Genomic DNA, 58,901 nt, shown 5'->3' with positions numbered 1-58,901 from the left:
CTAGCGGAGGCTTTTGTTTTGTAATTTTCCTTCCTCCTTTCCCCTCCTCTTGTGTGTCTCTTTCTCTGGGGATGTTAGTGACAAAGATTGTCAGGGGGTGGATGTGAACTGTCGGTGTTCCTGCTCAAAAGAGCAGCGATGACAGGGCAAGTGAAGGGAACCTATGCAAACCAGAGGAAATTAATATGGGGAAATCAAAAATGAAAAGGTCGCCAGCTGATGAGCTTTTTGGTTATTACCCCAGCAAGAACTGGATGCAACGGAGCACAAAACAAACATGAATGAGGCCAGCACCAGGAGCCACATGGGGCCCTGTTTTCTCTAGAAGCATGTGGACAGAGGAAAGCATAGAAGCAGAGCTTGCATTTGGTATGTGAAAAGGATACTGTGCCACTAACATCTGGACAGTCCTGAGAGTGATAGCATGTGATGGGTGGACACCAGCATCTCCAGATGTGGTGGATGTGCCATCACTTAAGTTATTTAGAAGCAGAGCAATCAAAGAGTTCTTCTTTTCTTTCTGTGAATATAATTGACATTGGTAATGCCTGCAGGCTATTTACCATGGTAGAAGTGCGTATAGAAGAGGGATTTGAAGGAGGACAAGGTGCTGGCTTTATGGTCTAATTTTGAGGGAGAGGGTTCCATGCATGAGACATATGGAAAAAAGCACAGACACCGGGGGGAGATGGGATGGCATCACTGGCAGAGCAGGGGATATCGGCAGAGTGACAGCCTATCTCCACTTACCTACTATCCTAAGTTGTGAAGGGTGTCAGAGAGTGCAACAAAGCTGGATTTTGGTGCAGTGGAAACAGGATAATGAGAGCTGAGCTGTGTGTACAGCGTTGTTATGGGGATGCACATTCTGGTTTGGTATCGCAGGTTGACCTGTGCACACTGATTTATTCTTGTAGGGTTGCCCTGCACATGCTGGCCAGTTATCTTCAAAGGGTTGGTCCTGTGTGCTGGTCTGGTGGCATGATTCATTTGGGCAACCTCCTCCTATTGCCTCTACCCAGAGGAAAATAATGTAAAAACAATATGAACATTGCAAACACAAGACCTTTTTGACCAGGGAAGCTAGGCAAATGTTAGTTTCACCCTGACCATGACCCTTTTACAGAAGCATTTTCTAACTCTTCTCTGGAAACTATTCCTGCGGCAATCTGCTGCTCATTCTCTCTCATTATTCTGATTCCTCCCCCTACCCCGACTCCTTCTCTGCTAAATGCTCCCAAAACAACTTAGGGAGTAATTGATGGAAGAAGAAATATTAGTTTTGTTTCACTCAAGAGGCTTTGACTCAAGTGGGCAGTCGCCCATGAAGGAACCCGCTGAGCGGGGGCCATATTCATTTAGCTTTCACAAAGAGCAACCTTGAGTGAAACGCCACTTCGTGTGCATTGAATGCAGTGGCTGGGGCTGGGAGCATGGTTTTTCCATGTAGCACTCGCTCCCATTCATGCAGGGCACACTAATGATAGCGGCGAGCTTTCGGGAGCATAATGGGGAGAGAAATGAAAGAAAAAGGAGTAGGAGGGAGGAGAGGCCAAATCCATTTAGGAGCCGATCTATAAATATATTGGCAGAATGTCTCCTAAATGGTTTCATGAAGACTTTGCTGCATAGGACCACAATGCCCTGAAAAGGTGAACTCAGCGTCTAGGGTTTGAGTGAAAGGTGATGAGAATGGATTTCATTAGAGCAAACAGATGTATCCAGTCATACACCATATAGGGGCTGGTCTTCAACCATGCCAGAGGAATTGGGCAGCTATTAGCATCACTTAACCAGGAGTTGGTGGAAAGATGAGCTGTGTTCCAATGAAAGCCCCGTAACTTCAGGTCCCAAGGAGATGGGGAAAATGAGTCCCCCCTCTATTAATCTAGCCCGTTCTCTTGAGTGTTCTGCTACCACTGTTGTAACCCACCGATTTATGGGTTTGCTGCTGGGTTTGGGCTTACGGAGCTGGATCTGTTAGCTTGGGTAATAGAGTGCAAGCTCTTAGAACCAGTGACCAAGGGTCCGATCCCTGCAGATAATGACTTACCCAGGGACATGGTGTTATACCATGACATGGGAGGTACTGTCACACGAAGCCCCTGATCGTGTTTCACAAAGTGTGCCCATTGGATTGAAGTTTCTTGTGCTGCTCCTCAGATTTGAGGTCTAAATTTCTTTGGGGGGAAAGTCTGGTCAATCCCATTTGATCATTTCTGAGCACTCTGGCCATGGGGCAAGAAACTGTGAAGGCAGATTTTCAGCTTAGTCTATTTTTTGCTCTCAGGTGACTGAGAATTGGCTCTATCCACTAATGCGGAGTCTAGCAGTGAGACAAATTCATAGATTCTAAGGCCAGAAGGGACCATTGTGATCATCTAGTCTGACTTCCAGTACGACACAGGCCACAGGACTTTCCTGACTTAATTCTGGTTAAAATAGAACAGAACTTTTAGGAAAAACATCCAGTCTTGATTTAGAAATTCACTTTGGTGAAGAATCCACAACAACCCATGGTCAGTGGCTCCAATGGTTGATTACCATTGTTAAAAATATGCCATGTATTTCCAGTCTCAGTTGGCCTGGCTTCAACTTCCTGCCATTGGATCATGTTCTACATTTCTCTGCTAGACTGGTGGGGTCCATTATCTGGAGATTTTAGGAGACTTGCTGTTAATCCTCCCAGCTCTGCTGTCAGTTTGGCCTAAGGGAATTGCCCATAGTCACACAGCAAAGGTTTCAGACATGGATGCCTAAAGTTGGGCACCTAGTGAAAAGTAGCCTTATTTTCAGAGGTGCTGAGCCCCCATGTCACCCAGTGAGCTGTCATTCAGGTCCTTGGATGAAAGGCACTGTGTAGACACACACTGTATCATTATTGAAGCAAGCCATGGGCTCGGTCCTCAGCTGTGATGAATCAATCCTGAAGCACTTGCATGAAAGGAAAGTGATCAGGAACAGCCAGCATGGATTCACCAAGGGAAGGTCATGCCTGACTAATCTAATCGCCTTTTATGATGAGATTACTGGTTCTGTGGATGAAGGGAAAGCAGTGGATGTATTGTTTCTTGACTTTAGCAAAGCTTTTGACACTGTCTCCCACAGTATTCTTGTCAGCAAGTTAAGGAAGTATGGGCTGGATGAATGCACTACAAGGTGGGTAGAAAGCTGGCTAGATTGTTGGGCTCAACGGGTAGTGATCAATGGCTCCATGTCTAGTTGGCAGCCGGTATCAAGTGGAGTGCCCCAAGGGTCGGTCCTGGGGCCGGTTTTGTTCAATATCTTCATAAATGATCTGGAGGATGGTGTGGATTGCACTCTCAGCAAATTTGCAGATGATACTAAACTGGGAGGAGTGGTAGATACGCTGGAGGGGAGGGATAGGATACAGAAGGACCTAGACAAATTGGAGGATTGGGCCAAAAGAAATCTGATGAGGTTCAATAAGGATAAGTGCAGGGTCCTGCACTTAGGACGGAAGAACCCAATGCACAGCTACAGACTAGGGACCGAATGGCTAGGCAGCAGTTCTGCGGAAAAGGACCTAGGGGTGACAGTGGACAAGAAGCTGGATATGAGTCAGCAGTGTGCCCTTGTTGCCAAGAAGGCCAATGGCATTTTGGGATGTATACGTAGGGGCATAGCGAGCAGATCGAGGGACGTGATCGTTCCCCTCTATTTGACATTGGTGAGGCCTCATCTGGAGTACTGTGTCCAGTTTTGGGCCCCACACTACAAGAAGGATGTGGATAAATTGGAGAGAGTCCAGCGAAGGGCAACAAAAATGATTAGGGGTCTGGAACACATGACTTATGAGGAGAGGCTGAGGGAGCTGGGATTGTTTAGCCTGCAGAAGAGAAGAATGAGGGGGGATTTGATAGCTGCTTTCAACTACCTGAAAGGGGGTTCCAAAGAGGATGGCTCTAGACTGTTCTCAATGGTAGCAGATGACAGAACGAGGAGTAATGGTCTCAAGTTGCAGTGGGGGAGGCTTAGATTGGATATTAGGAAAAACTTTTTCACTAAGAGGGTGGTGAAACACTGGAATGCGTTACCTAGGGAGGTGGTAGAATCTCCTTCCTTAGAGGTTTTTAAGGTCAGGCTTGACAAAGCCCTGGCTGGGATGATTTAACTGGGAATTGGTCCTGCTTCGAGCAGGGGGTTGGACTAGATGACCTTCTGTGGTCCCTTCCAACCCTGATATTCTATGATTCTATGAGCGTGCTGGACTTGGAAATCCATTCTGCATTGCCGCATACCTGCTTGCTGTTGCAAACCGTGCTCTAGCTGTCCGGCACAACTGGGATGTCTTGCGTGATACCACAAGATCATTAATGAGCTGTGCTGGATTTATTTGCAGCCGGATTCTGCCACCCTTACTCCACTTTAGTATCTTACTCCACACTAGAGCAGGCTGAAAATTTTCCAACGGAACTTCTTTGCCGTTGGAAAATGCAGATTCTACAAAATTGAAGAACATGAAGTGATAAAGTCAAGGTGAAGGCTTTTCACTTTATAGAAATGATGCACTTCAACCATCTGATGAAGTGAGCTGTAGCTCACGAAAGCTCATGCTCAAATAAATTGGTTAGTCTCTAAGGTGCCACAAGTCCTCCTTTTCTTTTTGCGAATACAGACTAACACGGCTGTTCCTCTGAAAAGTGCTTTAAGGTCATTTGAACATGAGCTCCCAGGGTGACACTGTGGCCAAAAGAGCTAATGTGATTCTGGGCTTGTAAACAGGGGAATATTGGATATTAGGAAAAACTTTTTCACTAGGAGGGTGGTGAAGCACTGGAATGGGTTACCTAGGGAGGTGGTGGAATCTCCTTCCTTAGAGGTTGTTTAGCCCGGCTTGACAAAGCCCTGGCTGGGATGATTTAGTTGGGGTTGGACTAAACGACCTCCTGAGGTCCCTTCCACGCCTGATATTCTGTGAATCTCAAATAGGAGGAGAGAGGTCATATTATCTCTGTAGGAATACTGTGTCCAGTTCTGATGCCCACAGATCAGGAAGGATGTTGATAAATTGTAGAGCATTCAGAGAAGAGCCATGAGAATGATTAAAGGATTAGAGAAAATGCCTTAAAGAGGTAGACTCAAAGAGCTTAATCTACGGAGCTTGATAAAGGGAAGATTAAAGGGGTGACTTGATCCCAGTCTATAAGTACCTAAATGGGGAACAAATATTTAATAATGGGCTCATCAATCTAGCAGAGACAAGTATGTTTCAATGGTTGGAAGTTGAAACCAGATTAGAAATAAGGCACAAAGCAGCGAGAGTAATTACCCATTGAAACAATTTACCAAGGGTTTTGGTGGATTCTCCACTTCTAATTTTTAAATCAAGATTAGATGGTTTTCTAAAATCTGCTCTAGGAATTATTGTGGGGAAGTTCTCTGCCCTGTGTTAAACAGGAGGTCAGACCAGATGATCACAAATGTACCTTCTGGCCTTGGAAGCTGAGATTTCTAAAACAGATCTCTTGGGAAATTTCATTTTGTGGGAAATGTCAAAAATCTGACTTTCCATCCTGATTCAGGACAGAAGATCAGTTTGAAATGCTGGAATTTCCCACAGAATGGAAATTCTGAGTTTCAACCCACAGCTCTGGTGAGATGAGTCATGGAGTACAGTTCTTCTCCATAGGAGTAAGGGTGGTGCAATATTGGGGGAGGCTATTTGGTGTTTGATCAAACTGCAAAAAAGAATTGGGCTAGATTGTGCCTTGCACTATGCCCTTGAGCAAGGGAGTCAGAGGGGAGATGAACCCACTCTTATCCCCCTATGCTAGATGCCTGGGCCTGGGCAGGCAGGTTTAAGCAGCTGTGATGTACCTGATTCCTCCCTCCCTGGACAGGTGGGCAAGGAGAGGAGTAGTCAGAGGCTTTGGATTTACACAAGCTGCTCACTGGGTGGTGCAATTTACACACCTCCCTTGGCTCAGGGCTGGCTCTAAAGGCCATGTCGCTCATTTCTAACCCATCACAGGAAGTGGTAGAGGATTGGGGTTTCCAATCGGAGAAGCTGCCAGGCTGGCCAATCTCACATTGATGGAAATAGCAGGGTAAGGAAACTCTTACCTCTGTTTCTATAGCACACATCGGCATAATATCCCTAGCACACTTCGGCATAATATCCCAGGTCCATTTCCACAGGGTTTTCCTTTCGCTTTTCTCTAGACACACAATCTGTTCTTCATCTTTCCTTCAGTGCACACTCCGTTCAGTGAGGGAATTCCATCCTGCTGGCAGGAATGGGAGCCAAGAGGACCCATAGGCTGATGAGAGAGAAGACCTGTCAGGCCAGGATATGCCAAAAGCTCTGGAGGATTCTCTCAATGGAAGCGGTGGAAGTCCCCCTTGCTTGGAATGTGTAAATCCAGGCTGGATAAAACTCCGGTCACTGGAGGGAAAGGAGTCAGAACAGTAACTGGGTGTGTCTACATTGCGATCAGAGGTGTGACTGGAGCCAGGGGTAGGCATACCTGTGCTAGAATGGCTAAAACAGCTGTATGGAAATGGTGACACAGGCTAGCAATGGGAGTATGTAACCAGGGACCCCAGCCTGCTTGTACAGCCTGTGCTGAAACCCATGCCGCCCCATCTACCCTGCTATTTTTAGCCATGCTAGCAGGGGTATATCTGCCCATGCTGCAATGCTAATTTGGATTGCAGTGTAGACATACCCATTGCTACATGCCCTGCTTTGGATAAGCTGGACATATCACTGGTGGTCTTCGAACGCTTGCATATGTCCTTCATATTGTAGGATGCATGCAAGTCCCATGCACCAATGCCAGAGCATTTTTCCTAGCAGTACCCATAGCAGGGACCCCACACCAGGTCCCTGTGCTCCAATGGGAGTGTACAAAGGATGGAGCTGCACCACCCCTCCTTTGGTCCTTCTTGCCATCAGTGGTCAGAGCATTCTGTGTTTCCCGTGAACAAACTTCTTGTTGCTTGTTTTCTTACCCAGTGATATATTCTTTCTTCATTGGATTTTTTTTCTTTTCTAATTTTAATTCAAAATGTCTAATTTTAGTTAAAATTTTTTTAGTCGGATGCATTTCTGGACCTTGCCCGATACCAGGGGAACCTCTGCCAAGGACCCCAGCCTTGCTCAAGTTGTCAAAAGCCCATGCCTGTCAGTGACCCCCATATTCACACTGCCTCAGCTGCTTGGGTGAAGGCCATGTAAGAGACGGGTGCTCTGTTTGCCACAATTTCAAGACCAAGTCAAAAGCTGACCACCTTTATATTCTTGTGGAGGCTGCCCCGGGGCCCTGGAACAATGTGTAGAGTGGGGGGTCTGAGAGCCACTGAATCAAACTGTAAACCCTGGATATGATGGAAACCACTTCAAGCCAGGGAGTGTGGCAGCATCCTCAGCACCCCTAGTTCCAGCACCTCAGGGCTGCCCTTCTGCCAGCATCTGAACCCCCTCAGTCATCCAAGGAAGGTGTTTGACATGGAAGCCAGTTGTCAACTAATAGTGGGTGCTTAGCACCCACCAGCCAATCATCTGTTCGGTGGCAGGCGAGAGGTGCTCGGAGGACGGGGTGGAGCAGGGGGCAGGAAGAGGAGGAGCAGGGTGGGGTCTCGGGGGAAGGGATATGGGGGTGGAGCACCTACCTGCGAAAATGAAAGTCAGCACGTGTGTTTCAGCCTCATTTGTTTCAATACCGGCTCCATCCAAGGCTTGATACCAGCCGCTAGGAAGCTCTCTGCGTCCTCTGGTGCCACATTCCTAGTGTAGATCCAGTCCCTGTCACCAAGGCCCCCTGGCGTGGCACCACCTCGGCTCTCAGAATATTCTGATTCTTCACTGTACCCTGAGGAGGGCTCTTGAGTCCGACACTCCCGAGAGGCCAGAGCTTCCAGCAGGTCCTGTTCTCGTACTCAACAAGGCAGATTTCAGAAGAGTAGAGCCAGGGATTGGGACAAGGCACCTCTGGGGTCTGATACTGGCCATGTTGGATCCCCCTCAGCATCCAGATCAACATCACCACTATCTTGCAGGAGCAGATCCCCTGAAAGAGCTGTCTCCCGCCAGTACTGAGAGGCCTGTGATGGTTGGTACTGATTTACCTATGGACTCACAATTACAGGACTTACTTCAACCTGCTCGGGAGCTGCAGCCTCCCCTGATACCACAGGACGAACCTTGAGAGCTTTCTCCCTTGCCTCCCCCTCATGCATTTTCCTCCTCACCCGATGAGGCCCTGGTGCTGGAGGTGTCCTACCCAGAGCCAGATGACTGAAGTGTACCAAGAGCTCCTGAGGAGAATAGCAGCTTCTCCTGGTATGCAGCTGGAGCTAGAGGATGAGAAGACCTGCAAAGTGATTGACATTTTGCATCCGGCTATGGCAGGAAAGGTAGCCCTGCCTATAAGTCATGCCATTATATACTGTGTTAGGATACAGATATTCAGGCCTGTCTGTAAAGGCCTAGACTCTAAGAATTTAGGTGTATTCTTATCACTTGGCGAGTGATAGAGGTATAAAAGAATCAAAATCACTGTCTGCCGGTGTAAGGGCCTTCTCTTACTGTGACAGTCTGAGGCCCTGTTCTTAGGCTCAGGCCTTTGGCTAAGCAGCAGAGGCAGCCATAAGCTGGGAAGCGAACGGTCACATCCTCCCATTCCAAACTAGTCACACTGAAAGAAGGTGCTATTCGGATGTTAGGATACAATCCTGTCCTGATAGTTCCTATCACCTCCAGAGAAAGAGAAGTGCCTAGAAAATGTAAAAGGAAACTTAGTTTGATAGCATCCTGTCTGGCAAGAACTCACTTATCAATAGCTGGGATGTGAAATCCTCACTTCTGCATTGTTTTGTCATTATAGTTCCCACTTTGCTGTTGTTTGTCTGTATAATCTCTGTCTGGTTCTGTGATTGTTCCTGTCTGCTGTATAATTAATTTTGCTGGGTGTAAACTAATTGAGGTGGTGGGATATAATTGGTTACATAATCATGTTACAATATGTTAGGATTGGTTAGTTAAATTTCAGGAAAATGATTGGTTAAGGTATAGCTAAGCAGAACTCAAGTTTTACTATATAATCTGTAGTCAATGAGGAAGTGGGTGGGGGTGGGCATGTGGGTGTGTGAGATGGGAACAGGGAATGGGTGTAAGAAAATTGGAATCATGTTTTGCTAAAGGGGGAAATGGGAATGGGAGTAAGGAAGTTGGAATCATGTTTTGCTAAAGGGGGAGATGGGAACAGGGAATGGGGGTAAGGAAGTTGGAATCATGTTTGGCTAAGGGCAGGAATGGGAACAGGGACACAGGTGTAAGGCTCTGTGGTGTCAGAGCTGGGAAGGAGGATACTAAGGAAGGAAACTGGAATCATGCTTGCTGGAAGTTCACCCCAATAAACATCGAATTGTTTGCACCTTTGGACTTCGGGTATTGTTGCTCTCTGGTCATGTGAGAAGGACCAGGGAAGTAAGTGGGTGAAGGAATAAGCCCTCTAACACACTGTATTACGATACTGTGGCAAAACCCTTCCTCCAAGCCACCTGCTGTCATCCAGGGAATAGCTGAGAAAGAGAACTTAGTTTTTGCATTTGGGTGGGAGCAGCTTTTACCAAGCCAAAGTTAGAAGCTGTAACCTTGGGGGTCTAATACAAGCCTGGAGTGGCAAGTATTAATTTCTAAAATCCTTGTTGACCCCTACCTTCAGCACTCGAAGTGCCAGAGTGGGGAATCAGCCTTGACACCCCCAAAACCTGGTCCTATGTCACCCTGAGATATCCGGGACTATGGTTCTCAAAGCCTGGTCCACAGGGCTCTTAGGCACTAAGTCCTGATGTGCCAATAGTTGCCAGGACTAGGAGCTAAACTCCGACAGAGAACTCCAGTCCTGGGATCTGATTGGCAGAACTCTGGGGGTCCCAACTGGTTCCCGGCTTGTATTTCAACCCACCACAGGAACAGGGTTTCTCCTGCTTGGGACTGCTTCCCTTGTGATACCTGCTTCTACTGCCTGACTCTAATCTCCTGGTAACCTGCCCCTCTCTGCCTCCTGAGCCTGGCTTGCCCTCCGGCTTGTCTCACACTCTGATCTCCTGGCATCTGACCCAGCCTAGCACTCTGCGCCTGCTCCAACCACTAGGCAAGACTGCCCATTGCCCAGATATGACACCTTCTCTCCCTTTTGTGACTCTGGTAACGGGCACTTCAGCCGGGGGGTGGGGAGCACATCTGGGCAATTGTCAGGCTCAGGTTTGTGAACAGCTCCTGAGGCCAGGTTACACACAAACTCTTGATTTGCTCTCAATATTCTGTGCATATTAGAAGTTCCTCCCTCATATTCAGTGCAACGGGGTCCAGGTGCTCACCAACAACACCATGGTAGTTTTTTATGTGGAGAAGCAAGGGGACACCAGGTCAGACAGCCTCTGCCAGGAGACAGTCAAGCTGCAGAATTTATACATATGGATCTCGGTCACTCTCAGGGCATCTCACTTGCTGTGTGCTCATACTGGCCTGGTGGACCACCTGAGCAGATTCGTTAACTTAGACCATGAATGGTCTCTCGACACAGCCATTTTAGTCGCAGTGTTTTGCACAGGGGGCTTTCCAAGGGTGGACCCGTTTGCAACTCAGTAAAATGGGAAGTGTCCACAGTCCTGTTCCAGGTTGGTTCATACTGTGGGCCAGCCTCAGATGCTTTCCTGCTTCCATGGGACAAGGACCTATTGTATGCATGCCCACCAGTCCCTCTGACTCCCTGCGTCATTCTCAAGCTGCAGCAAGACTGAGGCAGAATGCTCCTTATGCCCTCAGCCTGGCTGAGGGAGCTGTGGAATTCCAACCTCTGCAAGCTGTCTACTCGAGAGCCCTTGCTGCTGCCCTTAACCAGAGACCTCATCCCTCAGACCCAGGGGTGGGTGTTGCCCCTGAATCCTTGTGTGCTTTAGAGTAGAGGAGGCTCATTATTCCACAGCAGTGCAGAATATCCTCCTTAATAGCAGAAAATTCTCCCAAGAGCTCCTTACCTGAGTTGATGGAAGACCTTCTCCATCTCGGCAGCCTCCCGTACTCAGTGTCCCCCACTCAGACAGTGTCCCCCGCTCAGGCCAAAATTCACACAATTCTGGGCTACCTCTCGCATCTTCAGGAGTCAGGCTTAGCCCTCAGTTGCTTTTGGGTGCATCTCATGGCTATCTCAGCGGTTCACCTTGGAACTGATGGTAGGACTGTTTTCACTAACCCAGTCATGACCATGTTCTGGAAAGGTCTAGCCTGGTTGTTCCCACCTGTCTGGGATCCGGCACCTGTTCCTATGGGCCCTCCTTCCAAACTTTTAGCTTCCTGCTTGCTTCTACACCTCTCGGTGAAGGTCGCCTTCTTAGTGGCCATCATCTTGGCTAGGAGAATGGGAGAGCTAAATGCACTTGTCACTGGTCTGTCTTACTCCACACCCTAAACTTCTCTCAGAGATAGTATAGGATTTCCACCGAAACCAGTCCATATATGTCCCAGTGTTCTTTCCAAAGCCGCATGCTTCCAATGGTGAACAAAGACTGTGCACTCTGGACGTGTATTGTGCTTTGGCTTTTTGCCTGGAAAGGACAAAGCCCATTTGGGTTTCTTGCCAGCTGTTTGTTTCATACGCGCCGGACATGCAAGGTCAGCAGCAGCTCGCCAAGTGGAGCACCCGCTGCATTGCTAGGTGTGAAAGGGATAGTGCCCTCGGGAAGCAGACCGTACACTCCACCTCTCCAGTGTTCGCAGCACAGGTCCCAGTTGTGGACATCTGCAGGGCAGAGACATGGTCTTCCGTACATGCATTCACCAGACCTCCTTCACTGGCTGCTGTATCGAGGGACAAGGCAAATGTAGGAAAAGTGGTCCTCTTCCAATGAGACGCTGAGCCCCACCGCCTTGGATAGCAGCTTGGGAGTCACCAACAGTATAATGGACCTATGTAAGCAGTCGAAGAGGGAACAAAGAGTTACTCACCTTCTTGCAACTGTAGTTCTCCAAGAGGAGTTGCATATGTCCATTACACAACCCACCTTCCTTCCTCAGTGCTTTGTAACCTACCCTCTGGCTTTATACCCTGTGCTCAGAGCACGAGGAGCTGGATTGTGGGCAAGGGTGCCCCTATAGGTACTGCTAAGGAAAACTCTGCAGTCCAGGTGCGTGGGATATGCACACTCCTTACGGTGTAATGGACATATGCAACACCTCTTGATGCTTGCCACCTTTCACTTCTGCTCCAGCCACATCTTGGCAGCCTAGAGGAGCAAAACAATGGAGAAAAAATCCAGGTAACTTCACTTTTTTTTTTTTTCAAACCACCACCCCCAAAAAGAAAATTCAATCTGAGTTTGGATTCAGGGTCCAGGCTGGTTTTTACTTGATTTGGATCCTCTGTAATCAAAACCCTTAATTCAGCTTTCGTACGTCCCCATGGGGGAAAAAACCCACTACTGTTCTACAGTTCAGTGGTGCACAGATGCTTACCAGAAAGGACTGGGTGTTTCTCAGATTGGGGGTAAGGTTTTACATTTTCATGTGACGGTGTGGAATGCTGCGTGTGTATTGTTACTGGGCAGGACTTAGAGGAGTGGAGTCTGGCTGTGCAAGTGTGAGGTGTGGGAGATAAGGTGTGTTAGTGGAGGAATCCTTGACTGGGTCTTTTCCTTGCTTTTTAGTGTTTGTGTGGGTTGGTCTTTAACAAAGTGTTTTCTTTTTGAATTATTCCATAGGGAACATTTGAAGTCAAGAAACCTGTTTCCAATAACTACAAAACCCATTTTTTTTTGTCCAGCACAAACCCAAGGTTCCGGATCAGGTTCCTACTTTTAAATGATTAGCATATTTAATTGAGCAAATCTGTTGGCATTTACAGTCAGACAGATCATTACGATTGTATTCTCCCAAGAAACTGACGGTGTGAGGCGGAAAAAGGTCAGATCTGTCAATAACCATGCCAGAGAAATAAAACCCATTTGCATGGACAGACAGACCCTCTCGGCTTCAGAAATGTGATAGTGGACAGAGCAAGGGATTAGTGCATGTACGTCATGAGGGCAGAGAAGGATGAAACGTGCCCTGTCCATCAAACTGTCCCTATTGGTACAGAAGACACGGCACCGGTCTGTAATGACTATAAAGGGGATGCTTTATTGAGGCTGCTGGACACACAGCAACTCCGTGGTTCTCTAGATCCTGGACAGAGCCGCATGGCCTGTGTTTGCCAGCATCCTCATTCAGGGCCTCTCAGAGTCCTGGTTTGTGATGTGTAGTGACGGAAGGAGCTGCTATGTGACACCCATCAAATTCTCCACTTGGCTTTTGGCTTCATAACCTGGGGAAATGAAAGTTGCCCTCGCTTGTCAGAATCTCCTAGGGAGAGTGGGCACTGGTACCTCTGACCCCTAGGGGTGCCTCCAAAGCATAGTCCAGAGACACTGTAACTTCAGGGCTCCTCCCGGAAGAGGAAGAATAACTCATCTCTGCCAAGACTCCGGTTTAATCCCCCTTACATTGGTCACCTCCTGAAGGTCACCCTGGGTCTTGGACTCCTCCCTCTCATGAACTGTCTAAGACTGCAGGGTTTTTTTATATTCCTATTTATAGTGCAATGATAGGATCAAGGGGAATAAGCAATTAGCGTCCCCTGAAACGCACCCTGCTTCCCTTGTCCCATGCATGTTTACCTCTCTCCAGCAAAGCGAGAGCAGCTGTGACGTGTATGGGGCTCCAGGCAGCCTGGGGGGCTGAATCTGGCCTTTTGGAGGTAAGTCTCGGTCTCTTCTTCTTATCACTGGGCGGGGGGAGGGGTGGGTCGCTCTGATGTAAAATGAACTATTCCCTTTTCACCCCCTATCTCTGCCTCAACATTTCCTAGAGGGAAGTTCTGGGTGGGGTAGTCAGCACTGGGTAGAATCAGAGTTCATTTCTGACTTCCCAGCCATGGTGGTGGCATAGTTTTCACTGCAAGCTGACCCTGCTTGCCCGCCACATGCCTCGTACGTTGGCTGGTCAAAAACCCACATGGGCACGAGGTGCGGTTTTTAGGACCATGCCAGAAAAGATGAGCCTTTTAGCAAGGCACTGAGCCATGAGAGGGGGATTCTTGGTGCTGGCAGCTGCAAGGTTTGGCTCTCCTGTGGTAATGTTTGGGGGTGAGGCTCTGGGGTGGTTCTGCTGGATTTCCAGTTCTGGCTCATTTATTCAGTCATGCTGCTGCAGCTGCTGTTCCCCAACTAAAACATGGCTCAAAGGCGGATCTTCATTCTGTCCCGTTGGAAGATCACCCCCACAAAGGTTAAAGATTTCAGCTGTGATGAAGTGGAAAATGCTCCCCTCCTGACGTGACTGTATTTTACACCCACTCTGCACAGCTAGTGCAAGGCCCTGGAGACTCGTGGCCCCGTCCCTCTGGGTCTGTCTTTCTCCCTGAACCCTTTGTATAGCGAAGCAGTTTTGCAAACCAGCCAAGCTACGCCCCAGGCAGAGTCCCACACAGGGCTCAGCTTGTGCTGGGCCATAGCTTTAGTTCTAATTCACTGGCCCTGGAATTTCTCTGGCTCCAAGTTAAGGGGATTAAACATCATCCTTCCCTGCTGTTGTGTAAAGGGAGCGTGGCCGAGGGGTAGAAGCATGACTAGGTGGCAGGAGAACTGGCTTCTCTCCCTTGTTCTGCCACAGATTTGTTGGGTGACCTTGGGCATGTCGCCTCTCGGGGCTTCAGTTCAGGAGTGTTGGGAGCCTGATAAATTAGCCAAGTCCCCTGAGCATCATGGCTGGAAGATCCTATGGAAGGGAAAAGGACTGACCCCATATACAGGGGTCTGATTGGGAGCCCCCTGCTCCCATGCTGGGACACCTAGTGTGAGTAACTGCTGCCTAATGGAAGTTGGGGGGGCCCAACCTGTCTCCTAGTGAGTGAGGTTAAAATGGGAGTCCATCAAAGTGTCCCTATTGGTACAGAAGACAGGGCACCAGGCTGTAATGAATATAAAGGGGATGCTTTATTGAGGCTGCTGGACACACAGCAACCTGGTGGGGGTCTCTGGTTCCCAGACACAGCCCTATGGGACTGCTTGGTTTGGGATTCCATTTAGACAGGAAGCTCTGCAAGACTGATATTTTGGCAAGGGAATAAATGTCTCTGTGTAGCTATAGCTCCAAATCCGGACGCCTCCTTGATTTATATTCAGCCCTTACTAACGCAGGGCTCCCATGCACATCAAATGGAGTTCTGCCTGAGCAAGAACTATGCTACATCTAAGTGAGTGCTTCCTACTTGGGCTCCTAGCCGATATAAATGGTTGCTCTTTATGGCCTTCATCTTCGCTCAGACCGAGCTGGGATAGCTTTTTTTCCACGTCTCACGCCACTTGAGAATCCCTCTTCTTCACCTCGCGTCACTTGTGGTCCTTGGGGGAGGCGGGGTCCGAGGGATCAGCCGTGGAGTTCAGAAGACATTTAAATTTCCCTTTTGGAGAAGGACGGAGCCAAGGGGAGGACACTGACAAAAGCGAGAAGGTGGGAGGTTAAAATGGAGCTGAGATGGGCAAACGGATGGGACCAGATTGGCCTAATGTTTTCTGCTCTGACTGCCCCGTCTTCAGCTGCCCCCATGGTCGTTACACCACTTGCAGGTTTCTGTGAGTGACTAACTGAGCAAGGTAGGTTAAGATTTCAGCTTTCTCAGGCACGGATTGAGCCTAGGCATGAAGCACGTTTTCCTTTGTTCTTTGTTTTTCAGGTTAAATAGTTACACAGGGAACTATTGAGGAGGATTGACCCTGGATTAATGAAGGAGCTCAGCTGCTGATGGCAAAAGCCTGCTGATGGGTGTCTTCCCCTACCTGTTTCTAGGGAAGCCCGCTGTCTCCTGGAAGCGGCTTGTGACTGGCAGATGGGAAGAGCTGTCCGGGGTCCTGTAAACTGAGACAGGTCTTCACAGCTCGGACAGCACATTTTTAAGGCGACTCAGCTGCCAGCAGATCCACGCAGAGGAACCATCTTAGTGCGGAGAGCTGGTAGGAGCCTGTGGGGGTTGTCGCTTGGAGGTAGGCCTCTCCTGTTGGTAGCTGGTGTAATGAGGAGCAGTAAAGGTCTATGGGGTCAGGCCAGCGCCTTCTCCTCAATGACCCACTTCACTCTCACACACTGCGTTCCCCATTTGTGTGTGGCTGCTACCCAGTTATCCCCGCTGTGAGCTACATGCCAGCAGGACCCTTCCTCTTTGGCCTCTTGGCACAGTAGCCATTGGCTCTCTTGGCGGTAGCCAGTGCTATGCATGTGGGTTTCCCCAAGTGGCCATCTCGATCCTGGGCACTGAATGAATGACAGTGTGTTACCCAGGTGGCTCCTTGTTTGCACCCTTCACCTTCCTCATGAAGTTCGCCCTCCCCCTCGGCTCCACCAGGATGGCCCTGTGGTCTCTCATCTTCATGGCCGTCCTGAGTGGCCCCTCGCTGCAGAAGCCCCTGGCTGCTGAAGATGACAGCAGGGGGCACCACGGGAACACAGGCCTGATCCAGTGCGGGGAGTACAGCAACCAGATCCTGCCCAACGGCCGGTGTAAGATTGTTGCCACCTTGCCACAGATGGACGAGCAGCGGTGCCCAGATATGTTCCGCTGCACGGACGAGGTCTCCTACTGGCTCCACGAGAACGAGGAGCGCAAGCAGCAGATCCTGGAGCTGCGGGAGCTGATCTCTGAGCTGCAGGAGGAGCTGAGGAACCACCGGCATCGCATCAAAGTCCTTGAGCTGCAGGTAAAATCCAGGAGCATTTCCCTGGCCTCCCAACTGCCTTTCGTAGGCCTCCGGTCTTTGCCAGGGGTGGGCGTGTGGGTGGGCACAGTAGGATACACATAGGTTAATTGTGACCCTTCCTTCCTCTTCTGAGGTCACTTCTCATCTGACCCCACCAACACAAGGAATCTCCAGCCTTATTATTCCATCCAACTCCCTTTCTCAGTTGTCAAGTTTTTGGATCATTAGGGTCACCCTCTGCTATAATTTCTGCATCACCTCCCTGCTCATTGAAAGACAGATGGAAGTACAGAGCTGGGTATTTGGCACCTGCGTTTTCCCACTTCTTTGCCCCCTGCTTGGTCATCTGCACCTGGTCAAAGTGGGTCCGAATCACTATTATGAGAGAATCCTGATCTGCTAGTATTTGACATCCACATAGCATTCTCCTCATTCAAACACTTATGCAAGGTGCGGGGAGAAGCCAGGCCCAGGTGTGAAATTTGATGCACTCTCTGGAACCTCAGCTGTCATGTCTCCTGCTGCTTACAAGCAATGCACCATCCCTGGCACTGTAATAAGGTGACCTGAGTGCAGCTCATGCCAAATGTAGCTTCAACCAGGGCTAGATTAATTTCCCGCACATGGTTTAATTGCTCCTGGCTTTAGGCAGCCTGGATCTGGATTCGGCATGCTGGTCCATTGGGGAGGAACTAGGAGGAATGGGGGGAAAACTGAGCAACTTTCAGCTATTGGGGCGGGGGAGAACCTTTCCAGGCAGTGAGATCTTATTAGGCTCTCAGAGGAAGTGATGGAAGCTGTTTGCTTGAGTCATTACAACCAGATTGGACAAAACCCTAGAGAATAGACTATGGGTCAAAATCTTGCACTAGCCTCCCCAGGCTGGACGAGATGAGTCCGGCATGTCAAAGTGCTGTGAGTCATTTGCTGTTTGGCTTTGTTTCATTCTCATTTGCCTTCTCCGGCTCCTTCTGCTGATCCCCATTTTGCAATGTATCGCCTTCCCGGCAGATTTCCAGGTCATTGTTGTTTTGTCCCTGGGCCTGAGTCACAGAGACCTTTCCATCTGCCCCGTGCTCGTGTCCTGATTCAGCCATGCTCAGTCCAACAGTCCGCCTTGTTCAGACTGACCCTCTCTTGCCTGTCTGAGCTCAGTCCAAGCGGGACCCTTTCTGAGCCCTGAACTTCACCTCTCTCATCACATATACAGTGATTGCATTGGCACCGATACCTGCCCTTTTCTATAGGCTTCAGCACAAAGTGTGTGGATCTTCAGGGTGTTTAGGTATTGGTCCCCAGCTCGTTGTCTGCAGTAATCCATGAGTACCTTGAAGAGACTGGAGTTGGTCCCTATCAGCACAGACACATCAGAGGTTCCTTTAGGGTCGGGGCATATTAAGGCAGCTGTGTCCACCTCTTCTTACCCCAGCCACTTCCTCTGGGAATTCCAGGTGCACTGTGACATACCCTTGGTAGAGGTATTCATTCACGCTGAGGCCACGCAGGCCAAGGCCAGTCAGGGGCTGTATAGATAGGTGCCTAAGCATCCATTGGTAGAAGGACTGAAGTATAATCGTCACTTGAGATCCAGTGCCAAGCACTGCTTCACGTTCTGTCCCTTTGATCCTCACCGCGACCTCTGCTCAAGGCCCTTTCAGTCCTGAGGGCATCCCATTTGGACAGTCTTTTCCAGGAGAGCCTTCAAGTCCTGTGGGTCTGGGTGGCCCCCAGATCCTTCAGCAGTTCCTCAACCCCCTTCCCAACTGGTCCTCAGCTTTCCATACACTAAGGAGGGATTTTCTTCACGGCGCTTGGCTGCACTGTGCCCATCCTGACCACACCAGGAGCAGAAGAATTGTCCTTTCCCCTGTCACCCACGTGGGCTGGGGGCTCTAAATGCTGACTTTTCCATCGCCACAGGCAGAGGCTCCTTACTCCTGGAAGTCTTAGCTTGGTCAATGGTGCTTTGCAGCTCAGCTATGTGTGTTGGGCAAGTTCCTCTCCGGCGCTCGCCATCAGCACATTGGTTGTCTGCAACGGTGCTGTGCTGGCTGGCTCAGATGTCTGGGCTTCCCAAAACTCACTGGCAGCCTGCCTTTCTTCCTCCTCGCTGACATCAGCTGGGAGTAACTCTGGGGACGTTTCTGTCGCTCTCTTAACTGGAGATGAACTAGAATCAGCTTCTGATATTGAGTTTTTCTCTTACAATTTGAGCCAGTCTGGTCTGGTCCATCTGCTCAGCAGTCACTGCTCCCCTCTGGACAGCTCTCTGAAGCAGTCTCTCTCCACCTCTGTATATAGGCTGAAACCTTCTCTCTCCCCCCACTTTGCTGTCGGGAATTAAGGAACTTACAGTAACTGTCCTCAGAGCCCTCTACACTCCCAAAGGTGTGATCAGGGGCCTCTAGGCAGTCCTTCACACTGACCCCAGGGTTAGCGAGCTTCAGGGTACAAATCACGTTGAATGCTGGGCCCTTTGGCTCTCTACTTGACATCTTCACATTTCTGCGTCTGGTACAGCCCACTCCTGGAGCATTTCAGTGGTATGTTCTATCCAGGCTTCAAACACCTGGGGAAGAGGCATTGGGATAGGACCACCAGCAAGTAACTTTAACTTGTGATAGGAGCTTGATGTAGCATGGGACAACACAACCTTTTCCAATGTTTGCCTCGTGATTTTGCCCAATCATTGGCCAAGGCTGCAGCCCCCCCCCCCCCAGCTAGGGGCTGCTGAGTCAGGGCCCAACCAACCTGACATATTCACCATTATACAAACAGTGATTTTCATCAAAAATACAGCAGGATTGTTTTCCCAACTTTGTGAATTACTCAAGATGTGCTTGCGAGGGGTACTGACCCAGCATCCCAGTCAAGCCCCCTTTAAAATGTAACCCTTCTTCCAGGTGGAGCCAGCAGTGAGTGGGCCAGGTTCAATATCTAAGGGTGACTTTCCATAGATACAACACACAACTGGCACAAGCCCCCACCCAGTAACCTGGGAAAATTATGCACCAACCCCTAGGTGCCTCTGAGAGGCAATACTTCCCTCCTCTTATTAAATTTCTTTTCTACACTCAGACTCTGCTAGTAAGAGAGGAAGTAACTTGGTGTTAATTTGGGAAAGCACCACAAACAGAGTTCATAAGCCATGAGCAAAAGCCCCAAGCCCAAGTAAGTTGGGTAGTGCCCTTTTCACCTCAGGTTCTAAAGTCCAGCAAACCAAAAGTCCCTTTAACGTGCCCAGTCCTTCTCTGCACCTCACTCACAGTTGCTGTCCTTGCTCAGTGCAGACCCAGAGTTCAGAGGTGCGTCTGCAGAGTTCACCTCACCTCCTGGCTGGGGTAAGGAGGCACGTTACTTGCCCCACTGCTTGGGCACTCATCTGCCGCTCGCTGTGCCTCTCCACCAGCTTCCCTGCTGGCCGCTCGCTGCACCTCTCCAGCCACTCATTCGCCAGCTGACTAAGTCATTGCTGGCTGCTGTGATCTCTGCATATCTGTCTTAGTGATTTTCAGCTCTTTGCAATCTGGGCAGAGACACTGCCCCATTGTAACTGATTTCAGCTCTGATTGAGCATTTAAAATAACAAAAGAGCCTCCTGATGAAGCCTATTTAGTGCTTTCTTTGAACAGTGGGGAGGAACAGGTTAAACCAGACCAGGTGGAACCCTTGGGGAGGGTTTGTAATCCTCCTGGCTGGGACACCTGTCCTTACCCCTCTACCTTCACTGGGCTCTGGCATTCAAGCCCCTGGTTTAACAAGGTCCTTTCAGCTGAGGGTAGCCCCCCTCATTTGGGACAGGTTAAGCACAGTCCTGCTTCCCTGTATTCCTATAACCACAATATTGGTAACAGCATTTCACTACCCCTGCATTCTGTACTAAAGTGATTTGTAACCCAATGCCAGCCAAAGTTGATTACTTTGAGCAAAACACCAGTCTGTCTGCTGGATATCTCAGCAGAGCAGGAGCAAACTGTATTTACATAAACACATCCAAAGTCTCTCCCACTCCCAGCTAGCTGTCGGGGAAGCATTCATTCAGTTCATTTAGACCCTTACATGTGATTAAAACAAACTTCCCCAAATATCCCTCCCACTTGATCCCTGCCTCATCATCCTCCCAGTTCATGCTGGTCCCCTCTGTCTCTCAGCTGTCCTGGCACCTGTAAGGAGTAGCTCCCGCCATTCAAAGCCACCCTCTGCTTTCCTCTCTCTTACCCTCTCCCCTTCTGTCATTTGCTCTGCTCCGCCTCCTCCACCCTGTCCATTTGATCAGTATTTCCTGTTTTCCATCCCCATCCTCCACCAGACCTTGTCACAAGTGGATGTGCCTCCAGGTTCCTCAAGTTATCTGTCAGCCCTTTTCCCAACTACCAGCTGGATCCTGAAACCCTTGTGAAGGTTTCACCAGTCCTTAGCTAGGCACTCTCCTTCTGTTTGGACCCTAAATGATTTATTTGCCCCCCAGCCCTGCTGCTAGGAAATGGGCAGTCTTTGCCCCAGGCCCAGAGGCTTCAGGAAGAGTTAGTTATGCTAAAGAAGCTCTGTCTGGGGCTGCCGCTTTCCCCGTGTTCCTCATTTTAGGCCGATATCCTCTGTTGGTGGCCCAGGTGTAACGCGCATACCCGTCCATTCCCACCTGCAGCAGGTTGGCATCAGTGCTTGATGCCACAGTTTCTAGGAGGACTGTGCCCGACGCGCTCTTGGGGCAGTCTCCTCCCCACCCCTGCGTACAGAGACAGGCAGCTTGGCAGTGTTGGCAAATGGAACAGGGGCCACGTGCATCCAGCTCTGAAGAGCCAGCACCCAGCCAGCTGTGCCCAACCAGAACAGCCCCAGCTGCGCACATCTGGCACCTAGTGGTTTAAGCTTCTGGCTAGTCAGCTCCTAAGCAGATGGGGCAAAGGACGGGGTGGGGTGTGTGAGCGTCACATCGATGTGACGAGAGGAAAACGCTGGACACTGGCACTGTTAATATTGTACCTCAGGAGAGGTATGATGACCCTGAGCCTCTGCCTCTCGCTGCAGCCTCTCAGACCCTGGAGCTAATGGTATTGGAAAGGAGAGAGAGAGGAGGAAAGGGCCAGCTGCCTGCACCAGCTGGGGAATTGTCAGCGCGTACCCCCAAGAACCCGTCTCCCTCCCGCACCAGGCTTCCCAGGCCTGCTGTGCCCCATCCAGCCACTGAATGGCTTTCTCTCCCCTTCCCCCGCACTTCATGCTTGGCTGGCTCTACAGGAGTTCCCGTTGCAGGCGTTGGTCTAAGAAGCCCTGTCTGGTCCTGGATTGAGTCCTGCCCCTGGATGGACATGCTGATGTACCCTTTGGTTCCTCTACACTGCAGTTAGACACCCAGCTGACTCAGGCTCCCAGGGCTTGGTGTAAGGGGTTGTTTCATTATGGTGTAGATGTTCAGACTCGGGCTGCAGCCCAGGCTCTGGGTCCCTCTTGCCTCACAGGGTCTTAGATCCCGGGCTCCAGCCTGAGCTCAAATGTCTACACTATTAACAGCTCTTTAGCCAGAGTCAGCTGGCACAGGCCAGCCACAGGTGTCTGATTGCTGTGTAGACATCCCCAAAGCACTTAGGGACACCTGGAATTCCCTTCTCTATGTTCCCAGATGTTGGAGATTAGAAGAGACCCAACAAGCCCTGTCTCCACCCCCTGTCAATGAAGGGTTGCTCCCTACACACTGTGCTCCAGGACTTTCTCCAGCCCAGCTGTAAATGTCTCAAGCAATGGGGCTTCCTGCATGGCCCTTGGGAGACTATTTCACAGTTGAATAGATCCCATCTCCAGTTTTCCTGCCATCCAGTCTCTCTTTCCCGTTGTTCATTTCCCTGTCCTTTCTCCCAGATGCAACCCCTTGTTCCTCCAAACTATCCATCTCCCACCTGGGTCTTCCCCCCATCGTGGTTTGGTCAAGTTCCACCTGTTCCAGTGTGTTCACATTTCCTCCTAAATTGCTGCTCTTTCCAAAAAGCCTCACCAGGCCAGCTGCTGCTGGCTGTGATGGTGCTGTAAAGCCGGAGTGACTCCACTATGTAACTGCCAGCCCCCGGGGGCAGTGGAAAAGTCCCGGTAACCCCCAGAACAGTTGTGACGTGACTGTTTACGCATGAGCCAGGTCTGCTCCCAGGCCGCCTTTACCCCAACGGCTGCACCTCTCAGATAAAGGGGCACTGTAGTTATTTCCCCCCCCTAAGCTGCCTGCGAGTCCTGTAGCAGCAATAGACTAGCTCAGATCCCTCCTCCGGAAGGATTAGTGTGAGACTGCCCTGCATGCTGCTTGGTTTAATGAGATCTCCGGCCATCTGTCCTCTGCCCAGCTCGGAGCCCATCTAGGTCTCTCAGTGAAGGACGGTGATTCATTCGTTTGTTTATTTTTGCACTGCGATATGCCAGGGCCCAGATCCTTAGCTGGTGTCAGTGGAGCTCCTCCTGCTGAGGATCGGGCACCTGGGGAGTCTTTTAACAGATCTGGGAAACAGACACAGTGGGGGAGGCTTATTTAGAAGTTGATGAAGGGGGGAATCCACTCCAGAGGAGGAGAGGGATCCAAGGGGCTGTAGCCAGGCGGAGTGCAGGGCAGTTACCCAAAGGAACATGGGGGTTGAAGATCAGGAATCTCTTCGTTACTCTGGATCCCACAGCCTGGTCTCTCAAGGGACGCCATGGAACCCCTACTGCTTGGGACATTTTAAAGGAGCTGGAAGCACATACTGCAAGGAGCTCTCCTGAACTGACCAAAGGCCCAGTGGTTCTGTTCCTTCTCCCTCCCCTCTGATAGGCTGCAGGACCATGTGGCACTAGCTGAAATCAGGACAGTGGGTACATAAAGGACTTTCTGCCACACTAGGGTCCTGATCAATGGCCAGGGCTCCTAAGCACTAGATAATATAAATGAATAACACCAATCTAAGCAAGTTCACAGACTTACCAGGTGGAGGACTGCAAGAAACACCAGTCACTACACAAGAAAGGGAGTTTGTTGTAGTTTCATAATCGATTTGGGGCCAATTGTTGCTCCTGTCAAACAATATTACTTAACTCTTCCATAGCAGATTTCATCCCTAAATCTCTAAGGGCTTTACAAAAGCCAGTGAGTATCACGGTCCCATATTACAGATGGGGAAACTGAGTCACAGAGCCGGGGCATGTTTCAAACGTTCCAAGACCAGAAGGGACCACTGTGGTCATCCAGTGTGATCATCTATGTAAACCACGCCAGAGAACTTCCCCAAAATAACTTCTAGCGCAGATCTCTTAGAAAAACACCCACCCTTCATTTAAAAAGTGTCTGTGAGGAAGAATCCATCACGACCCTTGGTAAATTTTTCCAATGGTTAATTACTGTCACTTTTAAAAATCAGAGGGGTAGCCGTGTTAGTCTGGATCTGTAAAAGCGGCAAAGAGTCCTGTGGCACCTTATAGACTAACAGACGTATTGGAACATAAGCTTTTGTGGGTGAATATTTTGTCATGCCTCCAACGAAGTGGGTATTCATCCACGAAAGCTTATGCTCCAATACGTCTGTTAGTCTATAAGGTGCCACAGGACTCTTTGCCACTGTTAAAAATGTACGCCTTATTTCCAGTCTTAATTTGTCTAGCTTCACCTTCCACGCATTGGACCATGTTAGACCTTTCTCTGCTAGATTGAAGATCCCGTGATTAAATATTTATTCCCCGTGCAGGTACTTAGAGACTCTGATTAAGTCACCCCGTAACCTTCTCTTTGTGAAGCTAAATAGACTGAGCTCCATGAGTCTATCACTATAAGGCAGGTTTTCTAATCCTTTAATCAGTCATGGCTCTTCTCTGAACCCTCCCCAATTATCAACATCCTTCCTGAATTGTGGGCACTGGAACTGGACACAGGATTCCAGCAGTGATCGCACCAGTGCCGAATACAGAGGTCAAATAACCTCTCTACTGCTTGCTCAAGGGCACAGAGCAAAGCAAGGAGTAAAACCCTTGTTCAGTTCCCTGTCCATCGGACCATGCTGCCTGTCACATGGAGCAAGCTTAGTCTGTAGCTGTGTTATTAGAATCCTAGCCTAAGGTCTCACAGCCACTCGGCATCCCCTCAAACGCTTCTCTCTGCTCACGTACTCCATGCTGCGAGCATGTTCATTTCTATCCTGTGGGATTGCCAAATGCAACCCCATTGGTTGAGTTGTGATCATGTGACTGAAAGCAGTTTGTTATGGCTAGCTGGTTTCACTGGTTTGATTGTTATTTTTGAACATTAGCTGGCTAGTAATTGGCTGGTCCATCTAGCCAGTATCCTGTCTTCCAAGCGTGGCCAATGCCAGATGCTTTAGATGGAATGAACATAACAGGTGATCATCGAGTTATGCATCTCCTTTCGTCCATTCCCAGCTTCTTGCAGTCAGACATTTAGGGACGCCCAGAGCATGGCATTGCATCTCTGTCCATCTGATAGCCATTGATGGACTTATCCTTCATGAACTTATCTAATTCATTTTTGAATCCAGTTATAGTCTTGGCCTTCACAACATCCCCTGGCAATGAGTTCCGCAGGTTGACTGTGCATTGTGTGAAGAAATACTTCCTTTCATTTGTTTTCGTCCTGCTGCCTATTAATTTTGTTGGATGACCCCTGGTTCTTGTGTTATGAGAAGGAGTAAATAACACTTCCTTATTTACTTTCTCCACACCAGTCATGATTTTGTAGACCTCTATCATATCCCCCTTAGTTGCTTCTTTTCCAAGCTGAACGGTTCCAGTCTTTTTAATTTCTCCTCATCTGGAAGCTGTTCCATACCCCTAATAATTTTTGTTGCCCTTTTCTGTACCTTTTCCAATTCTAATATATCTCTTTTGAGATGGGGCAAAGAGATCTGCACAATACTATTCAAGGTGCAGGTGTACCATGGATTTATACAGAGGCATTATGATATTTTTTGTCTGATTATCTGTCCCTTTCCTAATGATTCCTAACATTCTGTTTGTTTTTTTGACTACTGCTGCACATGGAGTGGATGTTTTCAGAGAACTATCCACAATGACTCCATGATCTCCTTCTTGAGTGGGAACAGCTAATTTAGACCCCATCATTGTGTATGGATAGTTGGGATTATGCTTTCCAATGTGCATTGCTTTGCATTTATCAACACTGCAGGGTACCAGTCCCCTGGGAAGCAGGGCAGTTGGGACGATAAGCACATTAAAGATGGAGAGGTGCTCAGATACTATCGTGATGGAAAGCCATGTAATACCCTCAGGCAGTCAGACAGAGAGGGAGAGTCCTGTGAAGGTGACAGTCTCTCATTATTAAGAGTTCATCTCATTCTTCCTGTTTATTCTCCAAAGTAAAAATGCCAGGTGCAATGCTCCACATTGTGTGTTAACCAGTTGTGATGTGACAAGGACTTGACTGTGACATAATTTACGAGGAGAGGCTGAAGGAACTGGGATTATTTAGTCTGCAGAAGAGAGGAGTGAGGGGGAATTTGATAGCAGCCTTCAACTACCTGAAGGGGGTTTCCAAAGAGGATGGAGCTCGGCTGTTCTCAGTGGTGGCAGATGACAGAACAAGGAGCAATGGTCTCGAGTTGTAGTGGGGGAGGTTTAGGTTGGCTATTAGGAAACACTGTTTCACTGGGGGGTGGTGGTGAAGCACTGGAATGGGTTACTTAGGGAGGTAGTGGAATGTCCATCCTTAGAGGTTTTTAAGGCCCGGCTTGACAAAGCCCTGGCTGGGATAATTTAGTTGGGGATCGGTCCTGCTTGGAGCAGGGGGTTGGACTAGATGATCTCCGGAGGTCCCTTCCAACCCTGATATTCTGTGATTGTAAGGAGTCTGAGGGCTGCTGGAAATCAAGGGGCAGGAGCAGATGAATTCCAGTATTCCTTCAGATGCAGTTTATTGACACAGCCACAACCAATACACTATAAAACAATAATCAAAATGATGTGACAAACAGAGTTGGATCGTCTAGTCCTTGTGATTTATTACACCGCCAGAGAGAGTTCAATCCAGGTGAGAAAAGGTTTCACGTTGTTATTGAACCTCGTAAATGTTTGCTGTCAAATGGCACTCCAGATTGGCTGGCTGCATTGAATTATGCAGATTGTTGGGTAGCTCTCAGCGTAATCAAATACTGACTTGGGGATAGTATTATCAGGATTCCAGTGAAAATCCATGAATACCTTAGGCAAAGAGCATTACAGCAAATATCGGCTCCAGATTGTTTTCCAAAGTTTTCCTGTGAATCCTGAAGCCAGCAGAAACAGTTATAACAGAATGGCAGTTGCACCATCCTGTGGCAGAAATGCCGAATGACTTTCCTTGGCTAGAAAGGATGGGGGAAGCTGGGTCTTTGAATTATCAGTATCAGCTAAAAGAGACCAAATTGTGGACACTTGAAAAACAGCTTCAGCTAACTGAAGATTCAAGCATCTCTGCAGTGTCGTCACAGATCCAGGGTGGATCGTAAGTGGAGGTGCATAGTCTGTATACCCTGGATGGCAAATTTAACCAGCAGCAATCTTGCACTGCTATTTGGGGTTTCACACTAGCAGCTGCAGAAGGGAGGCAGCCCCATTAGAGGATCAGGACTCAGAATACAGAGGCATTGATCTCAGAGGTGGAAAGGCTGGGGGTGCAGTTAATTTCAGGCACAATGTTGCACCTTGGTGCCCCAATGTTAGAACATTTATATGCAGTGATGAGCTGCCAAAATCTTAACACCCAGTTCCCTCCTCGCCCCACGAGGGGGTCGTTGCCCACCCCCGCCCCGTGGGACTCCTGCCCCGTCCAACCCCCCCATGTTCCTTGATGCCCCCCCTCCCTCGCCTGTCCCCTGACTGCCCCCAGAACCAGGCAGGAGGGTCTCGTGGGCCACCGTAGTGGGTGCCCACCCCACCCCTAAGAACCAGAGGGACCTGCCGGGGGGCGAGGTGGGGAGTCCTGGAGGTGCTTACTTGGGGCAGCTCCCAGGAAGCATCCGGCAGGTCCCTCTGGCTCCTGGGGCGGGAGAGCGTAGCTGGGGGGGGAGCAGGGGGGAGCGGCTGCTCCCCCGTCTGATCACATCAAAAGTGGCGCCTTAGACGCCGACTCCCTGGGTGCTCCGGGGCTGGAGCCCCCACGGGGAGAATTTGATGGGTGCAGAGCCCCCACCGGCAGCTCCCCGCCCCGCGCCTGGTCCCAGCTCACCTCCGCGCCTCCTCCCCTGAACGCGCCGCCCTGCTCTGCTTCTCTGCCCCCGCCCCCCAGCTTCCCACGTATCCGCTGTTGGTGCGGGAAGTCGGGGAGGGCTGAGAAGCAAGCGGCGGCTTCCCGCTCAGGCCCAGGGAGGCGGAGGTGAGCTGGGGTGGGGAGCGGTTCCCCTGCCCCCCGGTTACCTGCTGTGGTGCAGGCGGCCCCCCTCGCACACCCCTGCCCCAGCTCACCTCCGCTCCGCCTCCCTGGGCCTGAGCGCAAAGCTACCACTTGCTTCTCAGCCCTCCCAGGCTTCCCGCCCCAACAGCTGATTCATGGGAAGCTGCGGGGGTGGAGGAGCGGGACGGCACGTTCGGGGAGGAGGCGGAACGGAGGTGAGCTGGGGCCGGGCGCGGGGCGGGGAGCTGCCAGTGGGGGCTCTGCACCCACCAAATTTTCCCCTTGGGTGCTCCAGGGCTGGAGCACCCATGGAATCGGCGCCTAAGGCACCCCTTTTGGCCGGTTAAATTTAGAAACCCTTTTAGAGCCGGTTCTCCCTCGCGGAACAACCGGTTCTAAAAGGGCTTCTAAATGTAACAACCGGTTCTAGCGAACCGGCTCCAGCTCACCACTGTTTGAATGTCCGTATAATTAGTGGGAATAACACCAGTCAAACTGGCACTTTGGTGTCTCAGCGGACAAAGTCGTGGGCCCAGAAAGGGAGGCAAGGGTTGGGAGATCTGGTCCTCTAGGTCACAGCTGGTTCCTCCTGCTGGGGGGCAGGGCCGCGTTGTGTTCTTGGAGCCCCGTCGCAGTGAGCTGCACTAGCAGGGGATGCCGCGTGCGGAGTCAGCCGGCTTTGCTGTTGTTGTAATGAAAGACCGCCAGGCTCAGTTCGGTGGTGAAGGTGCTTGGCCAGGCTTATTGTCAATAAAGCACAGCATTAGTGCCCTGGCCAGCGGGTCACAGGGACATTACCCCATGGACGCCTGTGACAAGGCAAAGACTCAATCAGGACACCAGGGTCCGGTCCCCTCGGCTGAGACAAAGGTGCCCCTCCTATAACTCGATACAAACAAGTTCCGTGTGACACTCCAGATGTTGTTCATTATCACCCTTATACCTTGTACCTGCTAGTTCGAACAAAACATGCTTTTCCATCTCCGTCATCCGAGCCTTATCTTACGAGGGGCCGGTGTGTTCCTGGGCCATCCCTTGGGAATTTGTTTAGGTAGTTACTCGAGAGCTCTGGGTGTTCTTGTACCATGTTCCCCAGTCAGGAGCGTGCTCACTTGGTTAGCCAATACATGGTGTCTTACTCTTCTGCCAAGGCCAGGTCTACTTTGGTTCACACTGCTAGTTATGTCTAGGGCTTCAGCAAGACCTACGTACAGCAGTTACGCACAGTAGCAGAGCTTTCACCCATCCTGCTGCAAGTGTCCCAAGCTCGGGGGCTCTCAGTCCTTCCCTTGGGGAGAATGTTTCGCATTCAGGCCGTTTCACTGGGAGGATGTTTTCCCTCATAATCAACCTACATTTGCATTTGCTTAATGTCATCCCATTATTCCTAATTATCCCCCGGTAGGGGTGTTATCCCTGTAGGGCACCCCACATACCTGGACATTGCATTACAGGGAACTTCACCTATCGTACGGCTCCTGGTGGCCACTTCCTTGGCCATGATGGCCAGTCCCAGAGGGTGTCTTCTCTACATGCCCTCTATAGGTTTTCTGGGGCCCAGGCCTCCAGCTCCCAAGATACCTAGGCTGCTCCCCTCTTTGCTGCACCTACCTCCCATGACAGCTAAGTTCCTTGGGAGTGATGGAGTTGTCACCTTCATGGGGGAAGATGGTGGGAGCAGGAGATGGGGCTTCGCAGGGCTAAGGCCTGGATCTCATCTCCGGAGGGGGTTAGAAGAACCAAATCTTATTGCCTTCAGAACTTAATGCACTTGATGTGGTGTTCCCAGAGACACAGCAGAGGAGGAAAGAGCAGGGGACAAAATACTCCATAGCTCCCACTGTGTTGGGGGATGGAAACCTAGGGCCAGACCCACAGTTGGTGCAAAATGATGTAGCTCCACTGACATCAATAGGGATACCCTGATTGACACCTGCTGAGGATCTGGCTCCTGGCCGAGGTCTGTCAGTCACTTGTATTTTTGCTCTATCCCTTGGCCGAGGCTCAGATACAACGGGGATGGGCACCATGACTAAGAACCTCGATGAAGAATGACAAAGCCGGAGGAAGTTCAGTTCTGCTCAGAACACGTGTTCCATGGTCATTCAACCTCAAATCTTTGGCTCTGATGGAGTTCCCGTGACTCAGAGTCGGTGCTGAAGATCACCCAGCTCTACTGAGTGACAGAGAATAGAATAGCAGACAGCCCAACCAAGTAACAATATAGATCCAGTAGTGTAGGGAGTCCAGTAGAAATGCCTCTAGTAATATACTGGAAACTATTTTTAATGGTCTCTGGTGATTCTAGTAGGAAGAGAGCCTGAGACATAAGCCCTTGTGTCAGAGGCCTGGTCTGGGGCAGGACCTGCTCACGGAATGTGGCAACAACAGGGCTGATATTGCAAAAATACACATTCCTAAGAAGTGCTAGTCACAAAGTACTTACGCAAACACATCCCAGTGGTATCAAAACATTCCAGTATCAAAAATTGTACAAAAATGTTTCCCAAGAATAACAGGAACACACTGATCCCTCCTAAAAGATAAGGTCAGGATGACAGTATGTAATAAAAATGTTTTAATCAAACCAACATGTACAAGATAATGAGTGATAACTAGCCACATCAGGGAGCAGTAACTATGTCAGAGGAGCAGTACTAACTTGTTTGTATCAGGATATAAAGATGTATCTCAGAGGGAGTATCTTTGGGATGGGCAGGGATGGTGTCCCTAGCCTCTGTTTGCCAGAAGCTGGGAATGGGCGACGGGATGGATCACTTGATGATTACCTGTTCTCTTCATTCCCTCTGGGGCACCTGGCACTGGCCACTGTCGGAAGACAGGATACTTCGCTAGATGGACCTTTGATCTGACCCAGTAGGGCCGTTCTTATGTCTGGCCTAGGGAGGAACGGAAAGTCCTGCCTTCACTGAGCTGGTCCATTGTTACGGGCATACATGTATTAGTGGTCTGGTAAAGTCTGCGGAATACTAGTATCCTGCTGCATCGACAATAAACCCGGCTGGGTGCCTTCATCCCTTAACAGATCTTGTGGTCATTGGGCAGTTTGCTCAAGGTCTGCTGTGCCACACACACAGCCAAAACCCACACACACACAGCCAAACATCTATCAACATCTAACCACAGTGATAACAAAAGCAGAGGATTGGAGTCACGGGTGATGGATTCTTCATAAAAGTGAGGGGGTCACGAGGCCTCACCCCCTCCATGGCCCTGTCCCTGCCCCGCCGCCTCCCCTGAGGCCCCACTCCCCAGCCAAGCCAAAAGCCGGAGCCAGGCTGGGGAGTTGCGGACCCTCCACCTGCTCAGGGTAGGGGGGCCTAAGAGCAGTCCCCGGCCTGTGTCCCTGCCTACCGGGCCCCTCACCCAGGGCAGGTGGAGGGTCTGTGGCTCCCTACAGCTGCCCACGTGACTCTTACCCCAACTCAGCTCCAGTTTTCGGTGGCAGGGCCTTGGGGGCCAAACAGCCACAGCCAGGCCATGGTAAGAGCTACGCTGGACGGAGAACCCAGGGGGTGGGGACATAGGCTGGGGGTTGCTTTCAGCCCCCTACCCCTACCCCAGGCATGCAGAGGGTCCACAGCTCCCCACAGTTCCCCAGGCCACTTTTACCCGAGCCGGGCTTCAGCTTCCGGCCTAGCTGGTGGGCGGGACCTCGGGGGGAAGAAGGCCCATGGCGAAAAGTGGATGGGCCATGGCTCCTTGTCTCTCCCCATTCCAGCGCCCCGATTGGAGTTACAGAGCACCAGCTCAAGAAGCTGCATTTTACTGAAACTGAAAGTTTTCAGGGGCTGTTGGTAGGTTTTTTTATAGATGGCTCAGAGGGTGGACGTAATTTTAACGACCGTTGTGCCATCTGGTGGACAAAGGGTGTAGCACAAGTGAATGAAGTGAGCTGTAGCTCACGAAAGCTGATGCTCTAATAAATTGGTTAGTCTCTAAGGTGCCACAAGTCCTCCTTTTCTTTTTGCGAATACAGACTAACACGGCTGTTACTCTGAAACCTGTCAAGATAAGTCAAGTACATGCAGGAGCTGCAGCTTTATAGGCTTTTTGTTAGACCAGCTTCTGCTGGCGAGAGACAAGCTTTCGAGCGACACAGAGCTCTGCTTCAGCTGAGTGTGTCACAGCTAAATACAGGACCAAACAGATAGTTTAGCCCAAGTAGATAGCGCATCGTCTAAGGGACCGTTTGCGGTGAAGTGGCCTGTTAACTCCCTTATAGTCATAGGACGAAAGGGGGGTTAGTGAGTTACAGATTGTTGTAATAAGCCATAAATCCAGCGTCTTTATTAAGACCGTGCTTTTTAGTGTCCAGCAAAGTTATGAATTTCAGCTCCCAGGCTGGTCTTTTGAATGTGTTGTGCAGGTTTCCTTTGAGGACGAGGACTGAGAGATCAGCTATAGAGTGATCGCTCTGTGTAAAGTGCTCAGCCACGGGTGACAGTGCAGGGATTGTCTCGTTTCACCCCCGTAGTTGCTATGGGGGCGTTTAGTGCACTGGCTGCGATATGCCACATCTTGTGATAGGCATGTGTCGGACTCACGGATCTTGACAGGTGTTTTGATCATTGTAGCGGTGGAGGTAATGGCTGCAGGTTTGGCGTCTGTTGTTCTGGCAGGGTCTGGTGCCGGTTTGAATTGGTGTGTTCTAGTCTCTGGGGAGCTTGCTTCTGATGATGAGCTTGGAGAGACTGAGGGGTTGTTTGAAGGCCATAAGCGGGGGTTCAGGATAAGGTCCCTATTGAGTATGAGCTGTAGCTGTTTGATGATACCCCATATGGGTTCCAGTGTGGGGTGGTAGGTGACAACTAGAGGTGTGCAGTCGGAGGGGTTTTTATTTCTATATTGAAGCAGGTTCTCTCGGGCTATTTGAGTGGCCCATTCCATGATGTGATCTATTTCTCTGATGGAGTATCCTCGTTTGGTGAAGGTGGTTTAGCGTGTGTTAAGTGTATATCTCGGACTTTCTCCTCAGAGCATATTCTGTGGTATCTGAGGGCCTGGCTTTAGATAAGAGACTGCTCGGTGTGTTTGGGGTGGTTACCGGATCTATGAAGATAGGTATGGTGATCCGTGGGTTTCTTGTATATAGTTCTCTGTAGGGTTCCAGAATCCTTTCAAGATCCATGGTTCCTGCACGTGCCAATCACCACATGTAGTGCACGAAATGCCCCAACAACAACTATGTGGGTGAAACCAGGTAATCACTATGCTATCAAATGAACTCGCTCAGGAAAATGATAAAAGAACATTTGATGAACAACTCCAGGTGATCAAGTGCTGCTTTCCATGCATCCCTGATGGGTGTGTTTCTTGATCAAATCAAAGTCTTTGTAAGAGGAGTGCATATCAAGAAGTCCCATTCGCCGACTTCAGGCACGGATGACGACTGTTCATATAAGTCACAAGAATCACAGGAGCAGGAGGGGGTGGTCATGGGGAGTGGAGAACACAGGCAGGCCTAGTACTTGCTGTTATTCATTGGTAAGGCCACACATAAGAACATAAGCATGGCCATACTGGGTCAGACCAAAGGTCCATCTAGCCCAGTATCCTGTCTTCCAACAGTAGCCAATGCCAGGTGCTTCAGAGGGAGTGAACAGAACAGGGAATCATCAAGTGATCCATCCCCGGTTTCCCATTCCCAGCTTCTGGCAAACAGAGGCTAGGGACATCATCCCTGTCCATCCTGGCTAATAGTCATGGATGGACCTATCCTCCATGAACTTATCTAGTTCTTTTTTGAACCCTGTTGTAGTCTTGGCCTTCACAACATCCTCTGGCAAGGAGTTTCCACGGGATGACTGTGCGTTGTGTGAAGAAATACTTCCTTTTGTTTGTTTTAAACCTGCTGCCTGTTAATTTCATTTGGTGGCCCCTAGTTCTTGTGTTATGTGAAAGGGTAAATAACACTTCCTTATTTACTTTCTCTACACCAGTCATGATTTTATAGACCTCAATCTTATCCCCCATTAGTTGTCTCTTTTCCAAACTGAAAAGTCCCAGTCTTATTAATCTCTCAACTTTATGGTCTCAAGTTGCAGTGGGGGAGGTTTAGATTGGATATTAGGAAAAACTTTTTCACTAAGAGGGTGGTGAAACACTGGAATGCGTTACCTAGGGAGGTGGTTGAATCTCCTTCCTTAGAGGTTTTTAAGGTCAGGCTTGACAAAGCCCTGGCTGGGATGATTTACCTGGGAATTGGTCCTGCTTTGAGCAGGGGGTTGGACTAGATGACCTTCTGGGGTCCCTTCCAACCCTGATATTCTATGATTCTATGATTCTCCTCACATGGAAGCTGTTCCAGACCCCTAATCATTCTAGCTGCCCTTTTCTCTACCTTTTCCAATTCCAATATATCTTTTTTAAGATGGGGCGACCGCATCTGCACACGGTATTGAAGATGTGGGCGTCCATAGATTTATATAGAGGCAATATGATATTTTTCTGTCACCACATATCCAAGTGCCTCTTAGCATCATTATTCCTTCCAAACCCAACACTCTAAGGTCCTGAATACTATCAGCTGTGATTGATGTCAATGTGCATTGAAAGCACTTAGCACCTTCCAGGACTGGATCCGAAGGAGCTTGCCCTAAGAACATATCCACTGGGCTGCTGATGGACGTCAACAATGGATGCAGCCAGACACAGTTTAGCTGCAAGTTCAGACAAGAGCAAACCGTATTGAGGCCTTTTTCAGTAGCCAGTTAAAACAAGCTCCAAGCAAGCCTGATTGATGCGGTGTTAAAAATACTGGCAGCTGCAGCATCCTTGTCTACACTAGGGCTCCCAACATTGTTAAACACTGGTGCAGGTGCGTTACGAGGCCAGCTTCTGATGGAGATTGGGCACGTGAATGGGAGTGAGCTCACGGAAGATCTCATGGGGGTGATGAAGGTAAATTGGGAAAACAACGGAACACGATGCCAGAGATAATATTGGCTCCCTTGATTGAGGTGGTATATCTGCCAGTCATTACCCGAGTTCATAATCTGGGGTTTGGCTACATCTTTGTGCAGTGTAGCCTACGGGATGGAGCATGGGACTAAGACTCAGGTGACCTTAGTTCTAGTCTCAGCTCTGCTGGGTGATCTTGGGCAAGTCAATTTCACCTCTCTGTGCCTCGGTTTCCCCATTTGTAAAATGGGGGATGGTGATACTGACCTTCATAAAGTACTTTAAGATCTACAGATGAAATATATAAGAGATTGGTATTATTATTGTTATGATAATATGATGATATTATTGTTATGATATGATATTGGTATTATTATTGTTATGAGCTGAGTGAAACCTTGTTACGGATTGAGCTAAAACATTGAGATTGATAGGCATGAACTCACCCTTCAATTAACATATCTGTAAGTATGAGCCACCAACTGAGACAAAAGGTGTGTGCGAACCCACCCAGGAGCTTTTGGCTTAGTATTGTTTTGGGTAGGTGGGGGGAGGGAGGAAAAGAGAGAATACACCGAAAATTGAGAACAGACAAGAACAAAGAGCCAGAAGCAAAAGGCAGGAAAGCCCAGCAGTAACCTGTGAGCACAGTGTGACCCTGGAAAAAGCTAGTGAGAGTGTTTGGGTCTGTTGGCTAAAGAGGCTTGGGGCTGAAGGCTAACAAATTGCTGTGCTTGTTCTTGGATCCCTCTAGCAAAGACATAGCTCAGTGTCTGTTTTTCGTAAATAAACAAAACTGTATCAGAGAAACACCTATCACCAGCTTCTACGCCCAGCTGGAACAACCTACTAGACCCCTGTCATAAATATAAAGGGAAGGGTAAACCCCTTTGAAATCCCTCCTGGCCAGGGGAAAGCTCCTCTCACCTGTAAAGGGTTAAGAAGCTAAAGGTAACCTCACTGGCACCTGACCAAAATGACCAATGAGGAGACAAGATACTTTCAAAAGCTGGGAGGAGGGAGAGAAACAAAGGGTCTGTGTGTCTGTCTTTGTCGGGGATAGACCAGGAATGGAGTCTTAGAACTTTTAGTAAGTAATCTAGCTAGGTATGTGTTAGATTATGATTTCTTTAAATGGCTGAGAAAAGAACTGTGCTGAATAGAATAACTATTTCTGTCTATCTTTTTTGTAACTTAAGGTTTTGCCTAGAGGGGTTCTCTATGTTTTTGAATCTAATTACCCTGTAAGATATCTACCATCCTGATTTTGCAGGGGGGATTTCTTTATTTCTATTTACTTCTATTTTTATTAAAAGTCTTCTTGTAAGAAACTGAATGCTTTTTCATTGTTCTCAGATCCAAGGGTTTGGGTCTGTGGTCACCTATGCAAATTGGTGAGGCTTTTTATCCAACATTTCCCAGGAAAGGGGGGGTGCAAGTGTTGGGAGGATTGTTCATTGTTCTTAAGATCCAAGGGTCTGGGTCTGTAGTCACCTAGGCAAATTGGTGAGGCTTTTTACCAAACCTTGTCCAGGAAGTGGGGTGCAAGGTTTTGGGAAGTATTCTGGGGGAAAGGGCGCGTCCAAACAGCTCTTCCCCAGTAACCAGTATTAGTTTGGTGGTGGTAGCGGCCAGTCCAAGGACAACGGGTGGAATATTTTGTACCTTGGGGAAGTTTTGACCTAAGCTGGTAAAGATAAGCTTAGGAGGTTTTTCATGCAGGTCCCCACATCTGTACCCTAGAGTTCAGAGTGGGGGAGGAACCTTGACAACCCCAAACTTTTGGCTAGCTGCTCAGGCCAAAAGCAGTAACATTATCGAGTCAGAGAATCATAGAACCAGAGGGTTAGAAGGGACTGCAAGGGTCATCTAATGTAAACCCTGCAGAGATGCAGGATTTGTTGTGTTTAAACCATCCCAGACAGATGCTATCCAGGCTCCTTCTGAAAATCTCCTGTGAAGGAGCTTCCACGAGCTCCCCAGGTGTCTGCTCCATTGTCCTGCTGTTCTTACAATGAGGAGGTTTTTCCTGAGATTTAATCTAAATCTGCTCTGCTGGAGTTTGACCCCCTGCCTCTCGCCCTGCCCTCTGTGGCAAGAGAGAACAGCTTTTCTCCATCTTTTTTATGGGAGCCTTTAAAATATTTGAAGACTGCTATCATCTCCTCTTCTCCAAACTAAATATACCCAGATCCTTCAGCCTGTGCTCATAGGGCTTGCATTCCATCCCTTTGATCATCTTCATTGCTCTCCTTTGGATCCTTTCCAGTGTCTCTTCATCCTTTCTATACATTGGTGACCAAAACTGGACACAGTCCTCCAGCTGAGGCCTGACCAGAACCAAGGAGACCGGTACTAGTACCTCCTGTGATTTGCTTACTATGCCTCTGTTAATGCAACCTAAAATTTTGTTTCCTTTTTTTGCAACAGCATCGCATTGCTGACTCATGTTGAGGTTGTGATCCACCACAACTCCCAGCTCCTTCTCAGCAGTGCTGCTGCCGAGCCAGTTATCTCCCATCCTGTATTTGTGCATTTGTTTTTTCTTCCCAATGCGTAGCACCTGCCACTTGTTTTTGCTCAATTTCATTGTGTTGTCTATAGCCCAGTTCTCCAATTTATCAAGATCCCTCTGAATCTTAGCTCTATCCTCCAAAGTGTTTACAACCCCCAACAGCTTTGTGTCATCTTCAAATTTGATCAGTGTGCTCTCTAGTCCTACATCCAGGTCACTGATAAAGATGTTAAACACCACCGGACCCAGAACAGATCCCTATGGAACCCCACTTGAGACCTCCCTCCAATCTGACATCATTCCATTACTAGTTACTCTTTGTGGTTGTTTAATCAATTATGTATCCACTTAATGGTAGTTCCACCAAGCCTGTATTTCTCCAGCTTACTTATCGGATTATTATTAGTATTCCTGACAGCTGCTTTCTGAAGACCCAGTAGCAGCTGTGGCCGAGATGGCTGTTTCCATCCCTGTCTGGCCGGGGTGAACAGCCTTTCCTTTAGGGTGTATTGTCACTTAGAGAACAGGCTGCTACCTGGGGCTGCCCCTTAGCTCTGTTTAGAAGGCTGGTGCAGAACGCACCTGTCACTGGCCAGGATCACGTTCCCTGGTGTTCGCAGCTCTGCCCTGGCTGTCAGCTGGTTTCCCGTCCACTGGCCCACATTGTCCTTTGCCCTGTTATCTCCTGTGACATCCCCCACTATGCTGAACCCTCTGCACTGCCTGCAGCTAACACTTCTTTGGTTGCTTTGCTCCCCTGAAGCACGAGGAGAAGAACAGCCGGAACTCCACGGTGGAGCAGCGGGTCCAGGAGCTGGAGCAGCGTTACAATGAGGCCAGCACGCTGCGGCACATCCAAGCCACGCTGCTCTACGACATGCAGGCCCAGATCCACAACATCTCCCTGCTGACCGAGTGGGCCCGGCGCAACCCCGGCTGCCTCCTTCCTGCCGAGATGAGGTCGCAGCAGGAGATGCACCATCCAGGTGATGGGGAATACCTGGGATGGGCGGGGGGCGAGGGGCTAGAATCCAGACTAGACGCCTGATCTAGCTAGTTCACATAACGATAGCAGTGAAAGCTGGGGCAGAATGGGCAGCAGCATGAGCTGTACAGCCCCGTCCTGGGTATGTACTTGAGCCGCTGGCCTGAGCTAGCAGCTTCACTGCGATTGGTGCCGGAGCTAGGTAGCACGATGAACGCTAACTCAGGTATGGCTACATGTGTCGTCCTCACACCTCCGACTGCAGGTCTGATGAAGAGGGGTGAAAGTCCCAAATAATTTCAACCGGGAGGAAGCAAGGCCATCTTTTTGTTACGTAGCTGTACCATGCTCAGCACAGTCGGAGATCGGGCCTGTTGCCATAAATGCCAATAGTAAAAAATAAGACTAGACTATGTCCTTGCATTTTATGGACTTTCGCTCCGTTTTTTAGGCCAAACGTTTCACAGTTAGATTTGGGGTGTCCAATTTGAGGCGCCCTGGGCTGTGATTGTCAGAATTACCGAGCACCTGCGGAACTGTCAGGCTGCATCTGGAGCTTCTCAGAGCCTCAGAAAAGATGGCCCTGAAGTCCTCTTGATGCTGGCGATATGCCCACACCATGTGGCAGGAGGCAGGTGTCCCGAGCACCTCCTGGCCCATGTACCACAAGTAGAGCTGACCCCAAAAGGTCAATTCATTTTCATGGAAAATTTTTCTCTCTTCTTGAAATTTTCCCGTTTTTTTTCATTGAAAAAATGAAAGTTTTTGGTTAAAAAAAATCATTTTTGGTACAATTTTTGAAAACCAAACCCCCAATTCTTTTTTTAAGCAAAACCTGAGGTGTTGGTTTTTTCTATTACCAAGAACTGAAGATCTTTTACCAAAAGGGTTTTGGTTTCTGGTTTTGTTTTTTTAGAAAAAGAGGAAAATTTCAACCAAAACTAATAATGCTCCTTTTGGTCAAAAACCCATTTTTCACCAAAAAGCTGCTGTGATTAAAACATCTCCACCAGATTCTCGCCGCTGCCCCGACTTGGAGCGCTCAGCTTGAGAAATCAGGTGGGCACGCTGGTCTGGGTTCTTGGCCCCCGTCGTAAGACTGAAAAGCACACGTGACTGTGCTTTCTGAGATGTGGATACTTATCCAGTAAGAAGCCGGCTGAGCCCAATGACTCCTTCTACACACGCTGATCAACAGGCCTGATTTGTTAATGCCATTCACCTACCAACCTGAATCCGATTTGAGCCAGTGGCGTTGGGAGGAAAGGCGCGTTAGTTGGTTACTGAGCCTATGAGCCAACCAGTCTAATTGTTTTCCATCATCCTTGTTTTAAATGAAGCCAGCTCTCTCAGCCTTAGGTACCATGATAGCTTGGCTCCAATTCCTCTGGCCACCAGGTACACATAAATAATTTCTCTTTGGAAGAGTAAATGGCCGGCTGGAAAAAGGAGAACTGGTGCTGGTGGTAATACCCTCACTAGGCAGCAGAAACTAGACCCAGTAGCCCCAGAGTGTCTCCCCTGTGAGATTTCCTTGCATGGTATTCTCACAGGGTTCCCTTTAGCAGCGCTGCCGGATCAGCTGGCCGGAAATAGTCCAGTGGAACTCTGAGACCAGTCCCTAAAGAGTGGCCTTGATTGGGTGCTTCTCCATTCCGTCCCCACTTCCCACAGCCAATGGGAGACCTCAAAGCAAACGGGCCCTCTGACTGGTGGCTTGGAATGTTGCAACGCCCATTCCTCCTTTCCCAATGTACTTTCATTGGCTGCCAGAGTTGTGACCTCATCCCTCGCTCTTCCCTCATGGGAAAAAAAAATGGCAATTCTCTCTTTATAACCCTCTCAATCCCACAAACTTGGCCATGCTTCTGGTTCGGTATTAGGGTCGGCTGGTGTAGCGTGGATAAGAGGAAGTGTATCTCTCTCATTCGTCCCCTGTTCCCTCCGCCTTTCTCTGCAAAGCTCGTCAGAGAATTTGTGTTCTCACTGATGATCTTCCTCAGCTTTCACTCAGTCTTTCCCCAGGCAAACCCTCCTTGGGTATGTCAACACTGGAGTGTAGACACAGGCTCTGACACATCTTGTGTCCCAACCCCCTAGTGGGAGGCAGGGGTGCCAGAATAGGGGGGGCCTAGGGGGCCATGGCCCTCCCACTTTTTACCGTCTGTAAGGACAAGCGACAGGTGGGAGGGGACAGCGCCTTGGGGGGGAAGGGGCGGTGCGAGGGCGTGGCCTTGGAGGAAGGGGCAGTGTGAGGGTGGGGTTTCTGTTTGAGGGGCGGCACGGGGACGGAGGCTCAGGGAAAAGGGGTGGTATGCGGGAGGGGCCTTGGGGGAAGGACGGTGCAACATTGGGGCCTCAGGGGGAAGGGTTGGCACGGGGGCGGTGGGGCCATGGTTTGGGCGCCAGTGGTCCCCCTACTGTTAGGAAGGTTCTGCCGCCCCAGAGGTGTGACTAAGGATGCTAGGGTTTGGCCACTTGTCCATACATCTTTAAGCTAAGAGTATCAAAGCCTAGTAATGTAAGGTGCATTATGGGAGGTTTGACACCTTTCTCTGAAGCATCCAGCACTGGCCACCTTTGGAGAATGGAAACAGAACTAGACCATTCTGTCCCAGTGTTGGAAGGGAAGAGCCCAGCAGAACTTTGAGCTCAGCAAAACTCTTGCCATTTCCACCTTAACTTAAAGGGCAAAGAAGCTTTAATTTAAAAACAAAGAACGTGTCATTCTAACAACTGCATGGAGGTCTGCACTCGTCGAGATGGGCCTGAACTGTGAATTTTATATCCAGAATCAGCTGTGAATCCAATCTGCTCAAGCTCAGGGGTTTCCACTTCCAGCTCAGAGACAGGTCCTAGCCACACAATTCTGGTTAGCATCCAGATTTGATTCCAGAAGTCCTGAAATTGTGGTTGAGTGTGGATATAGGGCTCTGGTTCAAACTCTATTCCCCTGTGCTCTGTGCAATGGATGGAGGTTTGTCTGTGAAAATCAGTCTTGCTCCCATTTTAGGATGGCCCGAGGGATAAAATAAAATGAAATAAATGCCAGTGAACTACTCCTCAGTCCATGTGGAATCCCAGAACTTAAATTTTGCCAGAGTAAATGGAGCTCATACCTCAAAAGTCTTAAGCTCTGATCTACATCTGGAACTCAGAAGTTTGTGTTTGAGTTCTAAACTCAGCCAAACAAGTCCTCCCTTCTTTGAGTGAAATGTTAAACTGTGTCTCTCTGTTTCCTGTCTTAGACGTGAAGCATGCAAAGAACTGCCCAATAGACTGTGCTTCCATTTACTACAATGGGATCCGGAGGTCTGGGGTCTACAGCATTATGCCCTCTGTCGGTGGGATGCCAATAGAAGTGCTGTGTGAAATGGACACGGAAGGTATAGTAAGAAGCGACCACATGCCTGAATGTCTTTTCTCATAAGGGTCAGGCAGGGCCCAAGGCACAACATCAGACTTCTGTGTACTCTGGATATGTACCTAGAGCACACTGCACCCTAGTACCTAGGCACAAGCTTCCTTGTAGAGATAGTCTCACCTACTGGAGTTCTGGAAGACCAGCTATAGGAACCCCAGTTGAAGTGTCTCATTGAGCTGCAGTGGTGGATCTAATGCTTCTAGTCCCCAGGACCTATTCAAGCAAGGATGGATTCTCCATCTTGGTGCATCCCGCGCTGGAAGAGCTCATGGTGTTTGTGCTCTTGGAGCCTAGAGCCTGGGTTAAACGGGGGAAGGACAGTGTTACACTTTCAGGGTAACTGCACCTGTATTTCCTGTCCGTGGTCCCTCAAGGGCACACACATATGGTTTCAGGTTCCCAGGCATCATCTTTCTGGGGCAGAAACCTGCATCCCTCTTCCTCCTGATCAGGGTTTTAAGGCTGCACCTGTCAGAATGATCTAGTCATTACTTCGTCCTGCTTGAGTGCAGGGAACTGGACTAGATGACTTATTGAGGTCCCTTCCAGTCCTACACTTCAATGAGTCTGTGATTCTATTATTCTATACACTGGCATATCCCCAGCAAGACAGACTGCCTCAGGGTCAGCCCCTGTGCATTGCTTTCTCTCGGAGGACAATGGCAGTGTTTTTACCAGCGGGCACACAGTTCTTCCTTGCAGAAGAGTACATTTATTTTAAGGATAGAAAAGCATACAGAAAAAACACCTAAAACAATAAAATTCCCTGCACACGTACTAAGGACTCATCCACCAGGACTCACCCATCAGTCTTATAGGGCCCTAGTAGGCCAAAGACTTTCCAATCTTTCAGCAAGGGTTGGGGTTCCCCTAAAGCCCAAGATCTGTCTGCTTGTTGAATCAAAAGGAAGACCCCAAATCTTCCCAAACTCAGCCTTTATATCTCAATTTCTTTATTTGCCCATGACATCTCCGCTGGGACTGCCCTAAACCAGTATATGCAAACCACCCCAGGAGAATATTTCTCTGGAGCTGCATAGAATCTCTGAGACTACAGTAATCGCTCCCCGCTGTTTTCAGTCCCTGGCGGAGCTGTGGTAACCCTTCACCTATGGAGTTGCATGCCCACAATGATCCATAAACCAGTCATAAACTGAGAATCATAGAAATGTAGGGCTGGAAGGGACCTTGAGAGGTCATCAAATCCAGTTCCCTGTGCAGGGCAGAGGGACCAAGTAAACCTAGACCATCCCTGCCAGGGATTTGTCCAACCTGTTTTTAAAAAAACTTCAGTGATGGGGATCTCACAGCCTCCCTGGGAAGCCTGTTCCAGGGCTTAAATATCTCTATAGTTAGAAAGTTTTTCCTAATATTGAACCTGAATCATCCTTGCTGCAGATTCAGCCCATTCCTTCTTGTCCTGTGTTTAGTGGGCATGGAGAACAGCTGATCACAAGCCTCTTTATAACAGACCTTCTTGTATTTAAAGACTGTTACCAGGTCCGCCCCCCCATCTTCTTTTCTCGAGACTAAAGAGGCCGGATTAATGCAGGGGCTTTAGGGCTGCAGTCCAGGGCCCTGGGCTAAGGGGGGCCCCGGCGCAGCAGGGCTCAGGCAGGCTGCCTGCATGCTTTGGCCCCACGCCGCTCCCGGAAGCAGCCGGCTGCTGGCACGTCTCTGTAGTCCCTGGAGGAGGATGGAGGCGGCTCCGTGTGCTGCTACTGCCCCCAGCACCATCCCCAGTTCCTGGCCAATGGGAGCTGCGGGGGCAGTACTTGCGGGCGTGGGCAGCGCACGGAGACACGCTGTCCCCTTCCCCACAGGAGCGCGCAGAGACGTGCCAGCAGCCGGCCACTTCCGGGAGCGGCGTGGGTCCACGGCATGCAGGCAGGCAGCCTGCCTGAGCCCTACTGCGCCGCCAGCCGGGAGCTGCCTGTGGTAAGCATCTCCCGGCTGGAGCCTGCACCTCGCACCTGCTCCTGCGGCCCAACCCCCTGCCCCAGGTCAGAATCCGCCCCCTGCACCCAAACTCCCTCCCAGACCCCTCGCCCCTCACCCTCTCCTGTACCCCGACACTCCTGCCCCAGCCTGGAGCCCCATCCTGCACCCAAACTCCCTCCCAGAAAGAAACTAATATAATAGCGATTCTAAGGTAAGAAGTGGGCTATTTTGAATTAACTTAACTACATTCTACATGTTTTAAGACTGAAATGTAACCACAAAATGGCTTTATGTTTTTTAAAAGGCAAGTTTAGTATAGCATTAATAGCCTCGATGCCACAATCGTGATCATTTTGTTTTAAATGAGGAAAAAGACTTGTATACAGGAGCACCACAGAATCTAATAGCCCCGGGCCCACAGGAGAGTTAATCTGGCCCTGCTTACATATGCCACTCCTGTTAATACACCCCAGAAGGATATTAGCCTTTTTCACAACTGCATCACATGGTTACTCGTAGTCAGTTTGTGACCCATTGTGTGGTGGGGGGGATGTGAGAAAACCTGGATTTGTGCAGGAAATAGCCAGACTTGATTATCATGCACATTGTGTAAAGAGTTGTCATTTTGGATGGGCTATCACCAGCAGGAGAGTGAATTTGTGTGGGGGGGTGGAGGGTGAGAAAACCTGGATTTGTGCTGGAAATGGCCCACCTGATGATCACTTTAGATAAGCTATTACCAGCAGGACAGTGGGGTGGGAGGAGGTATTGGTTCATATTCTCTGTATATATATAAAGTCTGCTGCAGTTTCCACGGTATGCATCCGATGAAGTGAGCTGTAGCTCACGAAAGCTCATGCTCAAATAAATTGGTTAGTCTCTAAGGTGCCACAAGTCCTCCTTTTCTTTTGACCCATTACAGTATCTCCAAGAAAACCTGCACTTGCTCGCTATATCTGTCCTAGACAGCACAGTCTCACCCATTAGTGACTCGGAGGCAAGCAGAAAGGACGCCATTGGTAGCCATCAGAGACGCCTCCGTTAATCTGCAGTGATTGCATGGCTGCCTCACTGAGGTCCTCTAGAAGAGACACATGCTTCACGCAGTGTGGTTTTGGCTACGTGCACATCTGTGGTGCTCTGGAACCAATACATAATAATACCAACATGCTGGAATCTCCAGCCTATTTCATGCCTAAACGGCTTCTTTCTTCAAATTTACCAGCTTGATTCTGCCCTCAGGTATGCCCGCGTAAATGAGGAGTAACTGTTGCCGTCAGCACTGGTGTAGGACAGATCAGACTCGGTCTCTGTGATCTGTAAACTTCTCCACGGATACACATTGCAGGGTTATAACCACTGCAGAGCCAGCAGATCAGCTTTCCTCTGGGGGCTGGGGGTGTGGCAAGGGATGAAGAGGAGCAAAGTTAGTTGAAGACATCTCTGCAAGCAGGCCAGCTGGCCAATGTCAGTACAAGGCGGAGCTGAGTCAAGGTTTTGGCACAGGATGATGCTGGGTTCCTCACTAATGATGCTAATGGGAGACTCAAATCAGCGTCACCTCTCTCCCCTTGGCAGGTGGAGGTTGGACCGTCATCCAGCGGCGGCGGGACGGCTCGGTCAACTTCACCCGGACGTGGACCGAGTATAAAGACGGCTTTGGGGATTTAAACAGAGAGTTCTGGCTGGGTAACGAGAACATTCACAAGATGACGAACCAAGGGGACTACTCACTACGCATTGATTTGGAAGACTGGAATAACAAGCACAAGCACGCCTTCTACCAGCTTTTCAGGTAGGAGGGCACGGTGCCCTTCCCTGGGTTCCTGCTGCAGGCAAAGGGCCGTCTCCTGCAAGGCCTTAGCGCATGGAAATCCCACTGGAATTGGTGGAAGTTTTGGGCCCAGAAGGCTTGTGGGATTGGCCCCAAGTTATGGTTAGTTCCTGGTCTATTTGCTTGATTCCCATAACAAGTGCCGTGGAGGGTAAGGCCTCACTTCCTGGTCAGATGTGTGTTGTTTTGGTTTAGGAACATACTGTAGAAACACAGCAGTTGCCATAGTGGATCAAACCAGGGCCATCCATGCTGATGTCCTGTTTCCAATAGTGACCAGCCCCAGAGGCATTCCAGGAAGGGACAAGAATCCTCCTAGTGGACAAGTATGGAGTAACTGGCCCAGAGGGGAAGTGTCTGCCTGACCCTCGCCGGGGGGTGCCTCCATCGCAGTGGGGAGATGTGATTCGCAGACATACACGGCTAGCTCTGCTTGGCCCAGCACCTGAAAATAGCAGTGTGGGTTCAGGAGGGCCAGCTGGCTGCGTGCGTGTCTAGGAGGTCCGATAGGCTTGTATTTGGGTAGCTGGTCCCACTTGCCACGGCTGCCCTGTGATAGATCCTCGCTCAAGCAGAGCTAGTGCGTGTAAGCCCGCCGAAGCTGGAAATCACACCTCCTGAGTGCCGTGCAGACATCACCCTGGGGGTTAATTTATGCCCTACAGCCATGGCAGCTCCTGCTTTTCAGTCTGCAGGTCCACCAATCCCTGGTGCATGGAGCTGATCCAAAGTCTGCTGGAGTCATTGGAAAGACTTCCATTTGACCTTAGTGGGTAGGGTTGCCAACTTTCTAATTCCAGAAAACCGAACACCCTTGCCCCGCCCACTGCCCCCTTCCCTGAGGCCCTGCCCCGCCCCTTCCCAAGGCCCGACCCCCTGCTCACTCCGTGGTCTCTCCCCCCCCCCGCCCCCGTCGCTTGCTCTCCCCCACCCTCTCTCACATGCTCATTTTCACTGCAAGGCCCAAACAGGCGTATTTCTTGTTCTGAGCAGTAGTTCAGGGTATATTTGTTACAGGGCGCTACAGCTGGCAGCAAAATAGTCAAAAAGGGTCATTTAAAAAAAAAATGGCATTTCATCAAGGTTTTCACAATTCTTTCCCTCCCCTTGTCCCATTTTTCGTAACCAGCTCCATGGCTTTTGTTCACTAAAGTTACTGTAATTTTGTGTGTGGAATTAGGACCACACCTTATCACCGCTGCCCTGGGTCCATTAAAGGCCCACTCCTGAAGCCCAAATACAAATCCACAGAGCACAGCCACAGAAATGCACCTGTCCAGATATCTGTATAAATAAATCTGTAGAAACTGACTCCCACACCAACATGCAGATACACACGTGTATTCATGTGTACACTTCTAGCATGCACTAACATATGCACTTCCGCATTATGTAATATTTTACAACGGTTGTTTTGTGCCTGGAGACCCCAACTAAGATCAGGGCTCCAGGCTGGAAGGTGTTGGACACACACATAAAAAGCGAGAGTCTGCAACAAAGGGTTTATAATGTTGCTAGACAAAGGTGGGAAGAAATGTCTGATACATTGGCTCTTCTGCAATTACTAGTCAACAACATTTGCCTTTTTCAGAAATAATACATTGCTTTGGGAGTTCCCTCCTCTTTTGAACACTTGTTATGAAATGAATACGCACATATTTTATGTTATCCATTTTTTTTGTGCGCAAGCCAGCAAAAGGAATGAAAGTCAAAGAGTTAGGCTGCAAATTTTATTCACACAGGTATACACACACCTCCCTACATACAGACACACAGTCTCTTACAGACATACAATGCATGCACGCACATACTTGCCGACAGAGACACTTTTTCATACACTTTCCCAGGGGCTGCCTAAATCACCCAGCCGGGAAGGGAGGAGGGTGGGCTGGAGGGGAAAAGTTGGGGGTGGGGGTGGAGGAGAGAGGATGGGGAGGGAAAGAGACCAAGGAAGAGAGCAGGGTGGGGGTGAGAGGGGGCAGTGAAGGAGAGAGGAGGGGATGTGGGGTGGATGTGGGGTGGATGGGGATGCAGTGGCAGAAGGCTACAGGTGCATGAGGATGTGGGGGGCACAGGGGTGTATAGGGACATAATGGGAGTGCAGCAGTGTATGGAGGTGAATGGGGTGCAGGGCTGTGGGGGGTGGGGGACATGGGGGTGCCGGCTCTGGGAGGTGGAGAGGATGGGTGGGAGAGCGCTGTAAGGGGTACAGGGATGGGATGGGTAGGTGTGGGGGGCAGGACAGGATGGGATGGAGGAGGGATGCGGTGAGGGGGATGGATGTGCAGGGGGTGGGTCAGAGAGGGATGCAGTGACAGGGGGATGGGGATGCAGGGGGGTGAGATGGGGAGGGATGCGGGGGGAGGGATGGGGATGCGGGGGGGTGGGTCGGGGAGGGATGCAGTGACAGGGGGATGGGAATGCAGGGGACGGGGAGGGATGCGGTGAGGGGGATGGAGGTGTAGGGGTTTGGGATGGGGACGAATACAGTGATGGGGGGGATGGGGATGCGGGGAGTGGGACAGGGAGGGATGCAGTGAAAGGGATGGGGATGCAGGGGGTTGGGGCGGGGAGGGATCACATATTCCCGAACGGAGAGAGAGGGCGTTGGGCCCTGAACTGGCAAGATGCAGTTACACTGAGCATGCCCAGCCTAGATAACTGGATGCAGATGGATGCGCTGCAAGAATAAAGCTTGCAATGCCCAGCTTGGAAAGGAGATGTAGAAACCCCAGGAGACAATCCAGCCCGTTTCCTCTTGTTTGCAGCATTGAGGATGAGGCAAACTATTACCGCCTGCATGTGGAAGGCTTCAGTGGGACAGTGGAGGATTCATTTGCCTGGTACCACAACAAGAGGAGTTTCAGCACGCCTGACACGGGGAACATCTGTGCCGAGATCTCCCACGGGGGCTGGTGGTATCATCAGTGCTTCTTCTCCAACCTCAATGGCGTGTACTACAAGGTACGGTGGCCACGAAAGGACATAGGCATTGCTGCTTCGTGGGTGAGGCTGCATGGAAGCTGTTGTTCATCATATAACAGCAGCTCCTCTTTGCCTGCCCAACCACCCAGCTACAAGGCTCTCCCTCATTGCTTTGAGATACCCTGATTTGTTGGAATTATTAATAATATTTGAAGTTATTAATATGAATATGAGAAACCACCAAACACAAATTTAACTATACATTCCTTTATTAAATCCCAAGGCCAAATGGTACCGTGTACAATTGTTCTAAACATGCCTAACTAATAAGAAAGGCTAAGATTTTGTCACGCATATTTTTAGTAAAAGTCAAGGACAGGTCACGGGCAGTAAAGAAAAATTCACGGAAGCCCATGACCTGTCCATGACTGTTACTAAAAATATGCGTGACAAAATGGGGAGCTGCCGGATTTCCCCACCCCCACCCCTCTGCCGCCTGCAGCAGCTGGGAGCTGTGGGGCAGCCGAGCGAGGGGACCCCCTGAGTTCTGAGCTATGGCGGGCAGCGGGAGGACCCTGCAGCTCCTAGCCGCCGAGAGCTGAAGTCATGGAGATCTCTGGAAGTCATGGATTCCGTGACCTCCATGACAAAATCATAGCCTTACTAATAAGCAATTTACTACATCCAAAAAGTAACAAAACATTTATAAGCATTTGATCAAGATACTTACAAACGGGCTAAGCCCAGCGGTGCTTAGACCCATGTTGGTCGGCTCCAATGTGGTCAGGCAGGAATTAGCAAAGAACCCTTTAAGAGTTTACTTTTTATACCCTTTGACAAAAACGTGATGTCGTTGCCAATTACTGACTTCAGCTAAAAACAGCCTGAGACAGTTCATCTTAATCCAGATCATATTTTCAACCTTCTTTTTCCCAAAGTCTTTTCTCCTTAGCACTTCCCCTCCCAGCTGCCCAGCAGCTCATAGAATCTCAGAGTTGGAAGGGACCTCACGAGGTCATCTAGACCAACCCCCTGCTCAAAGCAGGACCAATCCCCAGTTTTTGCCCCAGATCCCTAAATGGCCCCCTCAAGGATTGAACTCACAACCCTGGGTTTAGCAGGCCAATGCTCAAACCACTGAGCGATCCCTCCCACCTCTTTCATTACACCTGGGTTCACATGGGAAATACCACTGGTGTGTGGGGTGGGACGGTCTCTGTTGACTCCTTTGAAGAGACATTCTCTTTGTCTTATTGAAACCCATCTACAGTCACCCTGTTCATCAGCGGCCTTCTTCTTAAGCATTTCTCCTTACTTCATCAGCTATTCTTTGAACGATTCATCCTCCCTGCTTCATTTCTTTTGGCCTTATAATTCATTATTTTTAAGGCCTTCCTTCTACTTGCTAGTCAGGGCCTTTTGTTACAACACATGTGCATATTTCTTTAACCTAACTCAAACTAACTCTAATTCTTTAACTTTTTTTTTTTTTTTTGGTCCTACAGACATAGTAGAAAATAGAACTGTCTTCTGCTTCCAGGCAACCTCATCCTTTCTCTTGGGTAGATGGGCCTGCGCCCGCTGGAAGGGAGGGGAAACCCAGCTGAATTCTGTTCTTGTAGATTTCGTGCCTGAGTGTTTTCATCACTGAGCCTGTAAATAAATTATCATCCAGTGAAAACAATCCAGGTTGTACAACCTATCATGCCAATTGCCAGGCCTTCAACGTCTGGTGGGAGATGATTCCAGATGCCAGGGAATGTTCGTATAGTGCTGCGCGCACTGGCAGCACTAGGAAAGATCAGCAGCTCCCCCATGGCTGAAGCTGCAGGGGTACCTCAGCTGTACTCCCTAGGGCACTGGGAGGTTCTGGTTTCAAATGACTCTTCTGCCACTTCTGAATGTCCCCTATGCCTCACATTCTCCTTCTCTCTGTCACAGGGGGGCAGGTACTCCATAAAAAACCGCAAGATCCTGGGGCCAGATGGCATTGTGTGGTACACCTGGAAAGACACTGATTACTACTCCCTGAAGAAAGTCACCATGATGATCCGTCCACGCACCTTCCGACCCCATCTCTCCCCATGAAGGGACTGGGGATGTTTCTCCTCTCAGCTGATCCCCAGCTCCAGAAAGGGATGGACGGGAGTGGCTTGTTATAGCTGGAGATGGACTGACTCCGGAGACCACGGCGTCCCCAAAATATCATCCTGCTTCTGCCTTTGGGGCAGGGTCAAGAGAATGAAGACAACCAAGAAAGAAAGAAAGGCCTTCAGTGTGTGGTTAAATGGTGAAGCCCTGTGTTACCAAGGCCAGTTTGAGTGAAATCTTATTGTTCAACACTCTCCTAGACTGGACCTACCAAAGGCTGAGAACAGGCCAAAGATGGAAGATCGTGGTCCAAGAGGATCCCATTTTTTAGGGGAACTATTTAAATGTTTTAAAACTTTTCATGAGATACTGCCATGTAGTGACTTCAGGGACTGCAGTGCTGCCCTCTGCTGGAGGAATGCTGGACTTGCTTGCACTCCGTATGACAGTGCCCTTGGCTGGCTGGGCTCACGGAGCTGCCCCTTCGGCTTCTCAGGTGTGTTGGCCCAAATCCAGATGCCACCTTTTGATGGCTCTGGATGGATTCAGGCATGGATTGTTGGCTGGAGACCCTAGATGCTCTTGGTGTGAGCTCAAGAACGAATGATGACCTCGGGGGAAGCTCTAGGGGGACTCACACAATCTACTGGCTTGGGTGTACGTTTACCACTGTCCTCTAGTGGGACACAATGGCCCTACTCTGGTATAAAGACAGACCTCTTTGCTGGACAGAGCTCTGGTATTCCCTTATAGAAGAGAGACTCGCATGTGTTTGGAGCTGAAAGTCTGTCTTGCATCCCACGACTTCCTGGGGCTGCCTCTGTAATGCGTGGGCCATGCTTTCATCTCCTCTGGAGAGAGCTGTGAGGGCTGCCTCCTGGGCCCGGTTCCTGCTACTGTTTGTTTGTACACAGCACGCAGAGAACTGTATGTTAGTCGGGGATGGGGGAAGTTTTGCTAACGTCCCCTCCAGCCCATGTTGCCCTCTGTCTGGCACACTGACGTTCCATAGCTGAGTTTCCTCAGGGCTGGGATAATTATTGCACCACAAATAAAACAGACATCAAAAGCCTCCCAGTGCTGCCATTTCAGTCCCATTTTCACAGTTCCTGTCCCTTCTCAGGGAAGAGACCATGCGGTGAGGTGGGTTTCTATTTACCTCAAAGGCGGCCGGGCGGGGCGGGGGGGAGAGGGAATTGGGTTTGTGCTCACTCTCATAATTTTGTGGTGGGTAAAGAAGGTGGAACAGGGAGACTGGCCCTTTAGGAGGAAGCAGGGGCCAGTGCACCTGGACTAATTACCTGCGGGCCAGTGGGGGCTTAAGGGAAAGAACCAGGCTTTATAAAAGAGGGAATCCTGCAGGGGGCTGCTCCCTGTGGACCATGCACCCATTCCTGAGAGGTAAGAGAAAGGATTCCCCAGGACCTGCTCTGAGCTGGAATTATGCAAGTCTCCTGCAAGACCCATAACCAGGGGGAAGGGTTTGGGCCTGAAAGCCAAAGCGTCCCCTCTTGAGAAAAGTGTGCTGAGATTTTTATTTACTTAATAACAGAGTCTGGCTGGCAGGTTTCTGTTGGGGAAGGGGTGGGGGGGGGAAGGCTGTTACCCCTTAGGCGTATGGGGGTGAAGGCTGGAAGTGATTTCTGGGTGGCTTTTCCTTGGGCCGATGTTGGCCCAGGGTTCAGGCACTTGGCCGACGCAACGATTTCCACCACAGGAAATTCAGTAGGGCTGGGTGCGCTGGGAAGGAAAGAGCAGGGTGGGGTTAAACAGAATGGGGAGGGAGGGTGGCAGGAAAGAAGGGGTTAACAAAAGAGGGGGGTTGTAGACCCACATTATGGCAGAGGCTCCTAGGTAAAGTGCCTCAGAGCTCGCCTGTCTGCCCTCTCCCATTCAAGGACACTCTCCCCATTCCCTCCTCTGGGCTGCCCGACCTGCCTGCACCTCTGTCAAAGCTCCACCCACACCCTTCTGAGCCCCCTTAATCCTCCCAACTATCCCCTGACACCCCCTCAATGAGGAGCAGTCCCAGCTGAGTCCCCTGCCGGCTGCCAATCTCTCTACCATCCCCCCGAGACAACTGGCTGTGATGTACGACCCCCCCAGAACGCCTGTTCCCCCCCCCGTCCCCCACTTGCTTTATGTGGTGTTTAGGTTCTTGCTATTTTGGCATGCGATGACTAGAGATACCGGCCATCAATTAATAAATAGCCAGAGACAGGGGAGCGTACCCAGTAGAATATAGGATGCCCTGTGGACCGGCTTTGGGATGAGCTGGCTCGGGGGCATTTAAATAACCCCTGGTTCTTTCCATCCATAGATTGCCAGGTTCTTGGCGAGGGTGGTAAATATGATCCCCCTTTTACAGAGGGCAAAGGTGAGGCACAAAGAGGGGAGTGCTGGTCCCAGGGTGAGACAGCGGGTCTGCTGACTCCCAGTCCACTGCACTAACCACTCCACCTCGCTCTCTCTCCCTTGGCACCAGCCTGCTCCAGGGTCGCTGAGCTCGGTCTGCTGCTCTGAAGTCCACTGATAGGGATCAGGGCCTGGGAGGGCTGGAGAACTGGAGCATCAGCAAAGAGGAGTGTGATGGGGTGGGGGGGAAGGTTCAATCTCCTGAACTGGAGGTGTTGGGGGTTGTAGTGAGGCAGCGTGGCCCCCCTCAGAGGCAGACGCAGAGGGACCGCCGCAAGCCGCCTGGTGGGAGGAGCCAGGAGGGCCACGCCCCGCACGCCAGAAGCAGAGTGGCGGGACAGGAAGGGGAACTATAACAGGCCGGCCCAGCTGCTCAGTTAGGAAGAAGCCGCCGGAGGCAATAGACGGTTCTTCCCCACTGCTGGAGGCGAGCACCAAGGAGAACCGCTGTTGCCCCAGGGACCAGCAGGAGCTTCCAGGGAGCCCTGACGCGCTCGACGCAGAGGAGCTGCTACCCCTACCCTCGGCAGTGTACCCAGAGGAGAGTGAGGATGATCCCTGGATCCAGGTAAGCAGTCAAAGTGTAAGCAGATCTGAGATAAAACAGGCTCAGGCCCCAAACTTCCTTTCTACTTGAAGCAAGTTGTGGTCACGGCAGGGCTTCCTTGGCTGAAGAAGAGGTAACGTATATTGTTGCTTTGAAGCTCATCCCTATTTCCTAGGCACACGCGAGTAACCAGCTGCATTTGTTAGCATAAGGCATCAAACAGTTCACAGGTAGTCTACTGCAAATTTCACAGAGACATGAAGACAATAATATTATTACACCACTAAGCCCCATCTAAATGATAATACCCTCCTTTGATCTCTGAATCAATAGAATACAGTAATGAAACATTGCAGACAGGAACAGAAGTTTAGCGCACATACAAGCTAATCTGATCACACTGTTAAACTTCTAACAGGATCTAGGTGAATATAGACACATACAATTCAGATCTATTTTTAATTCTTTATCAATACAGGCCTGCATTTCAAGGGCTCTCGTCTATTGAATATGGCTCTGATACCTATCTGCAAGGAGTGGCCCTGTTTGCCATTTCAATACTCTTCTAATATGTCCTTAAGGATTGTTTTCAGATCATGCAGCCTGCTGATTGCTTAACCCTTGCTGGCTCAGCATCATACCTCTCTTTGCCTTCTCATGGTATCCCACATCCCTACCCTGTCCTTCTTTGAAAGTTTCAATAAGCTGATGCCCTCCTCTTTCTACCCCCAGAGCCATGTGCTATTGCAGAGTTGGACTGGTTCAACCATCCTCACCTGTCACGTAAATAACCCATATTTTTGCTTGGTTGCAGGGATCAATAACCGTTTTGAGGTATAATGACGTGCAAATGCCTATGTCTAGAAATGAACGGCATATACCACTGAAATGCCAAGAATCCAAGGTTTCCATGGATATATACAAGCTGCTTCTAGCCCGAGTGGCTCATCAGACGTAACATTTTAGGTGTCCCAGTCTGACAATGACAGATTTCCCCCCCCCCGAACCCTTAACTTGGTTGGGCTTTTGTTGATCTTCATTAATACGGAAACGTGAGCCACACTAGATATTCTATGCAGCACAAGACTCAACAGATTTGGGTTATTTAAGATCAAGTGAGTAGATTCCAAAATCAAGAGTCTCTCATGGAGACTGCCCCCACCAGCGGCTCCTTCTCTGAGGTCCCGTGATGGGTTGTTGACCCTTCAAGGTCACAAGAGGTAGTAGGAGAGGCCAGTTACCCCATTTCAGGGAACCAGACTGGACAATGGGTGTGAGGAGGGTGGTTCTAGGGAGTAGTGAGTGTCTGGGAGAAAAAAGGTATGGAACAACCCCAGGCTGCTGCTCCTTTAAGGGCTTGGGACCGTTGTAGAGTGGGTGGGACAAGGGTCCCCTCTCCCCAGCTGGCCCAGACACGTGTTTGGGGTTATCAGACCCACCTGGGCAGGATTAAGGCAGTGGTCAGATGACTGGGCAGGTGAATCAAAAGGAGGCTCCAAGCTCAGCCGAGGAAGAAGATCTCAGCCCCTAGGAGGAGGGCTGTGAAACCTGCTCTAAAGGGGTGAGTTTATGGGCTGGGGAGACTAGAACCAAAAGGGACACGGACATGTGCCGTGACAGTGGTGTAACTCTATTGACTTCAGCGGAGGTACTCCTGGTGTACGCTGGCGTGAGAAGAGAAGAATAAATAAAATCGTAAAGGGGATGTTTTGAGGTAGAGATTTTTCAAAAGAGGAAACAACATTTTTTTCTACATAGATGGAGCACCAGAAGCCAAAAAGCCAGAAACGAATCTGGTGTAAACTGCTGTAATTCCATTGTCTCCAAGGGAGGTATGCTGATTTACAGCAGCTCAGGCTCTGGCCCAAAGAGTGGACCCTGGACAGAGAGAAGACAGAGTATGCAGATGGGGAAGTGCATGGATATGAAGCCAGAGGTTGGGGTTGCATGTGTAAGCAGTGTCAGGATGAGCTCCACCCTGACATCTGGTGGTGAGGTGTGGCAAGTTGTGGAAAAGAACTTTAGGGGCTGATCTCATTTGTATAGGCACACCCACCCCGCCTAGAATGAGACCATAGCTGCCCAAATGGTCACTTTGGCTGCTGTGGGATCCCCAGTGTCTCTGTTATTGGGGCAGGAAGAATAAATTGTTATTACCCTGATTATAGGAACTGTGCTTGGAACTGTACTTGGCCTTTTGTTATGATGGAGGAACTCACCATCAACTAAGTGGCACTGCTAGGCAAGGGTCATGGGTTCCAAAACTCTGTGAATTGAGAGAGGTTGGGGACAAGTATTAATACTTGGTGGCATGGGCCAGCTTGGTGAGGGCCTTACATGCTAATTGCACTTCCTCCTCTCTCCACTGTGGAATATCAGAGCTAATTTTGATTTCATTAGGAGTCTAGTTACAGGCTGCTGAGCTCACTTTGGGCTAACAGTGCACCAGCACTGAGGCTCCCCTAGGACAAGCTGAATTCACCAAAGAGCTGAACTGACTAAGAGCTGAAATCACTGAGTGTTGTGTTAAGTAGTGGGGGAGCCTGAAGATATATTGTGGAGCAGTTTGCGGGACGGCTGGAGTGCCTTGTGGACAGGCTGGTGGAGCAGTTCGTAGGACGGCAGGAGCTGCTGATGGGCCGCGGAGCTGAGTGAAGGAGTTCGTGGGGCGGCTGGCGGAGCGGAGCGAAGGCCTATGGAGCTGTGGGGCGGTCAGCTTCAGATCACGTAAGGTGCCTCTTACCCCTGTCCCATCTCCACCCAGGTTGGGAGGTAAAGCTCCGCAGATAAACTTTCAAACTCTGGGGCTGCCCTGACCAGGGACAGAGACTTTTGGGTCATTGGACTTTTGGGACTTTGGGTGATTTGGGGTTGCTGGACTCAAGAACCAAAGGGAAAGGGGCCTGCCCCAATTTGCTTGGGGTGGGCTTTTTTTGCTCATGGGTTATGTTATGAATCCTGTTGGTGGTGTTTCCCCAACATAATGCCACATTGTTTCTCTCTGTTATTAAAAGGCTTTTTGCTACACTCAGACTCTGTGCTTGGGAGAGGGGAAGTATCGCCTCTTGGAGGCACCCAGTGGGGGTGGTATATATTTGTCCTAGGTCACTGGGTGGGGGCTCGAGCCGGTTTGCATTGTGTTATTGGAATGGATCCCCTAGATATTGAACCCGGCCCTTGTTGCTGACAACTCTGACGGGCAGAAGGGTTACACATGGGAAGCTCTGGAATCCAGTTCTCAATGGGAGTTGGAGATCTTCTGATGGTGGTGAATGGTCAAAGGTGAAATTTAGTTGTAGGATGCACTGGAGATTTTTGCTGCCATTTCTTGTATCTGTTTAAGAGTAGGAAAGGTTTGACTCTCACGCAAACCAACGTCTACATTTATTAATCTACAAAAGTAGGGCTAGATGTCTAATCTCCACAAGAAAGGCACATGGAGAGCGTTGATTCAAAGGCAGGAAATACACCAAGCTAACACTCACAGGCTGGAGGTTTGATGATTCAGCAGAGCAAATTCATCATCAGTTCACAGACTATAATAAACTCAGCTCTAAGTGTACAAGAATGACCGAGTGAACTGTAATATCAAGCGATTATGCTAAGCATGGCTGCTGTTGGAATTATGATTCATACTTCGAATGACTAATAATAACATGGGAGACCGCCAAACACTAGTTTAACCATGAATTCCTTTAGGAAGCCCGGAGACCAAATGGTATTTATACAATGGCTTTAAACATGCCTCAGTCTAGCAGCTGGCGTTTCTCAACCACCTTCTGCTGGGGACCCCCTTTGGACTTAACAAAAAAATCTGACACCCTCCCCCCCTACCCCCCCCCCGCCGCAACATTAAGACTTGAAAACATGGCAATTACCCTACCTTAAATGTCATTAAGTAAATTATGAATATTACTCAGGGCTGGCGTTAGAGGGTGACAAACAGGGCAATTGCCTGGGGCCCTGCTTCAGCTTGAGCCCTGCTCTACAGGGCTGAAGCATGTAACTTAGCTTTGTGGGGCCCCCTGTGGGGTGGGGCCCCGGGCAATTGCCCTGCTTGCTTCCCCCTAATGCCAGCCCTGGTGACCCCCCCCCCCCCGCAAGCCCATCCCATGACTCCCCAGGTTGAGAAACACTGGCCTAAAGAATAAGCAGTTACCACACTGTAGCAAAACATTCAGAAGCATGTGATCAATAGGCGTACAGACCAGCCAAAGGGGGAACCGTCTGGTCCTGGTGTGCTCCAGCAGGATCAGGTAGGGTTTGACAAAGAACCCTCAAATTCATAACTCCCTTTATACCTTTCAGCAACAGACGATGTCCTAGTTGATATCCGTTTTAGCTAACAACCAATTGGAGACAGTTCACCCTTATCTCCAGTCTTAATCCAGGTAAAATTTACAATCTCCTCTCTCCCCAAGGCCCTTCCTCCTTATCTCTTCCACTCTTGTCTGCTGACCGGTAGCTTTTTCATTGCACGTGCGTTCACATAGGCTTTAGTTTGAGGATAACCCTAGTATGTGGGATGGCAAGGTCCATGCTGGCTCTTTTTAAGACAGATTCTCTTTGTTTTACTTAAAGCCATCTGCAGTCACCCCTATGGTCAGAGGCCCTTCTCTTTAGAAACGTTCCCTTATCTCAGTGGTTATTCTTTGACCCAAACCTGGTTCCTCCAAGCCTTATCGCTCACTGCTTCCAAGGCCTTCCTTCCACTTGCCACATCTATTTCCTTAACCCAACGTAAACTAACTCTCATTTTCTGACTTCATATTTACTCTACAGCCCCTCCTGGGAGTGCAGCAAACTCTGTTTAGAACCGCTGGTGCACGTTAGAAGAAGCCAGACACTCCCGAAGAGACTGCAACTTAGCTACAGTTCCAGGGCTCAGTAAGATACTCCATTTTGTGCTTTAGGTGGCCAGACTGGCTCTTCATTAGCCTGCTCGCTGAAGTGGTCAAACTTGTGTACGCAAGCGATTCACCCGAGTTGCTTCTGGCCGTGTCTGTGAGTCTCGGAAGTTCTGCAGTGAGGAAGTGGGCGTTGAAGTCCCAACGTCATCGAAGAGCGGTGTAGTAACCTTTAATCACCATGTATTTCTGACAGGTTTCCATGCCCACTGCGGCGATGGGGCAACAGTTAGAAGACCCCTGTACCAAACCTCCTGCCCCTTTTTCAGTCCCAGCTCCTATCTG

The 58,901-nt window shown here is 49.7% G+C and overlaps 1 protein-coding gene across 1 annotated transcript; it reads left to right on the top strand.

Moving 5' to 3' along the window:
• The first annotated feature begins 16,323 nt into the window (after positions 1-16,323).
• On the top strand, positions 16,324-50,744 carry LOC140908096 (fibrinogen-like protein 1). Its single transcript, XM_073335071.1, has 6 exons — positions 16,324-16,758; positions 38,311-38,533; positions 41,781-41,918; positions 45,476-45,692; positions 48,500-48,695; positions 50,598-50,744. Exons 1-6 carry the CDS (start codon positions 16,324-16,326, stop codon positions 50,742-50,744), a joined length of 1,356 nt encoding a protein of 451 aa, XP_073191172.1.
• Positions 50,745-58,901: the final 8,157 nt, after the last annotated feature.

Source organism: Lepidochelys kempii, chromosome 3 (genome assembly GCF_965140265.1).
Source record: "Lepidochelys kempii isolate rLepKem1 chromosome 3, rLepKem1.hap2, whole genome shotgun sequence".
Lineage (NCBI taxonomy): Eukaryota > Metazoa > Chordata > Testudines > Cheloniidae > Lepidochelys > Lepidochelys kempii.
The sequence above is the reverse complement of the archived record's forward strand: the minus strand, read 5'-3'. Positions and strand labels throughout refer to the sequence as shown.

What these genes read in the sequence shown, in the direction of transcription:
- LOC140908096 (XM_073335071.1), top strand. Translation starts at nt 16,324, where the DNA reads ATGACAGTGTGTTACCCAGGTGGCTCCTTGTTTGCACCCTTCACCTTC. An exon ending in GCAGGAGATGCACCATCCAG is followed by an intron (nt 38,534 to 41,780) that starts GTGATGGGGAAT and finishes TTCCTGTCTTAG; the next exon opens with ACGTGAAGCATGCAAAGAAC. An exon ending in TCAATGGCGTGTACTACAAG is followed by an intron (nt 48,696 to 50,597) that starts GTACGGTGGCCA and finishes TCTCTGTCACAG; the next exon opens with GGGGGCAGGTACTCCATAAA.